Genomic DNA, 71,006 nt, shown 5'->3' on the forward strand with positions numbered 1-71,006 from the left:
ATTTCTTAAAAGTCATGAATGGATGCTTGATTTACTAAGTGCTTCCCCCCCCCCCCCCATCTATTTACCCATTTTCTTTTCTGGTTTTGGTAACAAGGGTTTCTATCCTCATGAATAAATTGGGGAATACTTCTTATTTTTTCTGTTCTTTGGAAGAGTTTAGATTGGAATTGTCTTTTTTTAATGTTTTGGTAGAATTTGACTGAAAGTCTTTGTGTATGGACCTGGTGTTTTCTTTGTGGGAATATTTTAAACCACTTGATTCAGTTTCGTTAATGGTTTCAGAATATTCCTGTTTTCTACTTCTTGAGTCAGTTTTGATGAGTTACATTTTCCTATGAATTTGTTTGTTCGGCTAAGTTTACAAATTTATTGACATGAAATGTTCATAACATTCCCTTTCTCATTTCTAATGTTCTTTATTTTTGCCTTCTTTCATTTTTCTTGATCAGTATTGCCTAGAGTTTATCAATTTTATTAGCCTTTTAAAAGAACCAACTTTTGGTTTTCTCGATGCTCTCTATTCGAGACCTCTTTTTCCATCTTATTAATTTGTGCTCTTTGTTATTTTCTTCTTTCTGCTTTCTTCGCGTGTGTTCTGGTGCACTTCTTCAAACTTTCTAAGTCGGGCACTTAGCTCATCAATTTTAACCTTTCTTCTTTTTTTCAGTATAAGTGTTTTCTCTCCAACGCCTGCCTTGGCTACATTCCTCAACTTCTGAGATTTAGTCTTTTCCTTATAAAATAGCTTAACAGTATTTTCTATATCTATTTCAACCTAATTTTATTTTAATTTCTCTTTTGACTCAGCAGCATTTGGAAGTGAATTTCTATTTTTTATGATTTAGAAAAAGGGAGTGTAGCCTGGCCGGGAGTGGCTCAGTGATTGAGCGTCGACCTGGGATCCAGGTGACTGGGGTTCGATTCCCGGTCAGGGCACAGGCCCGGGTTGTGGGCTCGATCAATGACTCTCTCATCATTGATGTTTCTCTCTCTCTCTCCCTCTCCTTTCCTCTCTCTGAAATCAATAAAGATATATTTAAGATAAATAAATAAAAATTTTAAAAGGGAGTGTTAACGTACATTTAGGGAAATGGGAGGATCGTGAACAGCCTGAGTGTTATCAGACGCGTGCGCCTGTCAACATACAGGCCATTTCCATGACGGCAGAAGCCTCCCGCCTGCCCTTTGCATCAACCCCTGCGCTTCCCCTGCACCCGAGGCGGCCGCTCTTCCGATCTTGCGCCTGGTAGAGTAGCTCTGTCTCTTCTAAAATTTAATGTAAATGGAATCGCGCTATATGTGCTCTCTGCCCTTTTCTACCTAGCTGTCCTCAGTACAGTGTTCTCGACTTTTCTCTGCCGTTGCTTGCATCCCGTGGCTGCTCTCGCTCCTCCTCTTCTTTGCCCCCCCTTCCCCTCTCCCCTTTCTCTTTCCCCTTCTTTTCGAGGAGTTCATATTTCATTGCGTGAAAATACCACAATTCGTTTATCCCTTCCTCTGTTGATGGATATTTGGGTTGTTTCCAGTTTGGGGCAGTTATGATGATGAAAGCTGTTATGAATGTTTTTGTACAAGTTTTTTTTGTGGAGTATGTTTTTATTTCTCTTGGGTAAACATCTAGGAGTGGAAGTACCGGAGCCATGAGGTAGGTGCATGTTTACTTTTATAAGAAATTGCAAAACAGTTTTCCAAAGAGGTTCTACCATTTTACACTCCCATCAGGAACCTCCTCACCAACACTGGACATTTTAAGTCTTTTTCATTTCAGTTATCCTAGTGAATAAAATGTGGTGTCCCAGTTGTTTTTTATAATCAATTTTATTGAGATGTAATTTACATACAATACAATGCACATACTTAAAATGTATAATTTGATGAATTTTGACAAATGTGTACACTTGTAAAAACCACCATCTCTAATCAAGATATAGAACATTTCCATCATCTCAGGAAATTCTCTCATGGTCCCTTACAGTCAATTATGCCCCATTGATGCTCCAGGTAACCACTAATCATATTTCTACATCTGATTTGTTTTGCCTGTTCTAGAATTTCATATAAATGGGGTCATGCACTATGTACCATTCATTTGGTATGGCTTCTTTCATTCAGTGTAATTAGTTTAAGATTCACCCATACTTTTGTGTCTAGCATTACATTTTTCTTTTTACTCCTGAGTGGTATCCTATTGAATGGATGTACCACAACTTGCTCATCTATTCTTCTGATGATGGACATTTGGTTTGTTTTTACTTTTTGGCTATTATGAATGAATCTTCTATGACTATTCTTTTTTTTGGTTTGTTTTAAATATATCTTTATTGATTTCAGAGAGAGAGGAAAGGAGAGGGAGAGAGAGCTAGAAACATCAATGATGAGAGTCACTGATTGGCTGCCTCCTACACGCCCCCAACTGGGGATCGAGCCCGCAACCCGGGCATGTGCCCTGACCAGGAATCGAACCAAGATCTCCTGGATCCTAGGTCGATGCTCAACTGCTGAGCCATACCCTGCTGGGCAAGCTGGTTTTTAAAAAATATATATGTTTTATTGATTTCAGAGAAGAGGAAGGGAGAGAGAAAGAGAAACATCAGTGATGAGAGAGAGTCATTGATGGGCTGCCTCCTGCAGGCCCCCGACTGGGGATCGAGTCCACAACCCGGGCATGTGCCCTGACCGGGAATCGAACCCCGATGGCCTGGATCCTAGGTCGACGCTCAACCACTGAGCCACGCTCGGCAGGGCTCTATGACTATTCTTGCATAAATATTTTTGGATATATGTTTTTACTTTTCTTGATAAAGTCCTAGGGGTGGAATGGCTGAACCCTTGATAGGTTTATGTTGAACTTTTTAAAAAACTACTAAACTGTCCCCCAGCAGTATATGAGGGTTTCCGTCGTTTCACGTCCTCACCGACACTGAGCATGGCTGGTCCTTTTAATTTAGCTATTCTGATTGTTGTATAGTGATATCTCATTGTGGTTTTAATTTGTATTTCCTTGATCACTAATGATGCTGACCATCTTCTCATGCACTAATGTCTTTTGCGCAATGTCTGTTGAAGCAATTCATCATTTTTATGGGTTGTTTATATTCTTGTTACTGAGAATAAGAGTTGCAAGAGATATTTAAATTTTCTATCTATGAATTATTTGTCAAATACTTTCTCCCAACTGTGTAACACACCTTATTTACTTAACCAGATCTCTTAATGTGTAGATTTGAATTTTATGAAATCTAGTTTATCAATTCTTTTCTTTTATGATTAATGTTTTTCTTGTTTTAGCTCTGAAATTTTTGCTATCCCCAAATCATGAAGGTGTTTTCCTGTGTTTTAGTCTAGAAGCTCTATAATTTTAACTTTTATATGTATCCACCTTGAATTAATTTTTGTTTATATTATGAGGTAAGGGTCAAGATATATTTTTCCCTCCATATTGATATCCAGCTGTTCCAGCACCTTTTGTTGTTGTTTTTCACATTTAGGTACTAATTTATTATCGGGAAGCAAGAATAAAATGGAAAGTAACTTACATACTTATATGCATAGCCCATGGACACAGACAATAGTGTGGTGAAGGCCTGAGAGGAGGAGGGGTTGGGCAGAGGGGGGTAAAGCAGGGGGAAATGGGGGACTTCTGTAATACTGTCAACAATATATATATATTAAAAAAAAAAAAAGGCTGGAAAGGAGGAAAAACAAATATCAAATGGTGTGTTTCTGAGTCAACCACAGTTTCACAAGAAAACAGCTGGTTCCCAATCGTGGGGAAATCTGTAATGCGCAGGATGGGAGCAATTACTGCCAGATTCTTGCAACAGCAAGAATCTTATTAGCCATACTTCTCACTTTGGGGTACCCTCTTCTCCTCACTTCTGCCTTGTCAGCTTCTCAATTTCTACCAAAAACAAAAACAGAAACAAAACAAACCCAAACAAACACACAAACAATAGATCAATTTGGGGAGAATGTACAATATTGAGTCTTTCAATCCGTGAATATGTCCTACAATCTCAAAATAAAAAATGATTTTTAAAAATCCACGAATATGTTATGTCTCCATTTATTCTGGCTTTTTAAATTTTCTATCAGCCGCATTTTATATGTTGAGATTTAACACAAATTTTGTTCGTTTTTCCCAAATATTTTATGTTCTTTGATACTGTTATAAGTGATATTTCTTGAATTTCACTTTGCAATTTTCTGTAGCTAGTATATAAAGATACAACTGATTTTTATATATTGATTTTGTATCCTGTGACCTTGATAAGTTTGTTTTTTAGTAAAAGGAAGGTTTCTTTGTAGATTCTTTAAGAATTTCCGCATATACAATTGTTCCGCTTGTAAATAGAGACCCTTTTCTTCTCCCGCCTCTGTTTTTGCCTGGCCTGCCGGATTCCACTGGCTGGGGCCGCGGGTACAACGCTGGAAGCAAGTGCAGGGCCAACACCCTTGCCTCGTTTCTGATTATAGAGCGAACATACTTGGTCTTTACCTTTAAGTATAATGTTAGCTGAAGGGTTTTCATAAGACAGCTTTATCAAGTTTGAAATTTCCTTTGATCCCAGTCTGTTGAGGGTTTTAATTATGAAATGTTGAGTTTTAACAACTTTTTTGCATCTGCTGAGATGATTAAGTGGTTTTTCTCCTTTTTTCTGTATATATGATGAACTATATTAATTGATATTCAAAATGTTAAACTGTATGACAGTGATAAACCTCACTTATTCATAATGAATGATAATCTTTGTGTATGGCTGGATTTGATTGGCTAATACTGCCAATTTGTTAAGGATTTTTGCATTTATATTCATGAGAATTATTGATCTATGATTTTATCTTCTTGTACTTTACTGGTTCCTTCCTCCTCTTTTGAAAGAGCTTGTGTAAGATTGAGATTTAGTTCTTAAATGTTTAAAATAAATCACTAGTGAAACCATGTGGGCCTGGAGTTTTCTTCCGGGAAAACCTTTAAATTATTAATTTAATTTTAAAAATATGTATAAGGCGCCCGGCCAGGAATGGCTCAGCAGTTGAGCGTTGATTGACCTAGGATCCAGGAGATCAGGGTTCGATTCCTGGTCAGGGCACACCCCTGGGTTGTGGGCTCGATGCCCAGTAGCGGGCGAGCAGGAGGCAGCCGATCAATGACTCTTTCATCATTGATGTTTCAACTCTCTCCCTCTCCCTCTCCCTTCCTCTCTCTGAAATCAATAAAGATATATTATAAATAAATAAATAAATAAATAAATAAATAAATAAATAAATAAATAAAGCTATAGTGATTTTCAACTATTTTATATTAGTTTCTGTAATTTTTTTCTTCCAAGGAGTTTTTCTATTTCATCCAGCTTGTTAAATTTGGTGGCATAATCTTTTTACAATATTCCTTTATTACCCCTCACTATCTGTAGGCTCCATAGTGTAGCTCCCTCTTTCATTCCTGATATAGTTAATTTATTTCTTCTCCCTTTGTTTTCTTGATGAGTTTAGCTAGAGGTATATCAATTTTATTTATATTTTCAAAGAACGAACTTTTGGCTATGTTGATTTTCCTTATTGTTTGTCTGTTTCCTAGTTTGTTGATTTGGGCTTTAATCTGTATTGTTTCCTTCTTTGAACTTGTTTAAATTTCTTTTTTTTTTTCTAGTTTCTTAAGGTAGAAACATAAAGCAATGATTTAAAATCTTTCTTCTTTTCTTATGTAGTCATTGAAAGTGCTAAATTTCCTTCTAAACACTGCTTTATTTGCATCTAACAAATTTTGGTGTGTTGTGTTTACAATATCAACTCAAAATATTTTCTAAGTTTGCTTGCGATTTTTTAAATTTGACCAATGGTTATTTAGAAGTGTGGTTTTAAAAATAATATGTAAGAACTTTGGACATTATATATATCTTTCTGTTACTGATTTCTAATTTAATTTCATTATGGAGAGAGAATATTGTCTGTATAATTTCAATCTTTTGAAATTTGTTGAGACTTATTGTACAGCCCAGTATATGATCTATTTTGGTGAATATTCCATGTGCCCTTGAAAATAATGTATGTCCTGAAGTTGATGGTTCTAGTAATTTGTAAATGTCAGTTATGTCAAGTTCATTGACCTAATTCAGATCTTCTATAGCCTTATTGATTTTTTGTCTACTTGTTCTTTCATTTCCTGGAAAATCATGTTAAACCTCCACCTACAGTTGAATATTTGTATGTTTTCCCCTTTAATTCTGTCAAGTTACTGCTTCAGGTATTTCAAAAGTCTGTTACTAGGTTTTTATACATAGGATTTTTATATTTTCTCAATGAATTGAAGCTTTAAATATTTTTTAAAAATGTCTTTTATCTTTGGTGATTGTCCTTGTCTTGGAGTCTGTTTTGTCTGATATTTATTAGTCATTCCAGCCTTCTTATGATTAGTATTTAAGGTATATTGATTACATTTTTTTTTTAAAAAAATGCTTATTTACCAGCGTCACTCCAATAAATTTAATACAAATTTTAAAAATGTTTGCTTATCTTTTTTTATATATATTCAATCAGTGTATCAAGACTTTCTTTTTTATCTAGCCTAACATTTTCTGCCTTTTAAAAATTTATTTTTCAATTACAGTTTACATTCAATATTATTTTGTTTTAGTTTCAAGTCTACAGCACAGTGGTTAGACAATCTTATACTCTACAAAGTGACACTCCCTCACCCCCCAATATTTCAACTACCCCCTGGCACCACACATGGTTATTACAGTATTACTGACTACATTCCCTACACTGCACTTCACATCCCTGTGACTATTTTGTAACTACCAGTTTGTAGTTTTTAATAACTTCACCCTTTTGCCCAACCCCCCTTCCCTCTGGCAATCATCAGGCTGTTCTCTGTATCTATGCTTAGCTTTGTTTATATGAAAATGTCTTTTATAGTCTATGTTGGTGTTTTTAATGCCACATTTAAGAAATCTTCGCCAAATTCATTGTCACTACAAAATTTTTAAATTGTTTTTTCTAGAAGTTGTATAGTTTTAACTTTTACATTTAGATCCATAATCTATTTGGGGTTAATTTTTATATATGTTGTGAGATAAGGGTCAAGGTTCATACATTGTATATCACTACACTATTGTTTTAGCACTATTTATTGTAAAGATTATTCTTCCTCCATTGAATTGCTTTTGGCACCCTTGTTGAGAATCAACAGACTGTATATATAGATCTATTTCTGAACTCTCTATTCTGTCCCATTGATCTATAAGTATCTCTATACTAATACCACATTATCTGAATTATTGTAGCTTTGAAACTCTTCAAGTCAGGTAGTGTGAGTCATCCAAATTTGTTCTTATTTTTTAAACTTGTTTTGGCTCTTGTAGGTTCTTTGCATTTCCAAACAAATTTTAGAATCAGCTTCAGTTCCTAAGAAAAAATCCTCATGGGATTTTTATTAGGATTACATTGAATCTATATATCCATATGTAAATTTATTTAGAAATTATTGTCTATATTTCTATTATTGGCCAATGCCTTAGGGCATAATTGCACTTAGGGTGATGTTTATCATTAAGGACAGTAAATACAAATTCATTTTCAAATCGTCCTCTTGGTTATTCCAAACTTTTTGGCTGGCTTTATGTCATATCTATTTATGTGGAAAACAAAGTGTGACCTCAAATGGATGAAACACAATAAGAAGATGTTTTAATATGTAATCGTTCGTTGCTCACCCTGGAGGCTGTAGTTGGGCACCCATTTGGGAGACCTTGGGTTTCAGGGAAAGGCCACAGGGCTGAGGACTGGCATCTGGCTTCCTCCTGTGAGCTGCCCGCTTTCACAGTGGGAAGCGTGCTTCTGTGTCTAACTCCTGCACTGCTGACGCTAAGCACTAGTTATGTTTAGTGACAAGGCAGCCAGAATAGGGGAAGCCTGGCAGCTCTGAGGTTTGGGGCCTTGTTATAGCTTTGTCACTAGCTACACTGGGACCTTCAGCAAGTCCATTTCTGCGATTCTGGCTTTCTCGGGTAGGAAACACAGGCCCATTGCAGTCCCAGTGCCACTATTCCATAAATCCTGAGTTCAAATCCATTTAACATCTATGTGGCCTTGAATGAATTACTTTACTTTCCTGAGCCTTGTTGTCTGACCTATAAAATGAAAATACATTTAGTTCGTGAGGATCAAATGAGATAGTATACATAAATCCAAAAAATAATATTTTTCTTTCTTTATCTCTTATACCTGTGGTTCTCAAATTTTATATGGAAAGTCAGAATTCCTTGGGGAATCCTCCCCCTGACTCCTACTCCACCCCATCTCTGCGATTCTGAGGCAGTGGGTCTCAGGTGGAGGCCTATAGTCTGCACTTCTATGGGCTCCTAGGTGGTTACCCTACTAAGACCACAGCACCAAGCTTTGCAGGTCCCCTAGGGCATCAAACACTGAACCTTGCACTTTGAAGTGTTGAAAAGCAAACAAAAGGACTGGACAGGTGAAAGCAAGGAAAACAAATGAGCTGTGCTTCTGCAGGTCAAGTAGTCCCCAGGGGCTGCTCAGTGGACCCTCCCTATATGTGTCCAGGCAGTTCCTTGTCAGCCCAGCCAAGCCCAACCCTGCTAGAAAGTGTGGTTTGTCATCTCTTTGCTCTTGCTCCCATGGCTCTGTTTTGACAGGTGTATCCAGGGCTGGTGCCGCAGACATTGCCAGCTGAGCCCCTGCCAGGGAAGAGGAGCTGAAGGGAGGCCTGAAGGTTCTGCCCAGCCCACTGTCCTACCCCAGCTGGAGGGGGAGTGAAGCTGCTGGGGAAAAAGGACGGGGAGCCTGGAGTTTTTAGGGGTGCTCACAAATGTGCCCAAGGCTTGTGGCCTCCAGGAAGCCCTCTTGCTCTCCTTAGGAGACCAAAGAGCTCCTCCAGGGCTTTGCAGATCTGGTTGAGATTAAAACACCTCAACAGCAAAGGCCATGATTTTAATCCAGTGACTGCAGTCCTGGGAGCTATCACCTCTCAGTCTGGGGTCAGGCTTTATCACCTTGGTCTTGGCAAGTTCCAGGAAAGTCACCAAGCCGGGCAGGAGGAAGAACACTTGGTTAGAATTGCAGAACAGAGGAACCTGGCACATTCCATGGGATCCCTAGAAGGAGTCAAGACCGGGCCACTCTCTGTTTCCTGATAACAAGCTGAAGGTCAGAGTAGGGCAGTGCTGGTCCCACAGCGACTGAAGGGCCGAGCAGGCAGGAAGCACCACCTGCCCCGGTTCCATGTCCACAGAGAGACTCCATTGTGGAGCCCACCCAGTCTCCTCATTCTGATGCAGATAGATCCATTTCACCAAGTTTATGCACAGGTCAACATACTGACTCACAGCGTTTGCTACAAGCCTTATGGTTCTGACTGCCTGCCCCACCAAGCCCGGGGTCAGCTCTTGGGATTTTCAGCAGCACCAATAACGGCCCAGGTACTGTTCTGGGGGAATGTGCAGCAGGAGTTGCCCAATGGTTCTACCCAACAGCAAAGTGGCCTGAGAACTGGAATAGTGGCAAAACCAGACACGTGAGAAATTGCATTGACCAAGAACCAAGAAACCTAAGTGCTGTCCCAGATGGGCGGTAAACCCCTCAGCTGCTCTCAGCCTTTGGTCTCTCATTTGAAAAGTAAAGTGTTTGAGCCTCCGGTTCTCCAGCTCGGTCCTAGCTCTAAGCGTTAAGGGAATGTGGGAGTGGGAGAGTGCAGGGCCGCCAGTTCTGGCCCCTCATCTGCAGAGGAAACTGGCACCCCTGTGATTCAAGACTCTCCGGCTCTGGGTAATTAGGACCATCATGAGAATACCTGATATTTCTGGAATGGCAACCATGCCGGGTACTATAAACAAAATCCACATGTTGAAGCCCTAATCTCCACTGTGACTCTCTGGGGATGGGGTCTTAGAGGTAATAGAGGCTAAATGAGGTCCTAAGGGTGGAACCCAAATCCAATAGGACTGTGGCCTTCTAAAAAGAGGAAGAGAGAGCACTCTCTTTTTCTCTCCACATCCCCCACTTTCCCCACAACTCTTTCTCCCTTAACCATGTGAGCAAAGAGCAAGAAGGCAGCCATCTACCAGCCAGCAAGAGCTGGAACCTCGATCTTGGACTTCCAGCTTCCAGAACTCTGAGAAAGTAAATTTCTGTTGTTTGAACCACCCAGCCTGTGGTATTTTGTTATGGCAGCCCGAGCTGACTCATACACTGGGCAGTTGGACAAAAGAATCATCTTACCTCCCCCTCAGCAACATCACTGGATAGGTTCAATTATAATTCCCACTCCACAGGGAGGAGCAGAAATGCACAGAGATTAACTCACACAAGGTTGCGTTTCAATGGAGATATGTCTAAAAATGTCATTATGTGACTGCGGGAAGTTAATTAATCTTTCCAAACTCAGTTTCCCTATTTGTAAAATGGGAATAATAATAGTACATACAGAGCTAGATGGATAGATAGATATACATGGATATATAGATATATATATATATATATAGGTATACTAGCTACATTATAAGTTGTAGTGAGGATTAAATGAGTTAGTATATGTAAAGTGCTTAGAATTGAATTCTGGTGCCTAGTAACCCTTCCATTGGTGCTTGTTGTCGAAGTCAGTCTCCTAGTCCTGTATTGCCAAGTGCAGATTTCCTGTCCAGCTTTGCTCATGTTCTCTCTGGCTCTGTGACTCTCGTTTACCACATGCCCCCTCTTCTTCCGCTTCTACCCCCCTCTCTGTGGGATCAAGGGCAGACCCCTGATGCGAGAGGGTAGCCATCCGATTGCTCTCCCAGGGTTGGGAATTAGACATGGTGGGGCCGGGTGCTTTGGTGGTGAGCGGTAGCCCTGTTACACTGCCCTGTGCAAACAGAAGATGTTGATCACGAGAGGAGAGGTCAGTGCCACCGAGAGAAGAGAGATGAGAGACTGATCGGTTCTCTGGAGTAAAGAGAAGCTTGAGACACTGGTAGCTTTTCACGTCCAGTAACCCCGAGGCTTCACTGTACTTCAGTTTCCAGACCCTTCACTTTACCTGTTGTATCACGAACGCCCCCGTTTATTTTATTGCTTGAGAGGACGTCTGTGACCAGGGAAGCCAGAGGCCTGGGCCTTGGCCTGGGGTGACTGCGTGAGTGGGCTCAAGGTACCTGTCTCCACCCTGTGCCTCTGAATCAAGCTGACCTCTCAAACCACATGGCCAAGGATGTGTTGGGGGCAATTGTCCGGGGCCCATGAGCGCTTCTAATCTCTGTTTTTATGCTCTTGAATTGCCTCCATTTTTGATCCTTGTGGCTTTGTCTCTCATTTTGGCCCTTCATTCCTTGGGACTGATTCCAGATCTAACTTTTCGGCATCTTGACTCCAGGGTATTTCTTGCCCTCTTGCTTGGGCCTTTCCTGCCCCCAATTGCCAGGCCCAGCTCTCCAGGACCCCAGCTGCTGTCGGGCCACCTAACGGTGCCCCTGCCAGGTGTGGCCTCCACCCCAACCTGGACAATGAGTGGCTAGAGTTTCCTGGATGTCTTCTTGGGGACCCAGACTATTAAATGACACCACTGGTTTGTCCTTGCTGCCTCCTTCCTCAGGGCCCATCATCTCAGTGCAACCACCTGGGTGACACCTTCCTTGCCTGCTCAGCCACACCGGCCAGACTTGCTCTCAGGGGCCCCTTCCTATCCAGCCCTTGGCCTGTTCAAGGTGCAGAGCTGTCTTTTACTATGTGCTCCTCGCCCCTCCTGGAGATGAGCCTGCTCAGGACAAGTCCTCCTTCACTCACCGTATCTAACTCAGTGCCCAACACACTCAGGTTCGTGGGAAGGAGGGACCCGATGGCACCATGGGTGGCTGAGGAAGTGGTGAGGGCCTTGTGCAGTGACCCCATTAGGCCCATTCCCACTCTTTCACTTCTCTGCTCACTTCCTCTACCAAGAACCCTGTGAGGGTTAATTTTACCTACCAACTTGACCGGGCCGTGGGATGCCGATATCTGGTAAACATTATTTTTAGGTGTGTCTGAGGGTGTTTCTGGAAGAAATTAGCATTTGAATCAGTGGACTCAGGAAAGATTGCCCTCCCCCCCAATGCAGGTGGTATTATCCAAATTGTTGAGGGATTTTAATAAGACAAAAAGGTGAGGAGGGACAAATTCTCTCCCTCTGCCTGACAGCACGAGCTGGGACACGGGCCTTCTCCTGCCCTTGGACTGAAACGTCCCCTTTGGCTCTCCTTGGTCTACAGCTTGCAGATGGCAGTTCATAGGACTTTTCAGCTTCTCTCTCCATATAAACATCTATACCTCCTATTCTGTTTCTCTGGAGAACCCTGCTTAATGTGTACCCCTTCCACCTGCCCCCCCCCCAAAAAAAAGGCAAAACAGGGCTTTCACTAGGCCATGAAGTTAGGTAGCTATTCTGCTGCCACAGACTGAATGCTTGTGTCCCCGCAAAATTTGTATATTGAAAACCTAACCCCAAAGTGTGGAGGTGATGCCCTTGGGATGTGATTAGGTCATGAGGGTGAAGCTTTTATGAATGGAATTAGTGCCTTTATAAGAGACCCCAGAGAGCTCCCTCGATCCTTTTGCCATGAGAGAGCACTGCGAAAAGATGGCTCTCTGAACCAGAAAGCCGCTCTCACCACTGAATCACAGTGCCTTGATCTTGGACTTCCCAGCCTCCAGCGCTGTGAGAAATAAATTTGTTGTTTATAAGGCTCCCGGTCTATGGCATTCTGTTGAAGCAGCCCCAAAAGACTAGGACATATGCCTTAGGAGCTGGCTCCCAAGGACAGAGCTCCCCCACAAACCCCGGAGCGGGCCGGCTGATTCACAGGGGACCCAGCTAGCCTTTGTTTCCTGGAGAGCCAGGCCCTTTGGGACAACTCTGGCCTGACCTCTTCTTCCTTCTGTTCTAGCTCCTTGTCTCAGAGACAGAAGGGGGAAGCAGGAGGTATCACTCAGGGGTCCGGGCCTATCTTATTTTCCATTCTCCTTTTACTTGAAGAGCCCTGGGGCCATGCCGCCCCATTAATAAAGCTCACCTTGTTTCCCGCCGGGTCCCTGCTCTTCATGGGGTAACCCCCCCAGACATACCTGGTCCCTGGTCCCAACAAGACTCCCGTGAACTCCCAGCAGAGTGCAGAGTTTAGACCCAGGGGTTTAGACCCAGACTCCGCAGTGCAACTGAGTAGGTAGGGGACACTTCATCCACTGGCTCCCCTTCAAAGGCCACATGAGGAGGAGCCTCGGAAGCCATCATGCCCCGGCTGGGCAGAAAGGATTAGCAGACACCTCCCTCTTGGAAACAGCTCTTTACTGAGTCATTAATACTATGCTGCACGATATCATATGTAGACAGGAGAATTACATGGCAGTGGGGACGGGAGGAGTGCAAACCAGTTGCACATCTATTACGAGAAGGGAGGCGGCATCAAGGCTGCTGGAAGGGGAAGAGGGGCTGCTCTCCGAGTCAGGCCGGGGAGGAGACAGCTCCGCGCCGCACCCCGGGGTGGTCAGGCTCTGCTGGAACACAAAGGTGGGGCCACCTCACAGCAAGTTGAGCCTATGAGCAGCCTTCTTCCTGCTGGGGGAACTTCCCCCGTGCTCCTTTCCGCCAGGGTGCCCAGAAAGCTGGAGATGGGCGAGGGGGGACATCCGAATGAGCCTCTTGTGGATGTTCAGGTCTGTCCCTTCTCATTCGGTTGTGCTACTCACACAGAGAGGCTGTGGGCCATTCCATGTCACAGTGGGGAGAGGTCAGTGGGCAGGAGATCTGGGTGCAGAAGGGAGAACTGCCCTGTTATCGGGGGTCAGCCCTCCCCCAGCCACCACAGAGGGCCCACCCCAGGAATGGACAGCGACGGAGCAGCTCTCCAGGCAGCCCAGTGACCACAGCCTTCACCACCCCTCTGCCATCTTCCACATGCTGGGTGCCACTGTAGCAGAATGCCCCAGTGCCTGGAGAAGGTCCCTGCACAGGTGAAACTCCTGTTTAGATTTCTTCTGGAATGCTTCTGAGAGGTGGAGGCAAGGCTGAAGCAAGGAATTTTCTGGAGATGTGGGGGGAAAATTGCTGAGCTCCTGGGGGCACAGTGTGCAGGGCCCAAGAATGATGGCCATGGTGGATTCCTCTGTCCTGTGTGAGACAGGCAGGTCCCAGGATCTGCTCCCATGGTTATGGGGTGGGTCTGCCAGTTGCCAAATCCGCCCTGTCTTTGGAGTTTGAAACATAATCCCCTGTAAAGGTTTCCCTGGGTCTTTTCAACCACTGGGAGACCCAGGAAAGTACTGGCTGAGATGGGTGTGAAGATGCTGGAAAGCCTGAAGTTGGTCACCAATTCAGAGACAGAGTCAAGACCTTCCTCCCGAGGTAGCCACCTCCCTGGCTGGCTCAGTCACAGGAGAGGGAGGTCTTCTGCCCTCTCCTCCTGCCCAGCCAGGGAAACCCAGTTGGCCCCCCTGGCCAGCAGGGAAATGTGTGTGTGTGTGTGTGTGTCTGTCTGTCTGTCTGTGAGGGGCTGCTTTCCATGGTACAGTCACTAATGGGGAGCCCAAATGTGCAGGGCAGGCCTGGTGGCAACCCCTTTCGGGATCAAAGGAACACAACTGTCTGTATGTGAGGCTTTCTGGGAGCTCACTGCCCTCAGCCCCCTCCCGGCATTCTGTGTGGCAGCATCTGGAACTGGGGACCCTCCTCAGTAGTGAATCTGGCTTCCTGGTGGGCCTGGGGGCCCAGGAAGGCCAGGGGGACCCTGGATCCCTGGTTCGCCCTTAGGTCCCACGGGTCCCCGCTGGCCTGGTGAACCCGTCTTCCCCGCAATCCCCGGTTTTCCCTGAGGCCCCTCTGGTCCTGGAGACCCTGGGGGCCCCTCTGGCCCTGGGGGCCCCACATCCCCTTTGGGGCCTGGCTGTCCTCTTGGGCCTCCAGTTCCAAAACTGCCCTTCGAACCTTTGAGGCCTGGGAAGCCTCGCAGGCCAACTGGCCCCCTTTCTCCCATGGGTCCAATTTCCCCAGGTTGCCCCTGAGGACCCTGGGGGCCCGGGGGGCCCAAGCTGCCAGGGTCTCCTTTTGGTCCTCTGCCACCAACAGGTCCTTTCAAACCCATGTCTCCTTTGAGTCCTCTTGGTCCTGGAGGGCCGGGGGCACCTAGGGTTAGAGAAAGAGGGGAGAGGTCAGTCCATGAGGGGCAGGTCTCTTGAGGCTTTCCTATGACGTAGGTGCAGTGCACTGAGCACTGTGACACCTGAGGGTTCGACAGATGCAAAGCCAAGGTCTGCCAGCTGCAGACTTTAGGGGTTTGGGCCTGTCACTTGACTTCCCTGAGCTGACTTTACCATCTGTGAGGCAGGGATGATAATGCCCACAGGTTCTGAGACTGCACGTGTTTGAGTCCAGCACGAGGCCTGGTGCAAGGCGGGCACTCCTTGTTCTGACTTCAGGGCTAGTCCATAGTTCCACATGGACACTCAAGTTAGGGACTGAGAGCTGGATAGCTCTGGGAAAAGGCCAAGTCTGTCAAGACTGTCTGTCCTGCTCCAGAGGCTGGCCTGGCCTTCGATACCTCCTCCTGGTCTTTGTTCGCTGTACTCACCCCACCACACCTCACTCCCCAATCCCAAGTCCGGGCTTACATGCTCCATCTTGGGCCTGGAGCCTGGCACATGGCAGGGAGAGCTCCGAATACACTCGAAGAGGGTGATTCACCAAAAGGCTGTGGAAACCTGCTCCAGCCCAACTCTGGCCTAGGGCCTGGGGGGAGATGCCAATATGAGGACATGGCCCCTTCCTCAAAGAGCCTAGTCTAGTGCCCAGGCCAGGGATCAGGTGACCTTAATATCCTTCTGGTTGCGTAGGCCTGCAAGTCACCACCTCTCAGAGCTGTAACTGACCCTGAGGACACAAAGCGGAGTGTAGCCATCACTTGCCCAAGGCATGTCAGACTGCTCAGGAGCAGAGAGGAGAGAATCACCTGGCCTCGTGAGGACACAGTTGTGGAGGACAGCTTTAGCCCCAACGGGCCAGGTCACAGTGATGGCTGGGCTTTCCGCAGCAGTCTCGGCCTAGAAGTGGTGGGAGCAGTGAACCCCAGAGCTGGCCTGGGCGATGAAGTCCAGTGCCCGCAGTCGGCTCTGTCTGAGAACTCTGCTCTTACGTCATCCCCTTGGCAGAAGAATCCTGGAGCTTTTGAGCTGGGTAAGAGCCAGTCCAATTCTGTCATTTCACAAAGGAGGCAACTAAAGCCCAGGGAGGGGAAGTGATATCCCCAGAGGTCCCTGAGTGGAAACCAGAGCCCAGGGGACCTCTCAGAGAGAAGGGATCCTGTATGCGGGGAGCTGGGAGCCCTCCCAGCGGCTGTGGTCTGTCAGGGCTCCTTCCCTGGCTAATGCTACCTGCTGCCACCCCACCCTCCCCCATGCTCCCCACTCCTGCTGTTCCCCTCTTGTCTCCTTCCCAGAGTGTGTTTAAGTGGGACAGAGTGTCCGTGAATACCGTCCTCTATTGCCATCTAGACTGGAAACCGGAACCCAGACAGAATCAGTCCCGCCAGCGCCAATAAAAACCTTGCAGCCGCTCCCTGCCACCGCCCACCATGCCCACCTCCCTCACACAGCAGGGATGTGGCCCTGCGTGGGCTCGGCTCACATGGCCCGCCAGCAGCACAAGCTGGGACTCCATCATCAGGCTGGCTGGGCGAAAGGGTGGACAATGCCCTGGCCTGGGAGCAGCTCGAGGCAGGACCTGCCCTCTGGTCCACAGCGAGCCCCACACCACCCCAACAAGGCAACCAGGACAACACAGAACAACACAGGCGCAGGGAGATGCCTGGGCAGGGACTGCCTCCCCCAGCCTGGCAGGATAGGCTGGGAACTGGCAAAGCCACTGCCCTGTCTTCACCCCAACTCTGCTCTTGGCACCTGGGCCAGCTGAGGCTAGGAAAAGCAGAGCCATTCCGAGGAGGCGCGGCCCTGGAGGCCGTGCGGGTGGACAGAGTCAGAAGGCCATGGAGGGACACTGGGCAAGTCCCTGACCAAGCAAGCTCAGGTCCTTATCTGTAAAACTGAGTCGCATTTGACAGTTCCTCAGGGCCCCTGTGGCTCCATGACCATCCCTGCCCTCTGCCTGCTTCTTTGGGCTCATCCTCTGCCTGCTCCAAAACCTGGCTCCCAGGGCCTGCTCCCAGCTCCCTGTTTTTTCACTCTCTTCTTATAGCCACTTCTGTGGCTTCCACTCTTGTCTCTTGGATGAATGCTCCACAATCTCCAGCTCTAGTCTCGACTCAGGAAAAGCCTGAGAAGTTTCATCTCAAGGATGCCCTGCCCTGCCTGGCCTCCAGGTCCAGCTGGAGACCCCTCACTCTCTCCCTTCACTTTCACCTATTCCTTCCCATGCCACCATCGCCGGTGGGCATCCTCTCCTCCCCTGGCCCCCAAGGGGCACAGAAGTCAGATGCAAGGAATTTCTAAGGGTATCTATGCCAACAGCAGAGAGAAGAAGCCCCCTCTCTCACTCCTCCGGCCAGTCCCCTTGGCTGCACTTTCTGGGAAAGCTCTCGGCGTCTTCCCTGGATGGGGAAGGCCGGGCGCCCACACGCCCTGGGTGAAGGTTTGTGTAGAAGCCTGGGTCACACCTCCACCTCACTTCCCCAGGAGCTACAGCCCTCAGCATATGTGGAAAGAGGACAACGAGGAAGGGGGTCACCTCCTCCATACCCCCACCGCGGCTGCACGGCTGACCCCATCTCTCAGACCCAGACAGGGGTCCGGGGCAGCGGCCTTGAGTGGGGTGGGTTCATCTGGGGTTATTGGCAGGTGCCCGCGATGCAGACGGCGGCCTTCCTTGCTGCCCATGTCACGGGCCGGTGGACGGGGCCGCACCACACCGGTGCACCTACGACTGCTCTGCGCTACTCAGCCCCTGGCCCACTCCCTGCCTTCTCTGTGACCTGCCTTCGCTCGGGGAAGGGAGGGGCAACGAGAGTAGAAACCCTTTGGGTCTACGATGTGCCCGGCACTGTACACTGAGACACTGCCCCATTTTATAGATGAGAAACTGTAGAGCCCACAGAGTGGCAACTTGCCCAAGATCACCAGCCAGTAAGGGGCAGAGCCAGGATTCCAAGCCAGGCCTGGGAAGCTCTGAAACCCATGCTCCTTCCCACCCCGCTGCCTGTGAGCCTCATCACACAGCGGCTGGGGCCCTGGCCCTTTCCCTAACCCCTGGCCTCCCACTGCCAGGGCCTTCTGCCCTGGTGCTGCCCGGAGGAGTGGGAGGATTCCCACAGAGAAGGAGAGGGATGGCCAGAAAGACAGCCTTCCTCAGGGGAGCCAAGCCCCCGCCTGTCCCTCCTGGGTCAGCCATGAATCATGCGGTCAGAGAGTGGAGAGCTGGCAGGAGCTGGGCCGGCCGGGGAGGAGGTCAACAACCGTAGTTTCGTGGTTAGCACAGGGGGAAGGCATGTGGACCGAGGCTGACCAAGGCCCTCTCCAGGACGGGGTGCCCCTGACATAGCTGGGATTGAGACCCTGGTATCGGCAGAGCTCAAGGGCAAAGAATGAATACTACCTGCTACTTTCAGGGAGGGGGGGTGCGTTTTAGGCAAAGGAGGCAGCGAGAGCAGCAGTGGCTGAGCTGTGGAGTTGGGAGCGGGGAACAGAGCACTCTGGAGTCCTGGGGACACCCATAATTACTCAGGAAGCCAGAGCCTGTAATTAGGCCATCCTGGCCCATTAAGGCAGAGCCACAACTGACTGCATGTCTGGGACAAGTAGGTGGTCTGCTCCTGGTCTGCACTGGGAACAGGGAAGGGGTGGGGGGACGAGTAGAGGGGGGTCTCTAGGGTACCAACACTGCCCACCCTGCGGTGGGGTGCGGCGGGGTGGTGCATGGGTAGAAGGGGCCCAAAGTTCATCTCACAGCCCAGAGCAACAAGCCTGCTTACAGGGTAGAAGGACACGGAGACAGAAGGGGTGCCTTATGGGGAGCTGGCCTGGTGCCATGGAGGCACAATGACCCGGAACTCGCGGTAGGTGGATTTGAGTCCCAGCTTTGGCATGAACACATTGGGTGGCTGGGTAAGGCTCTGCCTCCCTTTGGACTTCAGGCTCCCTCTGTTCAATGAGAATGTTGGCCTGGGTGCAGAACTCTCAGCCCCAGCGTTTGTCACCCGAGGAGCACTGAAAAAACTACCAGTGGACGTGCACTGGTATTGTATCTAGAATGGACTACCTTGTAACACACTAAACCTCCCACCAAGTACAACAGGAATCATTAGATCATACACCAACACAGCTTTCTGATGGCTTTGGAGAGAGTGCAGGAGCTAAAAACCCCGGGGGGAAGGGAGACTGGCTGAACTAAGCCTGATATTACTTGATTAGTAATGGGTTTGGGCAGAGAGGCTGAGAAGCCAAGCAGAAGGCTGCAGCTGTCAGGCTAAGAAGCTGAGTAGGGCTTTCGGAGGCTTCAGTGGGGCTGGAGTTCAGGGCTGCTGAAGTTCAGGGTCAAGAGTCAGGAGAAAAGAAAACAGTGTGTGCATTTGCTATAAGGCCCACAAGGCAGAGAAGCCGAGCAGAGCATTCAGCTTCATGTATCCAGTCTTGGGGTGCTGGTGAGAAGGTAACTGGAGTTCAAGGCTGGCAAAGTGGTAGGACCCTCAAGGACATGCCCTAGAAATAAGTTTGCGTCTGAAATGGGCCAAATGTCACGGTGAGGTCTCCCGCAGGCCGCAGCAGAGCCCGCATGGTTCTTTTCACCAGTCGCCTTTGCTGTCCAGCAACAAGCAGTCCTCCACTGCAGGCGTTTCCCCCCTGCCACCTCCCCAGGTAGCTCCTCTGCCCTAAACAACAAAAGAATGCGACATTCGCTGCTTAAACTCCCGAACCCTTTGGGTGTGGGAGAAGGAGGGAGGGTGGTGCCTGTGGAACAAGACTGCAGGTTTCATTCCTCTGTACCCCCTTCCTGCTCACCCTCAGCTTCTGCCCTCTGCTCATGCTTTCATTTACGCATGACGACTGAGCAGACGTCTCCTGAGCACCTTCCGCTGGCCAGGCCCTCTGCTGGGTACCGGGCGAGCAGGACAAGGAGCCCACCATCAAGGAAACTGGATTCAGAAGCATCCCTTACATGAGGACGCCTTTTCTATTTTACAAAAACTTGTTCACACTGATACTCACAATTACCCCACGGGATACAGGCAGGGCAGGTATTTTGTTTGTGGATGAGGGAGCTCAGTAGAAGGTAGCCAAGAGTTTTGCACAAGGTCGTTCAGCTCATAAGCAATGATAGATGGTTTCCTGTCTCCAATTCCCAATTCCCACAAACAGTGTCTAGCACAGACAGAGAAGGCATCCTACAGAGCAGGAAGAGAGAAACATTCTGGGAGGCACAAACACTATGGAAATACCACAGACTTTCTGTTGAGCAAATGGAGGTTCAGAATTAATCACAGAGCTGGAAGAGGTCTCGGAGAACAGCTGGTCTTGTTCCTTCATTTACAGACGGGGGGGGGGGGGGGGGACCAACCACACAAACAAGTAAAAAACAGAGGCCCAGAACGATGAAATGATTCCCCTAAGGACCCAGAGCAAGTTAGAGGCCAGGCTCCTTTTCCATGCGGTTTAAGGGCCCCAGCCCTGCCATCAGCACTTGGCACCTTCCACATCGGCTGTGGCCATTGCTGTCCCCGTCCCTTTATTCTAGAGAGCAGCTCGGCTCCAGCGGGAGGGAAACTTCACTGTCAGCTCCAACATCAGAGCCTGTCAGCACCTGTCTATGCATTAATAAATGACTGAAAGTTCCTGTAGGAAGGCATGTACATTTTGTCCCTAAAATTTTCTTTCAGATGTGAGACATTTTTCATGTGGTGATTTAACAACCAAGAGGAACATCGGCCAATAAAAAAATATAAGCAAATGTGCAGAGGTTGAATGGAGCTCAAACAGATGTCCCACCTTATTCTCCAGCTAAGATGAAGTCCTTTGATGAGAACTCTGCTGTTATTAGGACACCAGCAAATATAATTTCCCGTGACTACGGTTAGGTTATACTTACAATGAGGTTCTCACACAGTTCCCCTGCCAACACTTTTGGTCTCCCATCTCCCTTCTCCTCCACCGTCTGCCCAGCACCCTACGCCTATACAGGACTGAGCAGAAATGCCTTTGGGTATTTGCAAGCTCAGGCTCTCAGTGTCTCCTCTTCAGGCTGGGCACTAGACGTGTGCATCTCCCATGGCACGGGGTCAGGATTTTAAATTATAGTGTGACCTTGAGCTCATTCCTTAACTTTTGCCAGTCTCTATAAAATAAAGATACCAACACCTTGTCCACTGTACAAAGTTGCTGTGAAGCTAAAATGAATCAAAGTGCATGAATGGGCTTTGTCACGGGAAAACTTTAGAGTTCACCTGTTCTTACATTGAATGCAAAAAAGATACAAATTGCTGGAAGATGAACGAAAAGAACTATCTACTACTGCCTTGACTGGAACACTGTGTTCTAGAGGTCACACAGACACGTCTTTTAGGGGAATACTGTGGAAAGATTTCAGTTACCAAGGAAACACTCAGTAACTGACTATGTTACAACATCTACTCTATCACGAGCCCCCAAACCACCAATCTAAAGAGAAAAATGATCCTTAGTAGCGGTAGAAATGCTCAGTGATACAAAATGAAGGCAACACAAGGTGGAGACTAAATGGCTAAAGAGATCCAGATAATTAGAGAGGTTAGTTCTAAGTCTGAGCTCTGTGGAGAGAACAGAGCTGTCTGGGATAATTGGAGCCTCCCCCTTTCTTCCTGGAGTTCCCTGAGTGATTGGGCCCAGATATTTGGCCCCCCCAAATGTCAACTATATGTTCTGGAACTACCAGATCTCTGTGGCTACTTATTCTATTCTCTAGAGCCAAGAGCTGCTATATTTTTAGGTTGAACGGTCTTCCCACAAAGATACACACTTCTTGGGAAAGGGTCCAGGAAATCTGGTTATAGCCATACAAATTCCTCATGAAAAGGAATCTTGATTTAGGAGTCTTTGGGACCATTTTCCAGGAGCAAAATTGTTGGCAATATTGCTGTGAAGGACTAGAATGGAAAAATAATGGTGTTTGTTAAGGGTTGACTGGTGTCCCCTCACAATCATATGCTGAAGTACTAACCCCCAGTACCTGGGAGTATGACCTTACTTGGAAATACAGTCTTTGGAGATAATCATGTTTGAATACGAGCATTAGGGTGGCCCCTAATCCAGGATAGCTTTATAAAAGGGGAAATTTGGACACAGACACACACACAGGGAAGATATGCATCTAAAGTTGCATCTTGGGGAGTTAGGAAGGGCTCTAGCAGTTTGTGTGGCTGTTTGGATGAAACAGGGGCCATTGAGAGTGAGTTAGAAATGCTGGACCTGCCTGGGTTTAATGCAGAGGAAGGGATTCAAAGACTTAGGGGGACTGTAATGTTGGCGTGGGCTTCTCACGTGAGACCTAGTTACCCACCCTGGGAAGGTCCAGAAGACATGGCTTGTACCATGACTGTGAGAAATAAGTTTGGGAGGGGAGCCCAGTATCCTAGGAGAGCTCTGTGATAGCTCTCCTATGTAGGCCGGACCTCACAGGGAGACCTGCAGTCACTGAATTCGGAAATCTAAATGCAGTGGGGGTAACTGGATCCCATCTCAGGGTGGCAGCAGCCAAGTGGTGACATCAACCACCAGAGGCAAGGTGGGTGTGGTCACTGAATGGACAGAGAGTCAAGGCAGCAATCAGAATAGTCTGACGTGCGGAACCATGGTGCTAGCTAGTCGATCACGGTGTTCCTAGAAGTGAGATAGGTAGGAAGCCTACTAAATGCTTACTTGTTTTGAGTAAGTAGGTCGAGTGAATAAAGTTTAATATGAGTCATAAAAACAGAGACCCGTGACCCCTCACTCAATTTTCAGACTTGGGCTGCTTTACAGACCCAGCGCCCCTTGAATGAAGGGGAGGCTGGGTCCCAGATGAGGGGCTCTAGTACACCAGCAAATGTTTATACTGTTAATCTTTCTTCCAGTCTTTCCCAAAGGGACCCATGGCCTTTCACCAGGGTAACTGCCTGGGGAAAAGAGATAATCAGGCCTTTGGGGGACTACAGGACACTGGCTCTGGCCTGACACAGGTTCCAGGAGACCCACTGTCACTGTGGCCCACCAGTCGGAGGTCAGGTGATCCATGGAGCTTTAGCTCAAGTCCATCTCACAGTGGGCCCAGTGAGTCCCCAAATCCAGCCTGTGGTTATTTCCCGGTTCTGGAATGTATAATTAAAATAGAATACTGAGCAGCTGGCAGAATCCCCACATTGGTCCTGGCCTGTGGAGTGAGGGATATTATGTGGGAAAGGCCAAGTGGAAACCACTAGAACTTCTCCTACCTAGGAAAATAGTGAACCAGAGTAACACCACATTCTTGGAAGGATTGCAGAGACTGGTGCCACCATTAGGACTTAAAGGTAGAGGTGACTCCCCCACCTATCCCTCCTATCTGGCCTGGGCAGGAGAGTGCTAGGTCTCTGAGAAGACAGAGGATTATTGTAACTTAACCGGGTGGTGACTCCAATTGCAGCTGCTGTACCACATGTGGTTTCACTGCTTGAGCAAAGTAACACATCCCCTGGTGTGCAAATACTGATTTAACAAATGCCGTTTTGGTCCATCCCTGTCTGTAATGAGGCCCACCGGAAGCGGTGTGCTCTCTGCGGGCCGGGCCCGCGCTACACCTTACTGTGCTGCCTCAGAGGCACATGAGCGCTCCCGGCCTGCGTCATAACTTAGTTCACAGGGATCTTGTTCTCCTTTCTCTTCCACGAGACACCACACTGGTCCGTTACATCAGTGACATTATGCTGACTGCACCTAGTGAGCAAGTAAACAGTAGCTCACGCTTTCTGACAGCTCTATGTGTAAGAAGTATGCGTGTCAGCTGGTGGGAAGCAGATCTGACCCACTTTAGGGTCCTTCCATGTTGGCGGAATTTCTAGGGGTCTTGTTGATGGGGATGTTCAGATATCCCCTCAAAGGTGAAAGATAAATGGTTGCATCTGGCCCCTCCTACAGTCAAAGAGAAGGCGCCACCCCTAGAGGTTTTCAAAGGCAACACAGTCCCCATTTGGGTGTTCTACTCCAGCTGCTGGTTTTGAGCGGGGCCAGAGTAAGAGAAGGCTCTGCGAGGGGTCCAGGCTGCCATTCAAGCTGCTCTGCCACTCGGGCCATCGGCTCCAGCAGGCCCAATGGCGCTGGAAGTGGCAATGGCAGGTAGGGCTGCTGTTTGGAGCCTTTGGCCGGTCCCTACAAGCCAACTGCAGTGCAGGCCCTTAGGATTTGGGGGCAAATCCCTGCCATCCACCTTTTGAGAAATAGTTCTTGGCCTGCTACTGGGCCTGAGTAGAGGTCGAATGCTTAGCCATGGGCCACGAAGTTACCATGCGACCTGAGCTGTCCATCCGTGGCCTGGGTGTGATCTGACCCACTAGGCCATGAAGTTGGGCGTGCAGAGCTGCACTCCACCATCGAATGGACAAGGTATACAAGTGATTGGGCCCGAGCAGGCCCTGAAGGCACAAGTAAGTTGTATGAAGAAATGGCCCAAATGCCCATGGTCCTCACTCCTGTGACACCGCCTTCTCTCTGTGGCATCATGGGGAGTGCCCTACGATCAGTAGACGGGGGAAGAGAAGACTCAGTCCCGGGGTGCACAATATGCAGGCATCACCGGACAGTGGACTGCCGCATGGCCACAGCCCATCTCTGCGACATCCCTGAGGACAGCGGGGATGGGAAAGCCTCCCGGTGGGCAGAACTGGCAGTGCACCTGGCCGCTCCGCTCGCTCGGCAGGAGAAATGGCCAGACAGGTCCTCAGATCACATCGTTTCATTCAACGTCATCTCGTTATAACGTTGATGAGAAGAAAATCGTTAATTCCCAGCCACGGCCACTGTCTTGTGTGGAATCTGCAGGTTCTGCCCGTGTTTGCGCGGATTTTCTCCGGAGACTCCGGTTTCTTCCCACATCCCAAAGGCATGCACATTAGGTGACCGGCATTCCTACACTGTCCCAGCCTGAGTGAGTGTGGGTGTGTGAGCGGCCCTGCTACGGAAGGGTGTCCTGTCCAGGATGGGGTCCCATCCTGCACCCTGAGCTTCCGAGAGAGGCTCTGGCCACTCGTGACCCTGAACTGAAACAATTATTTTCTTACTTGTTTTTATTCATCTTTCTCAAATGTAGATATAGCTCACATTTATGTCAGTGTTTAACCTTAGTAGTGTTTGGGTCTTTATTTGGAAGTTTGATAATGTTTTTGTGACCAGAAATATGCTGCGGAAATTTAACTCTTGTTTATATCAATTAGCTTATGGTAAAATTGGTTTCGTTATATGTCGTTTCGCTTCAAGTCGCAGTTCCCAAGAACCGATCGACAACGTTGAGAACATACTGTACGTAGGCTGCGGCCAGTGATCTGGCTGGATGGTAGGGATTTAGAAGAAACACAATTGGAAAATTGGCTGAAATTAAATTTGGGGAAGAAGTATGTGAATAGTTCTCTCTGAACGGGCTAAACACGTGAAGATCTGTGTGACCTCAGTAGAGGAGGATTTATTTTATTTTATTTTATTTTAAAATACGGAACACTTCATGGATTTGCGTGTCATCCTTAGGCAGGAGCCACGCTAATCTTCTCTGTATCGTTCCAATTTTAGTATATGTGCTGCCGAAGCGAGCACAGAGGAGGATTTTAATAAGCACGTGGACAGGGTGGCCTGATCTGTGGAGTCCAGTCAGCCTCTTTCCCCAGCCCCAGTCACCACCCAACGGGCTCATGAATAAAGTAGCCACAGTGACAGGGTTGGAGGTTATTCATGGTTTTACAACATGGACTTCCAGTCACCAAGGCTGACCTGGTTAGAGCCACTGCTGAGAGCCCAACCTGTCAACAGAAGAGACCAACAGTGCGTCCCTGATATGGCCCCATTCCCCAGGGGGCTCAGCCAGCTCCCTGAGGCAGGTTGATTACATGGGACAACTTCCATCATGCAAGGGTCAGTGTTTTGTTCTTAGTGGAAGAGACACTTACTCTGGATACAGATATGCCTTCCCTGCATGCAATGCTTCTGCCAAAAATACCATGTAGGTACTTATAGAATGCATTACCCACCAGCATGATATTCCACACAGTGTCGCTTCTGATCAAGGAATGCACTTCATAGCAAATGCAGTGTGGCAATGGGCCCATGGAACTCACTGGTGTTGCCATGTTTCCTACCATCTTGAAGCCTGGCTCGTTGGAAAGGTGGAATGGCCTTTTGAAGACTCAGTTACAGTGTCAGATAGGGGACAAACACTTTTGGGTCTGTATGTGCTGAGTCAGTGTCCAGTGTGTGGCACTATTTCTCTGATAGCCAGGAGAAATAGCTCCTGGAATCGGGTAGAAACAGGATTGGCACCACGCGCTGACATCCTTAGTGGCCCAATAGCAAAATCTCTGCTGCTTGTTCCCACAACTTTGTGCTCTGCTGGCTTAGAGGCCTTAGCTCCAAAGGGAGGACTGTTTCTGCCAGGAGACACAATGATTCCATTGAACAGGAAGTTACGACGGCTGCCCAGACATTTTAGGCTCCTGGTGCCTCTGAATTAACAGGTAAAGAATTTACTGTGCTGACTGGGGTGATTGATCTTGACTACCAAGGAGGAACTGGGCTACTGCTCCACAATGGAGGCATATATCTGGAATACAGGAGATCACTTAGGACGTCCCTTAGTATTACCATGTCCTGTGATTAAAGTCAATGGAAAACGGCAACAACCCAATCCAGGCAGAACTACTAATGGGCCTTCAAGACTGAAGGTTTGGATCACCCTACCAGGTAAAGAATTGCAACCAAGAGATTAATCAAAGAACTTACATGTTTATAAGCATAGCCCATGGACACAGACATTGGCATGGGGAAGGCCTGGGGGTGAGGTGGATGCTGGGTGGAGGGAATCAATGGGGAAAAGGGGGACATTTGTAATACTTTCAACAATAAAGATAAATAAAATAAAATAATAAAACAAAATATTTGCAACCAACTGAGTTGCTTGCCAGGGGCAAAGGGAATATGAAATAGATAGTAGAAAAAGGTAGTTATAAATATCAGCTATGAACATGTGAACAGTTACAGAAAAGAGGACTGTAATTGTCAAAAGTATTTCCTCCTTATTGTGTTATTAATATATATAACATATATATCTTTTTCTCTCTCTTATCCCCTTATCATGTAACATAAGATATAAAATGTATTGACTTTACAGCACAGTATTTAAATATTGTTAACTTTATATCTATCATAGTATTTAAATTATGAGATATCAAGAAGAGTAAACACCACTGAAGGACTTTACCTCCTCTTCTAGGAAGGATCAGTGTGGTTTTGGTTTACACAGCATAGTTGCATCATGTACATTAGGTAAAATTAAACTTTGCCATTGTCTTCATTTGGGGATTAAGTATGATTTAAGGAGATGTGTATGAGTGCCAAGTTGAAAAGGCGTGGGACTTGTGATGGTTAATTTTGTGTGTCAACTTCACTGGGTCATGGGGTGTCCAGATAGCTGGTCAAACATTATTCTGGGTGTGTCTGTAGGGGTATTTATAGGTGAGAATAACATTTAAATCTATATTGAGTAATGCAGATTACCCTCCCCAAAGTGGGTGGGCCTCATCCAGTCAGTTGAAGGTCAGACTAGAACAAAAGGTTTGATGTTCCCCTACGTAAGAGAATTCTCCTGCCTGACTTGAAGGTCTTGAAACTGACACATCATCTCTTCCTGGTTCTGCAGCAGCTTCCAATCTTTGGATATGAACTGGGGCATCAGCTTTGCAGATTTTGGACTTGCCAGTCTCCATAATCATATGAGCCAATTCCTTATCATCTCTCTCTCTCTCTTTCTCTCTTCCCTCCCTCCCCCCCGGTCTCTCTTTCTCTCTCTGTCCTATTTATTATGTTTCTCTGGAGAACCCTGACTATTGCAGGGGTAAGATAAGAGAAGATAGTATTAGAATGGCAGGCATCTGAGGGGCAGATGGTTGAGAGCACCAGTAAGAGGGTGGGAAGGGAGAAAACAAGAAGATACTGAGTTTCCAAAAGATGCCTATTTCTCTCTGTGGAGCAATTAAAGAAATCCATGCATAAAAATCCAGACATGGATGACAGGCAAAGCTAGGAGCAACAACACCTTTACAAAAGAGGTTTGCAAGTGTGTTAAAACTGCCAGTTGCCCTCGGCATTTGTGACAGGATTGTACCAGCCCGCGAGGATTTTTGCCTGAAACCAGGTACTTCTGGGCCTGGCAAGATGACCAAGGCCCTCTGGGAGCTTCACAGCAGCTCAGCCCAGATCTCGCTCTCACCTCGTACAATGGTGACGTTGCGAAGGATTTCTCCATGCTGCGTATCCACGGCCTTCATCTCCTCCACGATCATGGACAGGTTGCGGACGTTGAAGTCCAGACGGGCACTGAGCAGGCTGAAGCGCTCCCGGAGCAGGTCCGTGGTGCCCAGCATGAGGGAGACGGACTTGTTCAGGTAGTAGAGCTCTTCAGCGTGGGTGTGGAAGCCCAGCGTGCAGGACAGCCGAACGTCGTCCAGGTACTTGAGCATGCTGTGCACGTGGCTGTCGGTGGCATTGATGTTGGTGAAGATGGTGCCAATCTCGATCTCGTGAGAGGCCATGCGTCCTTCCAGGGTCTCGAACCTCTCTACTGTGCGGTTCTGGGCATAGCGGGTGTGGTACTGCAGGTCGTGCATGTTCTCTTCGTGGTCGTCCAGGAAGGATGAGATGTTATCCAGCTGTAGCTGCAAGCCCATGACCTGTATCACCAGGTCGTGCATGCTCTCGGAATTCTGGCTGATGCGCTGTGAGGAGGCCCCCAGGGTGGCCTGGATGTTCTTGACCACTTCTCCGGTCTTGGCCGAGGTGGTGCGCAGGCTGCTGAAGAGCCGGGTGTAGTTCTGCCAGTCGGTGACAATCTTCTGGAGAGTCAGGGTTTCCTCGTCTGTCTTCCGGCGGATCCCATGGATCCATTCTGTAGTCTGCCCCACGGTGAAGTTGATCTGGTGCACTGCAGCCCTGATGTCGTAGCACTCCTGGGTGAGGTCCTTCAGGGAGAGGTCCAGGCCGGCTGTGGTGGCCTGCCAGCCTCTCACTTGAGTCAGGAAGAGCCCCAGAGACTGGTTGACCTGGTGGATGGAGAAAGAACAATTGCCCATCTCCTGGGAGATCTGACTGCTGGTGGTGGAGAGCAGTTCATGGGTCTGAGAGGTCTGGTCCAGCTGGACCTCCTGAGCCAGAAGCATCTTCTGAATTCCCTCCAGCTCCTCCTGCAGTTTTCTGATTTCTTGCCCCAGCTGCCCGGCCTCATGGCAGAAAGAGCAGTTGTTTGGGGTTTTCAGATCTTCAGGAGAAAGAGAGAACATTTTAGTTGCTGAAGGATCATGGGACAAAGGCTGCTTCTTAAAATAAAATATTTCAGAGCATAATGAATCAGCAAGTGGCTTTCCCATTCCTCTTCCTTTCCTAAGTCCTGCTATGAAACCCTTTTTAGAAGAGCCTTGACATCTCTATGAAATCTAGGTATTTAGGATTTAGATCTCCATCTGGCCACCAAATTCCCGGGAATATATCTTCCTAAACTTTGCTGAGGTTGCCAAGAACCTCCCATTTACATTTTATTTTAAAATTTCTCCAGATATGTTGATATCTGTTATCTTATTTGATCTTCTTACAATAAGCTTATGGAGAAGATGGCTCAGGGATTTTTCTCCTGTGACTGATGAGAAACGAGGCACAAAGAAGTGGCTTGACAAAATACCCCTCATCGAGACAGTGCAGAACAGGACTTTCTCTTTCCACGAGAGGAGACCACCCCTAACCCCGTCTATGAAGACTCCTGGCTCATTGTCAGCATGAGGGGGTCGCTTGTTAAAGCAGAGATAAAGACCATCATGAATCACGCACACTTTAAAGCAGTGATGAGGAGAGGGCCGACCTACCAAGAGGCTTTGGAAGGTCTGAAAATAATTTCAGATATATGAGGATATTGGGGAAATGAACTGTCCTTGGCTTCCTTCCCTACCTGTAGGCTCTGGCCAGATCTGTACTGCACACGGGACCTCCGGCCTCAGGTAGCAGCCCTCCCTGCAATGGGCGGCTCTCCAGCTAGACAGGGAGCAGGGAGCCGTGGCCGTCCTACCTTTTCCCTTACGCCTAGGTTGGCGAAGGCTGCCCTGCTCCAGGTACCAAAACATGGAGCGCACATGGCAGGGGGCTGGGACCCTCGCCCCACCCCAGGTAACATTAGTCTTCCGTCATAGTCATTAGTACATCTGGACACTGGACACTTACCAAGTCCCTGGAGATTTTCCTGCATAGACACAAGCTTCTTGTCATAAATGGCCTGGGCCAGGGAGATGTCTTCTGAGAGAGAGTCTACTTTCCTGAAAACTGCAGGGCAAATACAGGTGAGAAACTGGGGCAGGGTGCTGGCTCAGAGAAAGGCATTTTTATCAGCCCTTCTGTAACCAAAACTATTCACCCTTCTTCTTTTGGGCTTCCCAATGGTGGTGAAGGAAAATTCTTCTTATGACTAGAGTTTGTCACACATCTCTTAAAAATACGTATCATCCGGCCGATATGGCTCAGTGGTTGAGCATCAACCCATGTACTAGGAGGTCGTCAGTTCAATTCCAGTCAGAACATATGCCTGGGTTGCAGGCTCGATCCCTGGTGGGTGCCGTGCAGGAGGCAGCCAATTGATATTTCTCTCTCATCAATGTTTCTATCTCTCTCTCCCTTCCTCTCTCTCTAAAAATCAATAAAAATGTATTTAAAAAATATGTTTCTATGTAACTATATCTATCTGTAGACATAAATAGACATATATCTGTTTATATATCTCCCTTAAGTGTACATATCTATATGTACATATACCTGTCTGTTTATATGTATATATGTATGTATATATTATAATGTATAATATATACAATTATACATATGTGTGTATGTATATATGTGTGTGTGTGTGCATGCATGTGTATATAGTCTCTCCTTCCAGATTTCAGAACTAAGACCTGATCACAGGATGAATAGAAAAAATTAGGGAAAAAATATAAAGAGAAAAAAAATATTCTTAATCCTGCCACTGAAAGACTACCATCAACATCTTTGTGTAGCTCTTATAATCTCATTTACCTCCACACCATTCTACAGCTACATAAATATATATATTTTTAGAAGACAATGACAAAAAATTGGGATGTTCTGAATATTTCATCTATTTCATTCTGCTTTATTGGTATCATGTCATGGGCATTTTCCCATTGAGGTTTAAATTATTTTAAAATTATTATTTTTCATGTCTGTTAACACTCTCTATATAAATGATTCAGCAATTATATAAATATTCCCTAATGTTGAGGACATTTAAGGCACCTCCCCTTCTGAGCCTACAAATGAAACGATATGTAAATCTGAGTAATTCTTTTTTTTTTAAATCCTTACCCAAGGATATGTTTATTGATTTTAGAGAGAGAGGAAGGGAGAGAGAGAGAAAGAGAGAGAAACATTAATTGGTTGCCTCCTGCATTCGCCCTGACTGGGGATCAAACCCACAACCTAGGTATTTGCCCTGACCGGGAATTGAACTTGCAGCCTTTTTGGTGCACAAGATGATGCTCCAACCAACTGAGCCACTCAGCTGGGGCTAAATCTGATTGATTCTTGATCCTAGAAATAATCCCTGGATATGATGATAGTGTGTACACAGTTAATCTCTTAGGATAAATTGCTAGAATTAGAATGAATGGGTCAAAGGGTGTTAACATTTTTTAAGTCCTTCATATATGTTGCCAAATCACCCCCTGGAAAAGGTTATACCAGTTTACACCACATGAGCAGCTTCGCACCCTACTAAGGGGTCTGTGCTGGTCAGTGGTTAGAGCACATCTAGATAGCATCAGGATCCCTGGCTTCTTTTACCAGGTGCCTGGCTGGGCCTCATAGTGAGAGAAGGGCCTGGAGTGAATGGAGGGTGGACAAGATATTTTCTGCAGATTCTATGAAGGTCAAGTGTTAGGGGATGGAATGAGCTCCACCAAGAATTCAACTTCTAGTCCAGATTTGCCTCAAATGTGTTAGGTGACTTTAGGCAAGTCAATTAGTCTTCCTGGAGCTCAACTGGATCATCTGTAAAAAGAAAGTCTGAAGCTAAATGACTTCTAAGGTTCTTATCAGCTCCAAAATGCTATGATTCCAAATGTTTTGAAATCTCTGGGCTTTAATTAACATTGTATAGGTCAAAGCTATTGAGAGTTAATGAGTAGGAGTGACCTGTTGAGAGACCCCAGGACCTCTGAGTGAGTGTGTGTCTGTGATGCACCCCAGCATGGAAGGGCATCCTGCCCAGGGTGGGTTCCCTCCGTGCACCCTGAGCTGCCGGGATAGGCTCTGGCCACCCACAACCCTGAACTGCAATTGCTGTGTTGGAAAATAATCTTATTGTTTTCATTCATCTTTCTAAAGTGTATGTAGAGCTCACATTTATTTGAATGTTTAATATTAGAAGTGTTTTGGGCCTTTATTTAGAAGTTTGGTGATATTCTTGTGACCAGAAATATAATGCAGGAATTGAACTCTTGTCTGTATCATTTAGTCTATGGTAAAACTGGTTTCAGTATATGTCATTTTGCTTAAAGCCAGTTTCCAAGACCTATTGACGACAGTAAGTGAGGACTTACTATATCTCTAACCAGAGTGGGAGCCAGGCACCTCCCCCCCATTAAGGGTCGGACGAATGCAGGGTCGGAACCTAGAGTGGGGCACCCTCCACACCTTGCTTGTCTCATTCTAGTCCCAGTCTTGTCTCTAATGTCTAGTCCGTTAGGGCAAACAAACCTATTGCTTCCTTAGTAAGAAGTCTGGATTTTTGAAATCTGAAGCTATGAATGGAATGTGATTGCCAAGAGAAGCTATCAAATTTGTTTTCATCAGTTTACCATAAACTGTTAGCATCCAGAAGGCAGAAGTCATCTGAATCTAGCTGTATGCCATCACCTGGGTCAGCCACCACTCACATAAACTACAGTGTATAAGAGACCCACCAAACTTCAGATCCCTGGGCTTCACTTGTGGGACTCAGATTTGGTAAGTCTGGGTGAGACTCAGGTATCTGCACTCCAACAGACACTGAGGTGACCTTGACGCAGGTGGGCATCCAACCTCACTCTGAGAAACAGTCACAAAGACCACGGAAGGGGCTTAGAAATTGCCCGAGCCAGTGACCTCAACTCCAGATGTACAACAGGATCATCTGGAAAGCTTAAAGATATGAATTAATTCCATTATTTGGGGTGGGGCCCGGGCATCAATATTTTTTAAAGCTCCCAGATGATTCTAACATGGAACTAGAACTGAGAACCACTGATCTAGTCCTAGCCTCTCATTTTATCAATAGGAAAACAGAGGTCCTGAGAGGGAAAGGGCCTTGCTCAAGACCACACAGCCAATTACTGACCAGAAAGTAGGAGCCAGTCTTAGCAGTTGGATCAGACATTGAGATTCCCTGGCTCTGGGCCCTGCCACAGAGACCTGTCTGTCTGTGTAGGGGAGTTTTGGTGCTGGATCCCTGATCAGAAATCCCCTGCAGCCTGGGAGGGCGTAGTGGTGGGGGGAGCCCTGGACTAGCCACATACTGCTGGGAGTCTGCACTCACCCAGAGAAGCCAGCACGACCACGGCCACCAAGAGCAGAGCCAGGAAGAGGTAAAGAATCCTCACGGACGTGTGCAAAGACAGGTTCTTCTGGCAGCGGCTACAGCGGGGCCCCAGCGGGCCTGTGGGGACAAAAGGAGGTGAGTGGCGGAGGCTGCAGCGGAAAGGCCAGTTCCATGTTCCTGCTTTGGCTGGCCTCATTTCATTTCACGTTCTAGACTGTCACTCTTTACCCATCTCACTGCCTTTCCTCTAGGCCCTAGAGCTTTCAGGAGTAGAAGAGATCAGAGTCAGGGTCTTCAAGGGACACCCAGCACTACCATCATTCTACCGCATCTTCATTCAGCCTGGCTGTGAGCAAACCCGTCTCCCCGATACCTTGGCCTTACTGCGCATCCACAACCACTGTGTGACCAACTCATCCCGCTTTGCCTAGGGCTTTCCTGGTTTCAGCACCCATGTCACAGGAACTCCTCAATACGGGGTAAACCAGGATGGTTTGCCAAGACTGAAAGTCACACACCCGGGCAACCTTCTTAGTCCCAGGCAAACCAGAAGGTTGATCAACAGTCCCAAAACTTTGCAGGTAACCAGCAATTCTTATGGAAACCAAACAAATTGTCCCAGTCTACCGGGTGGTCCCTAGTACTGAGGAAGGAGAGAACCAGGTATTTCTGGCCCTGTGGCAGGTGACCAATGCCCAGTGGGAAGGCAGTGATGTCCTCAGCTGTAAAGTCTCTAGGGTTAGTTAAATTTCAGCTGCACATCAGAAATACCAGGAATGTTTAAAAATTCTGATGCCTCATTCATACTCCAGACCAAAAGACATCAGCATTTCTGAGCTGGTCTCAGGCATCCCTGGGTGATTACAATGTACATACAACCATGGGTGAGAAGAGCTGTTCCAATCTATACTGGAAACCAGCAGGAAGCCCTACTCCAAGTAACAGCTCAGATGGACCAAGCTGGATCCTGTGGGCCTGAGGATGGGCTACTTGGCTGTCATGGGCTACGATGAAGGAAACAGTTCTGGACCAGCTGAAAGACGGGCTTCATGAAGATGACAGAAGTCCCTGACAGGTCTCACAATGAGCCCTGGAGACAGATGGCACTTGTGTCAAACTCCATGTCACTCTGCCTTTTTACCCTCCAAGAAGCAGAGGGGAAGGGAGCCAGGATTTTGAAGCCATGTAGGTAGAGAGGCAACTGACCAGTCTGAGGATAGGAGCAAGGAATGGCTCTCAGCACAGAGAAGAGATCAGAGGGCAGCTCCCAGAGCCCTTACCCTCTTGTGTGCACGGGAAGGACGGCATGTCCTCGTCACCAGCCAGCTCCTCTTCTGAAACACACAGCGCATCTCCGTCGCCGCCAGCTGACCTCACTGTGAGGGAGCCAAGTGCTGTCAGATGCCAGGCTGAGACCCTGAGCCACACCCACTCCTCTCCAGTGCTCCATTCACTAACAGTCCCCACATCCTGTGCCCACCCCTTCCCGCCCCTGGGTCCAAGTCAGCCCACCTGAGCTCCAGGTGACCTGAGGTAAGCAGAGAAAACAGGGACAAAGGTAAGAATCAAGTGGCTGAGGGACTGGGATGTCCCAATACACCCAGGTAAAAAGACTCCATGTCCTCGCATAAGGTGGACACGACACAGAGGCCAGGTCAGCTTCCTACTTTATATGCGCCTTGCTCAACCCCTTTCAGTGAAGTAAAAAGAAATGAGAGCCAGTTGCTTGGCCTGGCTCAGTGTGGTCCTTCCATTGCCCACCTCATGGAGACTGAAGTGGGTGCATTTCCCCCCAGCCTCTTCCCTCACTCCCCTTTTTTTCAAGGAGCAGACTAGCCGGCCTGAGGCTCAAAATCTTCCACTACAGGTATGGGAGTTGAGCAGTCAGTACCCATAAGAAAACACTGGGGCCAAAACAAACAAACAAACAAACAAACAAACAAAACAACCAGAGTGGCTGTCTCAGGATGATGCAGTGGGCAGGGTCTGGGGCAGTGCCTTCTAGGGTTGGGGTTTATGCTGGGCCTTTGGTCCAGCAGCCTCCCTATGCCACTCACAGCCTAGTCTCCTCCTGTACCCAAGACTCGAGGTTCCTGACATCTAGCTTCTGCATTTGTTAACCCATCTAGTTTCAGCTCCTAATTTGAATTTATTTATTTTTTGCTTGGTCCTTGGGGATTTCTTGCCCCTATTCTCTTTCAACTTTAGCTATGCATTTGGCAGCCTGCCTGTAGTTATCTAGTACCTAAACTCTATAGTCCCAGGATATTTTGAGCCAGTAACTTAGAAGTAGAAGCTCTAAGTTTGGCTTTCTTTTGTTCCATTTTTTAATGCCATGAGGGCTGGGTCTTGCTCTGTGAGGCAATCTTCACAACAACCCTATAAACTTTATAGTCTAAAGCTGGGGTGGGGAACCTTTTTTCTGCCAAGGGCGATTTGGATATTTATAACATCATTCACTGGCCATAGAAAATCATCAACTTAAAAATAAGCCTGCTCTATTTCGTCAAACATTTAATTAACTCACCCCTAATGTGATGGCTGGAACTGCTTCTCTTTGGTGAGGCCTTGTCTGGGCCAGACCAAATGATTTTGTGGGCCGTATGCCAGCCATATATGACCCAAGGGCCAGATGGTCCCCACCCCTGGTCTAAAGTATCATTTTTAGGGACAAAAAGACTGAGGTTCAGAGATATTAAGAATATTGTTTAATGGCACACAAACTATGTAGTGAAGCCAAGATTTGAACTTAGAAATCTTTGCTACCATACCTACTACCTCCTCAAAGTAATGAGCAAAGATTCTACAAATGCTAAGAAACTGGGTAGAAATGAAGGAGTCAGGCCCATGACTGAGGGTGTGATGGAGCCTCAGGAGCTCCGACAATGACCTGGAAGCAGCCTGAGTAGTGTCTGTGACCTCATTTCCCAAGTGCTGTGACCACTGTGATCAAAGCTGGAGCTAAGTGGCAAAGTGGGCAAGGAACACTGGGTAAGTGAAGGCAGCCCTGACTGGGCTCATAGAGGAGGAACTGTGGGTGACCCTAAATTCAAGATGCCATCATCGCTGCCATGAATGCCCTTTGCTCTGTCTTCCAGGTCACAGCTTATAATATATGTCACTTCCTCGGCAGTCTTCCTGAGCTCTCAGACTGGAGCAAGCCCCTTGTTAAATATATTTCCACATGCTCTGTATTTTCCCTTTGAAGAATGCAATCCACCTTTTATTAATTATCCAACCACTCTCTTCCCCAGTGTTTATAATCTGAGGGCAGGGGATGTATCTGTCTTATTTGCCTTTTCCAAAGCACAGAGAAATGCCCAACAAACACAATTTATAGTGAATCTATGAATGACATTGTATTACGCTTTCTGGAAGGGGGTCTATGCCTGCATATGGATTATTGGGGAGCTTGAGACCAGCGCCAGTGCCCTGCACTCAGAGATTCTGAATTAATTTGAGGGAGGGTGGACACCTGGGCTTACATCATTTATTCCATTCGATCCCTACAACTAGCCTGATAGGTAGGGTGAGAAATTCTTCTCCTAATTTTACAGTTAAGGAAGCTGAGTTGGGGGGAAGGTTAACTTTTAACACCTGGCTAAAGCCACATAGCCAGCTAGTGGCAAAGCCTCCTGAATCCTGGTTGAGTTTCGTCTTCACAGCAACAGACTCCAGGTAGCCTCTCTTTGATAGAGCTAGTGTGTTCTTGTGTATATGCATGTGTGCACGTGTGCATGTGTGCACATGCACTTTGGAGGACTGTGTGTTCAGTGGCAGAAGGAACGCTGACATGGGCATGACTGATCCCTTTGTACAGGATGGGCAAAAGTAGGTTTACAGTTGTGAGTACACAAAAGTTTATTCTTGTATTATTATTTTTTTATTTTTATTGAGTTTATTGAGGTGCAACTAATTCGAAAGAATATACGCACCCCTATGTTCATTGCAGCATTCTTTAGAATAGCCCAGATTTGGAAGCAGCCAAGTCCCCATCAGTAGATGAGTGTATAAAAAAGCTGTGGTACATTTACACCATGGAGTACTACTCGGCATAAGAAAGAAGGAAATCTTACCTTTTGCGACAGCATGAATGAACCTGGGAAGCATTATGCAAGTGCAATAAGCCAGTTAGAGAAAGACAAGTACCATATGATTTCACTTATATAAGGAATCTAATGAACAAAATTAACTAACAAACAAAATAGAAACAGACTCATAGACACAGAGAACAGACTGGCAGATGTCAGAGGAGAGGGGGTTGGGGGGCTGGGTGAAAAAGGTGAAGGGATTAAGGAAAGAAACAGCAACTCACAGATACAGACAACACTATGGTGATTATCAGAGGGAAAGGGGGTTTAAATGGTGACTTGACTTGGGGTTCTATGTATTATAGAACTGTACACCTGAAACCAATATAATTGTATTAACCAATGTCTTGTATTATTATTTAATTATTGTATTATTTATTTGTATTTGGACTGTAAACCTACTTTTGTCCACCCGTATATGTATTCTAACAGACCAACCTTTCCAGCCCGTTTTGTGTCTTAGGCTGCTATCCCATCATTGATCTGCCAACAGTTCACAAGATATCTTTGCCTGGGAGGGCACCAGGATCACCACACCTTTCCCATAACTGGGGCCTCTGGCGGGGCCTGCTAGGATTCCTTGGTGCTTTCTGTGCTCTGCCTGACCCAAGTCCTCAGGCCTTCTCACCCCCAGATGATCTCAGCTAGAACAATGTTTCAGGCCATCTCTGGCCCCCTCGGGGAGGTATTCCTTCCACTGTTGGAGCAGAAATGCCTTCTAGGCCTTCCTGCCTCATTTCTCATTTCTCCCCACCCGTTGGTGGTGCTCCTCTGCCCTCCCATGTGACTAGGACTCCTCCCTGTTCTGGCTCTGGGACTAATTTCATCACTTCACTGTTTATGGCCTTTGCAGGGAATCTGGGAAGACTTAAATCAAGTAAGGCTGACGCCGAGCCTTCAGCAAACACCCCCTTGTAAAGCACACAGCTTTGTCATAACTTTGCTCTCCCTTCAAGAGCCCCCCAAATTGGCAATGATTAGCAAGTGGAAGTAATAAAGGCTCCGTTCCGGTACTTTGCGAGCAGCCCATGGGAAGGGAAATGACAGCTGCCAGAGTGGGTCTCAGCTCTCTCTAGATGAAGGATTCACAAGTACTTGGCCCTATTCCCTTTGCTCACATCTCAGCTCCATAACTCACAGCCCTCCCAACCCCCAAAGAGCTCTCTTCTCTTTCTAATCCCTTGGACTTCCTGTTCAGCAGGGCTGAGCCTCGGGCCTTGGGGACCCTAATTTACCTATGTCAGGAATGCTACAGCAACTCTCTACTCTCGCCCCGTTTGCTTTAATGAGAACACAACCCAAAGCATTTGCGAGGCTTTTATTAAGCCAAGCCCTTTGCAAGCATGGGCTCATTATATTCACATTACCCCCAGATTGTTCCGGTCAGAGGATGGAAGAAGAAACAGACTTAAAGAATTGAGAAAAACTTGGCTTGAGGACACAGCCTATGATTGATTAAAAGATGATTGATTAGACAGGAATCTGTACTCACCCTTGCCCTGGGCCAAGCCGGCTTAACAAAGACACGAAAAGAATGTTCCTTCCCTTCCCCATCTCCCATGACGGCCCCTTCCAATGTCTACTGGGGTGATCTGACCTAGTGTTGGGTTTCCCAGCTTTCTGAGGTGTTTTCAGAGATAGGGAGTATGGACAAAAAAGAGGCCACACACTAAACTGACAAGCTCAGGGAAGGCCTGCATGGCGGGCCTTACAAACTCAGCGACCAAAAGGAACCACATAAGGTGGTCTGAACATAAAAATTTCTAACTAAAATAGAGTTATGGCAGGCAGCCCATTCCTAGGCCTGTAGCTTCCTTGACAAAGGTCAATCTACCTGAAGTCAACCTGTCTATTGATTTTTTGCATCTAAGATAACATACACTTGGAATGTCAGAGTAATCCCCTTTTCCCGGACCCCTCAGGGCACACCCAGCACCAGGGCAGAGGCCACAGAACCTCTCAGTGTTACCTTGTTCCCCAAATACCATCTCTATGTTTGTAAATGCTAATTGTTAACTCTCCTGTACCCACCAATGTAAAAGAAGTATGTGTCTCTCTCTATCCAATCTCAAGAGATTTCCCAGCTTTGCTTTGTCCCACCTCCCTTATCTACCACGAATGAATTTCATGTAACCCCCTTACATCTCCTTCTTGACTCTAACGTATAAAATAAGCTGTAAAACTGACATTCTCTGGAGTATTTTCTCAATCTGTTGAAATTCTGCTTCCGAGCAATTGTCATCAGTTTGGCTCAAACAAACATAAAAATTCTGTACAGGTTTGGATCTTTCCTACGTCAACGCGAGTGTAAGTCACAGAACCCACCTGTCATATTAGAAAGGCTCAGAGAGATTAAGTGACCTGCCAGCTAGCTAGTGGTTCCTAACCGTCCAGGAATCTGAAGCAAGATGCAAACACACATACAGAGCGCTTGCAGAACTGCATATGCCCCGCTCAGACAGCCCGCAGAGCTGGGCAAAGCCTTTCCCACCAGGGCCGGCATCTGTTTACATGCCTGGCCTCCCAGCAGTTCGTCACCTCCTTGAGGTCAGAAAATCTTCCCTCAGTGCAAGGCTGATCACATAGTGGGAGCTCAAAACAGATGGGTTTACTGACCCTTTGAGAAGGCTTACATCCTTGTTAATTATTAACTCCTGCTGTTTCAATTAAGGGCTCATTTTTATTCAAAAATAAATAAAGAGGAATGACTTAAAATGTGGTTTAAATGTAGCTTAGAGTTCTCCATGGCTAGGGAATGTTTGGGCGTGTGGTGCACTGAGGATGCAAAGTCTTAAAGCAGCAGAGATTTAAAATGACTACCCAGGGGCCTAATGTTTGAACTGGAAGGACTGGGGGGGGGGGGGTGCAGCAAAATTTAGGATCTGCTTCTCCTCTGAACAAGGAATATAATATTCCTCTCCTAAAGCTAAAAGGCCTCTCATAGTTTTGGGGGGCATGGGTTTTTCTCCCATTAGTGTCCCAGTTAATTACCTTACAATACCCCTGGCATTTTTATGGCCCTCCCAAATAAGACCCTGGTCCTTCCCTGTGTCACACATAAAGTATCCATGGAAAACTGAGGATTGATATGCTGGAAATTGAGGAGCACCTGAGTCTCAAACATTATGGGATGCCAGGTGTCTGGAATAATTAATTGGAGAAGTTGCCGTTTTGTAGGCCATGGGTTTCTGAAGAGAGGCTAGGTTTCCAATAACCTCTGTTGCTGTCTCTTTTCTCCCTCCCTCCCTCCCTCCCTCCCTCCCTCCCTCCCTCCCTCCCTCCCTCCCTCCCTCCCTCCCTCCCTCCCTCCCTCCCTCCCTCCCTTCCTTCCTTCCTTCCTTCCTTCCTTCCTTCCTTCCTTCCTTCCTTCCTTCCATTTTGCTGATCCCAGATAAAGGCTCTTGTGACAGGAGGGGATAAGCTTGGGAAAGGACACTGGAGAAGATAGGGTAATTCCTGGACTTTGGGAAAGCCCCTTTCGTGGGACAAGGCGAGGACAAGCTTGGATCAGCATGCTGCTCTGGGTAGCAAGTATCTAAGACTCTATAAGCTGGCATCTGCCTCCCCTGTTCAAGAGGCTCCAAGAGATTAGAGCTGTCACGAGGGAGCATCCTGGTCCCTGTACTAAAGAAGCCAGGCCCACGAATTATCTAACAAAGACACAGCCAGGTTCCCCTCTTCATCCAGCAATCTCTACCCCAATTACAGACGGTGTCTTTAAAAAAAAAAAAAAATCAAGTAGCCTTGGAAGCCAGCGTTGTAAGCTCAGACTCATAAAGCAGTGGCAACCACTGGAGATTTGAAAGAGCCTCTGTTCCTCTCATACCTAAGGTCATAATATCCAACCCAAACACCAGGACAGCCACAAGAGGAACTCCTTATTTTTTAAGCCTCTGCTCCCACAGAGCCACGTGGAAGGTTTGATTGAGGTGCATGTGCTGGCACATTGTGAGGCGTGACTGCTGACTCTGCAGGGGTTGAGCCTGGTTCACTTCTCCTTCTGGAGGTGGAAAACAGCCCGGACCTGTTAACCAACTGCTAACTCAACTGCGGTTGCCGACTCCAGCTTTCTTTTGGTTGACCAAAAATGTGGAGTTAATTCACTCTTTAGCCTTTCTGTAATCTTCCAGCAGAGTCAGCAAGGGGGAGAGATTCGAGGAACTGAATAAAAGGTCTTTCTTTGGGAACTTCAAGGAACATATTTTGATGATGATCTTCTATGGAGTTCACAGAGTGGGTTTTCCAAACAGCCAATTGGGTCAGTAAAAATAAAGATTTGAGAGTCTTCTCGGGAGCCAGTGCTATATTTAAAATTGCAGAACAGCTATAGTCTAAGGTTGGAGAACGCTATAATTAAGGCTGCAAAATTGTTTTCATTAGAACCCTCCTGCTATTACCCTCTCCCCAGAGGCTTCCTCTGTGGGCGCGCCTATATTCGGATGGGAATCGGTCTGCCCGTCTCAGCTCTAATGAGTCTGGTCCTTCCCTTTCAGATTCTCCTGCTCCACAAGTTGTCAGGATCTGCTTCCCTAGAACACTCACCTTTCTGCTCCTTCATCCCTCAAATCCACATTCGATGCTTTGGGACAGGTATTTCCTCTCCCCCTGCCACCTCTGTCGGAATCCGAGCCAGCCCACAGCCTTCCGCTGTGTTCCCGGTAACCACAGAGCCTGTGGGCAAATTCTCCCTTTATCCCAAGCCCTCTTTATCCTAAATAACTTTCCTCCCCTTTCTTGCCCTCAGTGTTTCTAACTAGGGCACCCATGGCATTTGGGGGCCATATTCTTCCATAGACAGGATTTTCCCACATTTGGCATCCTGGCCCACTAACCACCAGTGGCAATCCCTGGTCCTTGTGATAACTCCTGTGGCCAGCCTATTTCTAAATACCCCTTCAAGGGGCGGTGTGGCCTCTGGTTGAGAAGAGAGCTGAAGCTATTCACTCAATACAACAGACCCCAACCCTCCACCATCACATCCACGCTGGCCTCTGTGCAGAGAGCAACTCCTCCACCCCCCTGAACCCCACAAATCAGTGGGATGGGAGGGGTCTTGATGTCTATTGTCACCTCTTGGCCTTTAAACCCCACTTGAGGTCCATGCTCTCTCTCACATGGGGACTTCCCTTTCCTTCTCTGAGCTTCATGTGCAAAAATAGTGGGGAAAGCATCTACTTTACAGAGCTGCTGGGGAAATTCAATGAGGCAATACACGAAAACTACCTGACACAGTAAATACTTGATAAATGGCAGTAACAGGCATTTTTATCAGGATTATTCTTCTGTCCTACTAGAATTGCCACTGTCATTCGTCTCCCTTTCCCACTGCCTGTCACTTTCAGGACCCATTTCCAACTTTCAACCAATCCATCTTCTAGATCATGTCCTGTGGAACACTGGTTCCAAAATCCTGTGTAAGAGGGGCTCTTTGATCAGGTAAGTCTGGAAAATGCTGTGTACTCTCACCATCTTAGAAACTCACAGTAACACACTAAAACTGTTTTAGTCTTTCCAAAAAAAAAAATAAGCCCATTTCAATCTGTGTTTAATTTGATGTTTCTCAGACTTACTTGACTTTAGAATTTCCTGCCATTCTTGGAAAAAAAAAAGATCTATGAAACCCCACAGAAATGGTATTCAGAGGTACACCTACTTTGGGGAACACCGTTCTGGATAAGCACCTCACCTGGGCTGGCTTGTTTCTTCATCCTGTCTCTTGCCACCAACTTTAATGGAGGCAACATTATGTTGAAAGCCCACCGGTCCTCTGGACCTCAGGTCCCCATGACCTGGAGTCTGTAGGTCTCATCTCCTTGGTGGCCGTAGCTCAGCCTCACCACCCTCTGGAGCGTAAAGCTTATTGCTCTTCCATCTCCACAATCTCAGCAACTTTCTGCGGCGTCTCCTGCTGTGTTCCTGATCCCCGCTGCACTACCTTTACTCTGCTTCACCCAGGCTGGCAGCTGAGCCCCCAGGATCAGCTTCCGCTCCCTGGAGCCTTCAGCTTTCTCTCCTGCCCTGGTGCCCTTCCCTCCTCGGCGTGTTCTCTCTGCTCTGGCTGGGAAAACCCAGCCCAGTGGAAGCGTGTCAGAGAGTGGCGTGGGTTTGGCCTCAGTCAAGTCCTGCCATCTGGACCTTCCCTCGATGTTCCTCCTCTTCTCAGCCCACCCCATTCTCCAAAGATGAGCTCACCTCCTCCCTTTCTGAAAAGACCAAAACTGTTAGGCTTAAGCTCTTCACTTGCCCCTAACTCCCTCCAGCTGTTCCGCTTGGAACCCACTGGAGGCCAAGGCGTGGGGACCCCGCGCTCGGTGCACTTGGCGCCCAGCGTGCACTCACCCCGCACTCCCACGGAGCGCGCCTTTCGACGCTGCAGTCCCCCTTCTGAGAACCTTTTGCCCTCGGGGAATACTAGTCATCTAGGCTGAGCTGTGTGGGTAAAGTTTATCACTAGCTGCTACGATATGCCTGCAGAAAAGGTGAGTAACCCAAATGCCCATGGATAAGGGAATGGTTAAATAAATTATTGTAAAGCTGTACTATGGAATGTTAAGCAACCATTAAAAAAATAAAGCAGCTCTATATTTACTGCCCAGGAAAGATATCTATGGTCTGTTGTTCAATTTTAAAAAACACATATGGGTAGAATAATCTTGCCTATGTGAAAAAAACCTGTGTGCAAATATACACAGAAGGATCTCAGGAAGAAAGCTCACCTAGGTCCTATCAGATATCTCTGAGGGCTATGAGGTTTTCCCTTTTCTGAAGTTTTCATAATGTGTACGTGTCATAAAAAGATTAAATGCAACTAGTAACGCAAAACGTCTCTGTCCGCATCCTTCCCTCGGGACCCCATAACGAGCCTTCCTCCTTTCCACAGTGGAGCTCGCCCATTCCTGCCTTCCTCACCACCGTGGCCCGGCTCTCCCTCCTCCCCTCTACCTTCCACTGAGCACAAGACAAGCCCACCCTTCATGCCTAGCGCTGCTTCTTACATTAATTATTTAGTTGCCTTTTTCTGAAACTTCGACACGAGGCCTCCCTGCGCCTTTGCTTCAGAGCTCCCTATTTCCCTCTGTGCCTGTGCAGCTTGGCTTTCTCTGGATCAAACAATCCTGTGCTAGCTCTGTGGATTCACAGTCATCTTCGCTGTTGACGTCTTTCTTGGAACTTTCTCCTCTTAATTTCCATAACATTACCATCCTACTTCTCTGCCTGAGCCCCCTAACCACTCTTCTTGGCTCCTTCACAAGCTCATTTTCTTCCTCTCATTCTCTAAAAGTACAGATTTCCCAACGTCTCCAGGGAGAAGTAGGAACCAAGCCATCTCCTGACAAACCCTTCCAAATCCTCCCCAATGTCAACAGGACACAGTTGGAAGTCCTTAGCATGGCACTCAAGGCCTCCTGGTCTTGTGACTCCCTGTGTCTCTCAGCCAACTCTCAACTCCAGACAAATCTCTACCCATCACCCCTAAACACATTTACCCAATGACATAATGCCCAGCTTTCACCAACACTGTTCCCTGCCCCTTCTGACTGTCCCTTGAATGACCCAATCCAAATCTTGCCCACCCTTCAACACTTCCCTAAAGTCTTCCTGAACTAAATGCTCTCTCTATCTCAGGTGATTCCTATTGCATCTACCATACATACCACTCAACTGTTCTTCTGAATCATCGCCCTTGATTATCTGATTTTTTTAAGGGTGCATGTCCAGTCTCTGCTTGAGAGCAGGAACCATCCTGGTTTGCCTTTAAAATTGCATGTTTCCCCCTCCAAAGCAGGTACTCAATACACGTTTGCTGACTGAAAAGCGTGAGATGATGTTCCAGAATATCTAGTATTTTCACTTGGATCCAGGTGGTTATAAAGGTATCTAATCTGAGCCTTGAGGAGGTGTCTGCAGGTCTGCATCTGGAGATGTTCAGGACACTGTTGGAAAGATGAGTCTGCAGCTCAGAGAGGTAAATCTGGTATCATCAACCTATTCCTATGTCAAATCTATGAAACTGGGCAAGACTTTAAAGAATGGATGCCCAGTAAGAACTAAAATCCAAGGATGAAACCATAGACTCATCCAGCAAAAGAAGAGAGATGGGAAAAGAACCAATACCACCCCAAACTGCCTCCCAGGAACTCTCTTAAGACACTTATCACTTTAAGTGTCCTAGCAAAGGGTAAGCTCCTTGACAGAAAGAGCAGTGTCTGAGCTCTTCTTTGCATCTTTCTTGGACATTAGACATACATGGACATACAAGCCCTGGCATTTAGCAGTTGGTCAATAAATGTTTGTTAAATAAAAGCATGACTCTTCACTGAATACCTACCTTAGGTCTGGGGATATCACGGTGTGATACTTGCCTTTAAGGATCCGAGCCTGGCTGGGGACTCAGATGTATCCCCTGAAGGAACGTAGTGGACACCTCCTATGTGCCAGGCACTGTGCGGGACTGAGTCAGGGGAGAGGCAGGCAGAGAGCCCATGCTCATGAAACTCACATTCTGATACTACCCTGTGCACTTTATAGTTCTATTCTGGGGGGAAATTGTGTGTGTGTGTGTGTGCGCGCGTACCCTTTCAGAAGGAAAAACAATAGAGTAGAATGTTAGCACTGGAAAAAAATTCAAAGAGCACCCAGTCTACTTGCAAATGAGGAGATTGGGGGCCAGGGAGTATCAATGACTTCATCATAGTTACATAAAGTCTGTGACAGAGCTAACTTTGGGCTTCAGTGCTTACCACACACACACACACACACACACACACACGCTAAATTAATCATAATTCACACAGGCAGTGTATATATGACGGGCACAGTCTGTCATGCTGCTGTGCTTGCCAATTCTAACACCCGGCACAGCTGCCTGTCGTTCATGAAAACTGCCAAGCTATCCACCAACATATACTGAAAAAAATTCTTTTTCCTCTCTCCGAAACTAGCTATGGGATGTGAGTCTTCAGTTATTAAAATTACCCCAGCCTGGCTGGGTGTGGCTCAGCGGTTGAGCGTCGACCTAGGATCCAGGAGATCAGGGTTCGATTCCTGGTCAGGGCACATGCCCAGGTTGCGGGCCCGATCCCCCAGTCAGGGGCGTGCAGGAGGCAGCCGATCAATGACTCTCTCATCATTGATGTTTCTGTCTCTCTCTCCCTCTCCTTTCCTCTCTCTGAAATCAACAAAAATATATTTTTTTAAAAAAAGTTTAAAAAAAAAATTACCCCAGCTGGATGGCAAGGTGACCAGCGTGTGTGTGTGTGTGTGTGTGTGTGTGTGTGTGTGAGAGAGAGAGAGACAGACAGACAGACAGAGAGTTTGGAGCTGATCCCCAACATCTAAGCCCCTCCAACCCCCCTCCCCTGATTTGGGCCATTTAGTGGATCTTTGCACCTTTGCTATATTAGCTCCTTCTCTTCTAGTCTCAGGCTCCTTCTAGCACCCTGAGATCTGGGAATGGAGGTCAGGCTTCCAAAGGGGGCCCAGTCTGCCCTCTCATGAGTGAATATAATCCCCTCGCCAAGCTGTGAGAAGTGGATTTTCCTGGGATCACACTGCTGTAGTCCATTCTCCCCCCCCCCCGCCACCCCGTCCTTTGCCCACAGGGAGTGGGCACTGCTCTCTGATTCTGGGGGGAGGGGCTGTTCCTCCCACGCTTGGGGAACAGTGGGGCATGGCTCTGCCCTGTCCATGGCAGCTGAGGACAAGTCTCCCAGGGGCAGAGCCTGCAGCAGGCCTGCTTCCAACCAGCTCTTCACCAAGTCATTTCTGCTCCCCACGCGGTACTCAGACCCAGAGCTCCTGCATCAGACCAGGATGTCCTCAGGGACACCCAGGAGACTGGGACCCAGAGAGGGAAATACTTTGAATGCAGGGCCAGGCTGCTTCTGGAGGTGGGAGGTGGGGCTCATATAGCTGGGAGGGTTCCCATGACAAGAGGCTCTCATCCAAGCTGTGGAAACAATCCCACAGGTGGCTCGTAATGGCTCGGACAAGCCAGCGGGAAGCTCCGAGGTGGGCTCGTCACCAAGGGGCTGGAGGCAGCTGTGTGGCCTTCAGGTGGGAGAGGGGCTGCACCTGGGGCCAAGTGCCAGCTTGCATCAAAAGATGCAGCTGCCTGGGAGGCCTGGCTGGCTGGCAGGCAGGAGGGGCCTCAGGGTGGAAACAGCTTGGCTGGCAGAGCCGGGCCTGGCACCTGGCCACTGGTGGCACTGCTCCTCAGAGAACGTGTTTTCTCGTTTAAGTATCGTCCCCACCAACACCCCTCTCCCCCACAAAACATAACATCACTGTGTTTTGCTTTGAGTGGGAGTGGTGGATCTTTGTCAACAGATGTAATTCTCAGATTGGTGGGGCCTTTGGAGAAGCTTGTGAAGCCAACTTCCCCTCTGGGAAGGGCTGCTCTGGAAGGGGCCGCCCTGCTATGCCCGGCACTTTACTTTTTCCATGTGGGATGAAAAAAAATCCTGATTTTTCACACTGCACCGATCCCAAAGGCCAAATATTTGCTGTCTGCCCTGCCTTTTCCATCTCAGACAGAGGTGGCGGTAATTCCTGGCTCCTGGAGAGAACAAGGGAAGACCCTGCAGGGAGGTGGGCCAGGCATCACCCCTCATCTTCCCCCCAAGCTCTGCAGCCTGGTCCCCGGTGTGTTAGGGGAGATCACGGGAAGGGTTCCCGAGACTGGAGGAATACATGAGAGCTGCCCCAAAGGTCTCAGTGGGCAGGAATCGGGTCCCACGTGGCGGTGAGGCTGTTGGCTGAAAGCAGAAAAAGGAGCGTTGGGCTTCCTTCTGGGACTCCCAGCCTCCCAGCCAGCAGGCCAGGAGGACCCTGAGACCCGATAACATGATGACACACTTCAGCTGGTCCTCCTGGGGAGCCTCCTCTAAATATTGTCACTCCAGCTCTTTCCTCTTCCAGTCAGCGGAGAATCGCCTTGCTGAGTTTCAGAAAGGCGGGTCGCGTGTTTCTGAGTCCCTCTTCCTTGGGAGCTGGGTGTCGCCTCCATTTCAGAGGATTTTGGCCCTGCCTGTCTTTACTGCGCTGTACTTTCTCTTCTAGTGTTTGTCTGGATGGTTGGTGGAGAATGTGCAGCATCTCAGCAGCATCATTAAGGCTGAGAGCAGCGTGAGCTCCTGGCCTGTGGTGCGATGTAGACTAAGACCTTTTCGGAGGCTTCTGGGTAATGACCTGCCCCGGCTGGCTGACTGAGGAGTGCACTGCTCCATAGATGTGGTAGCTGAGAGCAGAAACCTCCTGGGTGAGGCTCCTCCGGCTGCCACTCGAACTCCCTGGGGTTGATTATAACTTGCTTGCCTCATTCCAGACAGCCCAAGACATGGTGAAGCCATCAGGAAGGACAGAGGGACCAGAGGCCACAGGGAAGGAAGTGCTCTGACCTGGAAGTCAGGAACCCTGGGCTCTACTCCCCCTGACTAGCCGTGAATCTTAAGCAAGTCCTTTCTCCTGTCCACAGGACCAACATAATTTGCAGAGCCCAGTGCAAAATGAAAGTGTGGGGTCCCTTGTTTAAAAAATTAAGAATTTCAAGACAGCGAGAGCAGAGCATTAACCTAGTGCAAGGCCTTCCAAGCTCAGGGCCCTGTGGGAATGTGCAGATTGCATACCCATGAAGCTAGTCCTACCTGTTTGGACCTCAGTTTCAACTACGGAGACTGTATTCAATCAGAGAAGCCCTTAGACCCTCATATGTAGAAAAGACAAACAGAGCCCCTTCTTCAGCACCACCTGAGAGTATAGTTTCAAGCCCTGAAGATGATCTCAAAGGTCCTTCTCAGTTTCAACATTCAGTAAGTCAAAGAGGTAGTGAAGTTCTCACCGCTAGGAACACAAGCACCTGCCCTGGGTGCTATGGAAGGATGAATCAAAAGCATGAAAAAACACAGATGGTTCCCTGACCCATAGCCTGCCTCTCCCTTAGCCTGAAAATAAACGTGCAGACCAAGCCTGCTCTTTCCCCAGCCTCAAGAAAGCCAGGCCCAGGTAGGAGCACCTGGGACCAAGTCTGGTTCTTGTTTCCATCCCAAGAACTGGCTGTAAGAGCCACTATCTGATGACCCGCTTGCCCCTGGGGACAGCTCAGGCCTGGACCACTAGTCTTTTCCAGCTGCTTTGTTCCCAGGAGGTCAGAGGGCAGGGCAGGTCAGCCAGGGTTCAGAGCCTGGACTGAGGGACTCAGGCTCCACAGGGCTCTCCTGAGGGAGGGGGTCAGGGCAGAAAGCTGGGCGGGGGCTGCAGGAGCCCCTGAGATGGATCTCCTGGGTGGGGGTTCACACTGCTGGAAGGTCGGGCTGGTGACATCTTTCTGCGCTGACCGGCTACAGAGCTCGGAAACCTCTTTGGAATTGAAAACCGTTTTGTTCAGGACTAAGCAATGAACAGGACGGGACTGGATGAACTTTCTCCGGGCTCCTCTCCCCTTCTTGGATTTCAGGGCTGCACGCTGCCCTCCCAATACCTTCCGCAAGAGGGTCGTCCGCGAGGCAGGGAGCCCTGCTCCGCTCGGCCCCCGGGGGTGGTCCCGCGGGATCCCGCCCGGGAGCCGAGCGCACGCGGGGCTTACCTTTCATGGTCCCTGGTGCCGGGCCTCGGGAGGCCCTCGCCGCGGGGCGCCCGGGGAGAGGCCGGCGGTCCGGAGGGGCGCCGATCGCCGCCCTACGCGCCGCGCGCGGGGGCCCGGCCGGGTGGCGGAGCTCGGCGGGCGCGCCGAGGGGAGGGTGCGCGGGGTCGCAGCCTGCGGGCGCCGCGCCCGCCGCCCATCCCGCGCGCCGCCCGCGCGCTCCCCGCTGGAGGCCGGCGAGCTCTGCGGCCGCCGCTGCCCGCGCTCCCTCCCTCGCCCCCTCCCTCTTCGTCACGCCTTGGGCCCCGGCCCAGATCAACTTCCTCGGTATTTTCAAAACTGCCGCGGCCAGGCCTCTTTGTGCCGCCGCGGGTCCCCGCGCCCGCGCCCCGGGCCGGCGCGGGACCTCGGGGAGCGCGCGGGGAAGGCGCCTCCGGAGCCGCCGTTCGCCTGGGGGCCGGCTGGTGGCGCCCGTGGGGGAGGTGGTGGCGGGCGTCCTGCCCTGGACTTTCCTTCTCCCCCAGGAGGGGTAGAGGGACTGGGAGCAGGGAGGATCCCAGCCCCAGCCCCAGCCCTCGCCGCCCTGGTTTGCCTGGCACTACCCTGCCCTGGCGCTGGAAGCCCTGCATTCCTAGAAACCCCTTAGACCCACACACACCAGGAGGGTTGGTCGCTCTGCCACCCCAGGTGAGTGCCTTTGGACAGCCACGTCATGTCTCCAAACCCTGGTTTTCTACGCGGGAGAACTGGGCCCTCGGCACTCCCAAATTCTGTGATTTTGTTGGTGAAGGGGCCTCTGATGTAAATAGTGACATCTGAGGGAAACCGACCGCTAGCAAGAAGTTGTGACTCTTGTCAGGCGCTCCCCTGAGATCTTCACGTGTTATTCTTCATTGGTGGGACAAACATTTAATTTACTGAGCACCTACCATGTACCAAATTCTTCCCCAAACTCGAGGGGGGTGAGGAACACTTCACACCAGCACTGTCTCCATGAGGGTGCCTCTGGTGAGGAAAGCCAAGAGTTAAACAAGCAATGGTGCTGGGGGGTGTGAACGATATGGCAGGACAGTGGGGTGAGAGAAGGGACCACAGAGTGGGGACAACCCTGCCTGGTATCTTCTGATTACTGCAGTCAGCCCTTTCCCACATGGCCACATCTCCAGGTCCACCACCCATTTCGCCCTTGGAGTAAAGTAGGTGAGACCAACCTAGCTGGTTTGGCTCAGTGATTAGAGCCTGGGCCAGAGGACTGAAGGGTCCTGGTTAGATTACACCAAGGGCAGGTACCTAAGTTGCAGGCTCCATCCCTGGCCCCTGGGGAGAGCAGGAGGCAACCAATGGATGTGTCTCTCTCACATCAATGTTCCTCTCACTCTCTCTTTCTCTCTCCTCCCTTCCACTCTCTCTGAAAAAGCAATGGAAAAAATATTCTCAGGTGAGGATTTAAAAAAAAGAAGAAGAAAAAGGCAAGTGAGGGCAAAGGGGCAGAGAAACTTTCTCCCACCCAATCAGAAAGGGCGATGATGTTCAGCTATTTCTAATCTCCTCCACTTCCCAGCGACAAGTTCAGTTTTCAAAGTGCATTCTCTCCAGTATCTCAGAACCTCAAGACACCCTTGAGAGAGGGAGCCAGGAACCATGCTACCGTTTTGAGGAGACTGAGGCTCAGATATGTGGATGAAAAAGGAGCACTGTAATAAGTCTAACCAAAAGCAATCACACGTTGATCTGATCATAAATTCCTAACTGGGCCTGTCAGGGTGGGTAGTCCTGCCTCAGGCCTATAGCTTCCCTAGTAAAAGGTAAATCTTTGCCTTAAGCAAGCCCTATCCATTGCTTTTGTGCATCTAAGTTAACACACCTTTGAAATGCCTCTTTTTTCAGACCCCTCAGAAGCATAACCACCCTCAAGAGAGGACATACCTTTGTTAATTCTCTAATAATCCAAACCCTGCCTTGCTTTTCCCCACTTTCTTGTAATCTTACTTCCTTAATTCCAAACGTATAAGAGAAACTGCAGACTTACTTTCTCTGGAGCATTTGGGATCTTCCCAAGAATTATGGTCAGGTTAGCTAAGATAAACTCATAAAAATCCTCTACAGGTTTGATAATTTCTTATGTGGACAGAGAGGATGTTGCCTACCTGGTAGTCACAGTGTAGTCCTGGGGCCTTGAATCTGGATTCTGAGTCTGCCACGTGAGCCTCAGTCTCCCAGGATCTGAGGTGTTGCTATGATCATGCAGATGCATCAGCAAAGAAGTGAAAGATACCAGTGTCTGGTTGTAGGTGGGCCCTGAGTGAGCAGAGCTGGGCCCCAGCCCTGAAGAGGTTCAGAGGCTGAACTCCAGTTCCAAAAGGACTCTGGGGAGAGGGGACCCAGAACTGTGGATTGGCCGGAAAGAGCTGGAGACAAGTTGGCAGACATCAGGGACCAAAGCACCAGAATAGTCCAGAGAGGGAAGAAGGCAGAAGAGGAGCATAAAGGATGACCACAGATCAAGATCAGACCACAGATCAAGAAAGGAGGAGACGGGATTTCTTAGAGATTACAGCAGCCTTTGGATAAAAGCTTTCAGCTGCAGTTTTTACCAACAACCAGGCTGGACTCACTCTCCCTGAGAGACCAAATTATGGGGCTATTAAGACATGGCTCAGCTGGGCCTACCGTGCGGAGGCACAGCCGGCAGGGTGGGGCTGGGTGGCGTAGGGGGAACGGCTTAATACAGTTTTTAACTTGAGCTGACTTATGTTGAAAGTCAAAGGAAATAGCTGAAGAGCCGGGGTCATGTGGGGACAGGGGAAGGAATCACTAATGGGGGAACCTTCCATGGATTAATGAAGAGAGAAAGCCCCACCTCAGTTCTTGAGCCACTTCCCAGGGAGCATCATGGGTTTTCCTTTCTCTTTTCAAGTTCAGGCCAAAAACCCACCTCCCTTTCTCCTAGAGTTCAGTGCTCCCACCGATGCCTCTGATGCTTCCCTCCCCCACTCATGCTCCCCTCCAGCATCAGGACATTACGTCCACTCTCCACCTTAGAGGGCAGCCTCAGCCCTCAGCGCTCAGGGACACTGCTCCCTTCCTTCCAGTTGCCAAGTATGACAGCCTTTCAAAATCTGTATCTTCTTCAACCATTTTGTAGATTTAACACTGTATCAGTCAGGTTTCTCCAGAGAAACAGAAGCAATAACCAGCCATCTGGATATCCAGGGAAGAGTTGGTGTTGCAGCAAAAGTGCAAAGCCAGTCTACTGGCAGAATTTCCTCTTTTTCTGGGGAGGTCAGCCTTTTTTCTATTTAGCTCTTCGACTGATCAGAAAAGGCCCATCACAAGATGGAAGGTAATCTGCTTGACTCAAAGTCTACTGATTTAAATGTTAATCTAATCTAAAAAATACCTTCACATCTAAAAGCATCTAGAATAATGTTCCACCAAATGCCTGGGTAACATGGCCTAGCCAAGCTGACATAAAATTCACCACCGCAAACACCATTGGCAGCTCTTTCTTGACTCTCTCTTCCCTGGTTTATCAGCTTCTATATACTTCTGTTTCTCCTAAACTTCTTTGACTTCTTTTCCTCAAATGGCTTCTCCTATTTGGTATATTTTGTAAATATAGGCATTTCCTTCCCTTATATTAATTCGTGACAGTAACACTCGCTGCAGCGGCAGGAAGCTCCACATCCCACTATCTTAACACAACAAAAGTGTATTCCTCATTCATAGGACAATCAAATGTGGGTTGGGCAGTTCTCTTCAAAATGATGACTTAGAGACCCAGGGATCTTCCATCTTCTATTACCACCATCTTCAACATGTGACTTTAAAGTTGTTGCAGAATGGAAGAGAGAATGGGTCAAGCTCCAAGTCCAAGGCTCCAAGGTGCTCCTTATGACTGTCTCTTCCATCAGGTTCGGAAGCGATTCCAGTCTCAGGTGGAAGAGTGTGGATCAGACCATCACCATAAACACACCCATTCAGAAAAGGAAAGAATAAAAGATGAAGTAGCTATTTCCCTGTGGAAATTTTGACATCCCTCAGACAATGGAAAGGCTCCTGAAGAAAAGGTTTTTAAGATTCTCATATCCTGCTACCCAACTGCTAAGCTCATGTCACATGTTTATGTTTTCTTCACAGCGGCATCCCATTTCAAGAGAACAATTTCTATAGTAGTTAGAGTAAGTAGCACTAGCTCTAATAAATAAGTGCAAGATTCTAAGGACAGTAAAATTATAGTTTATTTCTCATTCAAATCACAATCCATTGCAGGTTAGGTGTTTCTCTTACAAATGCTGACTCAGGGATCCAGGCTTCTTCCCCTCTGTGATGCCAACATCTTCAATAAGTAGCTTCCAAGTTTGTTGTAGAAAACAGAGAGAGAGTGGAAGGTTGCAGGTTAGAGATGGTCATGGGACAGGCCTACAAGAGGCTCATAATGACTGTCGGCCACATTCTATGGGGCAGAACTCAGTTACACGGCCCCAGCCAAAGGAAAGGAGGCTGGGAAATATCCCTTAGCTGCATTACCGTGAGGAAACGTGGAAACATGGGTGCTGATGAGATCTACCATTTATTAACCATCCCCTCTCCAACCCAGACATTTTCAAGGTCTTTGTCCCTTCCCCCTCCATAAGCTCTCTAATGCGGTGGAATCAAACTCCATGCAGTGTTACCGCCTTGTTAATGCCAGTGTTTCCCCCACATAATCAATCCTTTGGAAGCTAAAGAGCAAAATATTTTTGGAAGGCAGCTATGCTTACCACTATACCATCAATGCACAGAGTGAAATATTTTTGAAAGGACATAGATTGCCAGTCCAGAGTATTTCACAGCAGTTTCCAGCAAAGTTGGCTATTCAGGTAAATCTAAATCCCATTTTTCTTTTGACTTCCATTTAAAATAAGTAATAAAATTCCCTGGTTAAAATAAGTAATAGAATTCCCTGGAAAAGAATCTATCAACATTCCCAATTGAAGATGTTTGTCCAGAGAAGTTTAAAATTGGCCATTTTTGGCCTATTCTCTGAACTATGTGATATTTTCACAATTCTTAAGTTTTGTTTCTTTTATTGCTCCCTCCCAGAAATTCACCGGAAATTTCTCCCATGTCTATAGGTTCTCGCCTCATTTTACATTTACCAATATTGGAATTTTTAGTATAGTAGCTCACCCTTATCTGTGAGGGATACATTCCAAGACCCCCAAGTGGATGCCTGAAAACAAGGATCGTACCGAACCTTATGTATACTGTTTTTTTCTATACATACATACCTATGATAGTTTAATTTATAAATTAGGCACAGCAAGGGATTAACAACAGTAACTAATAAAATAGAACAATTATAACAATATACTGTAATAAAAGTTACGTGAATGTGGCCTCTCTCTCAGATCTTATTGTACTGTGTGTCCGGAGTAGATACACTGGACAAAAAGATGATCCTATCCCAGGACAGTGTGAGATTTTATTACGCCACTCAGAACGAAGTGCAAGTTAAAACTTATGAGTTGTTTACTTATGAAATTTTTTATTTGATATTTTTGGGCTGTGGTTAACCATGGATAACAACAACAAAAGCGAGATCGGACAAGCAGGCACTAGCCTGTCAATGGCCAAGAGGTGCCCTGCAATACCACCCTCCCAGTGAGGGGTGCTATACAACATGATTCTACCTGAGGGATCCCCGGAGAGGGCTTCCTGTTGTCAAATGGATACCTTATTTTATGAACTTCGTAAGGGTGAAGTTCTCAGAAAAGCAGTGTAGGTACAAATATTCCTGATGAATATAATGAAGTCCTAGCAAAGACAAACTACTTAGATTGTACACCAGAATCAGTTACAGATTTAGGGAAAACGTGGCTGACTTTATTTGGGGCTGGATATAGATGAAAAAAGGAGCCTTGATGATCTGCAGGAAGGAGAGACTCTTTTAGCCAAACCATCCCCTGGGCAATGAAAAGGGCTCCCTGCAGGAATCCCACAATTTAGATGACTGCAAAGGGGACCAGAAAATCCCTGTATCCAGGGGGCCAAGAACCATACATATTAGAATAAAAAGACCAGCCCGGCCGGGTGTGGCTCAGCTGTTGAACATCGACCTGGGATCCAAGAGATCGAGGTTCAATTCCCAGTCAGGGCACATGCCCGGGTTTCCAGGGCACATTCCTGGGTTTTGGGCTGGATCCCCAGCAGGGGGTGTGGAAGAGGCAGCCGATCAATGACTGTCTCATCACTGATGTTTCTTTCTCTCTCTCTCTCTCTCTCTCCTTTCCTCTCTGAAATCCAATAAAGATATATTTTATTTAATTAATTAAATAAAAAGACAGGAGCTGAAGGGACATGAATGCTTTTGCAAAAGATATTCTCCAAAGGACTTGGTACATAGGAATTTCTTCATAGCAGGCTTTCAAGAAGTTGGTCTTTTAAGTTGATAAAAAGGGTCCTAATGGACATTTCTTTCTATACTCTGGATGGAGACCCAGAAACCATGCTTATTTCTTTGCAAGATTTTGTTTCTCATTCAAAACTGGAAGAACAAAATTCAGAACAATCTGGACAGGTGTATACAGTGCATTTATAAGATAAAATTCCAGAGACAGAAATTTAAACCTTACATTTAGATTCACCATCAGTTGCAAAAGATGAAGCTTAGTAATTCAGAGAGAAAGATCTAGTTGATATTGACTATGCTTGGTTTTCATTCATTTATTAAACAAATACATGGCCAGGAGCTGTGCCAGTGCTCGCGATCTGTTCCCTAGTCTCAGAGACATTATAGTTTTGATACAAATAAAAAATAGAGTGAGATTACTAAATAACAAATGGGATCTTAGATTGCACTAATTGAAAAATTAATTCAGGTTTTTAACAAGTAGTTATTAAGCACCTACTAGGCCATATCTTAGAGAATGGGAGCACCAAGCTGAATGAAAGAGGAGAGACATTTGAACTTCAATCTGAAAACTTTTACTATAATATGCTTGGTCAGGATTTCTCTAATTTTTCCACTGCCATAATGATGGAAGTAGCAGAAATCTGAAGTTTTCTTTTTTATTTAAAAAAAAAGATATAAAAATTGTATGCCATAGCATAACGAAACAATATTTGTTTTACTGGGTTGGGGGTGGAGGAGGTGGCAGGATGGAGGAACAGTGAGTCATGCAGGAGAGGACTGCTATGTTGGGACTTTTTGTACTATTTGATTTATTTTTAGTAAGTTGTAATGCTTTATTTTAACTTTGGTACTATTTGATAATTTTAAATTATATGCATATCTTCAATAAAAGGAAATTTTATTTAGAAATAAAAATAATAGTTTAAATTATTTCTAGACATGTTTCTAAATAAGAAGAAAGCACATAAAAATGTGAATTCTTCCAAAACTAATATTTGCATTTACTACAACATACAATATCTTTTTTTTTTAACTGAAAAAAATTTAAATTTCATATGGAAGAATTAATGTCTACTAATAGCCAAGAAAACTTGTAAAGGACAAGTGAGGGTGATTACCTTCTCAAAATTAAATATTGTTTTAAAGCTATGTAATGAAAATAATATGTTACACATGAATAAATATATAAATCAGAGGGATGAACTAGAAAATCCTGAAACAGATCCAAGTTTGTTTGGGAAACTCATAGATGACAAACTGGCATTTCAGCTCAGCATGAATAGGGTAGTTTATTTGCTAAATCATGTTGAGCTATAATTGGCTATATGTCTGGAAGAAATGAAGTTAGATCCTTCCTTTACTTCCCTCCTTCACAAACTCATACATGCGTGCACACACCCCCCCCCCACTGCTCACCACACACACACATACTTCTCACCACACACACACACCCCCCCCATACTGTTCACCACACACACACACACACACACACACACACTGCTCACCACATACACACACCCCCCACACACACCCCACACACACTCCACACACTGCTCACCACACACACACACACACACACACACACACACACACACTGCTCACCACATACACACACCCCCCCACACACACCCCACACACACTCCACACACTGCTCACCACACACACACACACACACACACACACTGCTCACCTCACATACACACCCCATTTGGATTAAGTATCTAAATATGAAAATAAACACAGTAGAAAGCTAGAGGAAAATTAGGAGAAAAACTGTTCATGTTTTAGTGAGAGGAAGACATTCTTAAGCAAGACAGGAGATCTAGAAACTATAAAGGAAAAGCTACACAAATTTCACTACATAAAAAATTGTGAAGCTTCCATGGTCAAAAGGTAAAAGACACATCCTAGCTTGGTTAAGACATTTGCAACACACATAGGGTTACTTTATTTATGTAAAGCGCTCCTATAAATTGACAGAAAAAAGGATGAGTAACTCAATAAAACAAGCAAACAACATAAACAGGCAAATCACAAAAGAGGTGTTTTGGAAGGGGGCAAAATTAGGCTCAGAGACTGAGATGGTCTTTGCCAACAGTGTAACACCTCTTCACTGCAGGAATTACAATAATTTCACAAGCCAAAAGCATGCAGGAAAATGTCTCTTAATAAGCCAATAATGAAACAACATATTCCAAAGCAATGATAGATTAATTACACTATTGTTCAAGGCAAGGGGAGAAGAAGAAATAAAGCTGGAGTTTAGCTGAGGTGGGCGTGCCTTCATTGGAGCTGGTACTGGGGACAGTTGGCTCGACCAACCGAGAGCTGACATTCAGCTGGAGCAAGAAAGTGAAGGTCCCTTGTCGCTAGGGCACCTGCTGTGGAATGAGGGCTCCAGTGTTGACTGGCAAGCTGATCTCTTTTTGTGGGTCCACTGCAGGATTTTCACCACTGCTGGTAAAAGTCACCCTTATCCAGGCAGCAGTTAATGCCTCAAAGGGCTTTGGAGAGCCATTTAGGTCAGCAAAGCATAACCTTGCCCAGACTGAATGCCCTTGGGGAGGCCTCACAAACTCTTGATATTTAAAATCTAATGTCCCCTTGCTATAGTTGCTTCTCCACGTGTTCTTATCAATAAGCCCCCAGCAGTGCCCGAAATCAGATGAGCTACCGAGTGCTAATGGATGTCAGGACAATATCCTGACACAGCCTTCTCAGTAAACTGCTTCACTTAAGTCACAAATAGATCAAAACAACGTCACCTATGTATGCCACAAATAAGTGGATTTGAAATCATATCAAATCAATACAAGAGGAAACTATTTAAAAATTAATCAAACACAATAATTAGATGAAGAGATTAAGATGGGGGTAAAATGTTATTTTAAGCATTAGAGTGGCAAAAATTCAAAAGGACAACAATATCCAGCCATCTCAATTTGAGACTCTACCTTATACCAATAACGGCACCAGCATATTAGGATGCATGCTGAGGGCTGGTTATTGAGGCGCAGCTTACAGTCACAGAAGTTGAAGTAGGGGAATGGCTGAATAGAATATGTAACTACTAAAAGGAATGGGTTAGATCTATGTGTTGACTTGGAGGGATGTCCATAATATTTTATTAAGTAGAAAAGAACAAATTGCAAAGCAATATGTACAATATGATTTTATGTTTATTTTTAAAAAGAAAAGGGCAGAATCTTTTATAGGTTTCTATATGTAATATATTATGCATATATATATATATTACATACACATATTTTAAACATAAATGTATGTACAGACACCCATTTCTTTAGAAGCATGATATTTAGAGAGGATTTGAAAAAAGGCAGATGAAAGAGAGAAAGAAGATGGATTCTTCATTAAATATTAACTTTTCTCCCTAAATCTTTGAGTGAACCTACAGCTGGTTGCTTCTGTTCTTTGTGTATTGTAGCACACCACAGCCTGCCCAGGGTCAGTGTAAACTAATTTGGGAAGCGGAGTGTTATAACAATGTACAATTAAGCAGACAGTGCCTTGGGGGCTCAGGAAGCTTCACGACAAATCACAGGCAGTAAGTGTCTGGCCACCCTCTCACCTGGCAGCCCAAGCTGATGCCTCGTGTTTGTTCCTCAAGGTGCACAAGAGGGACAATGACAAAATTAAAACCCTAGGGGCAGGCATGAACAGAGTGAAGTATCTGTCCACCTCGCTCTATGAGAAGAGGGCAGAAGAACGGTAATAAGAAATGCATTTAGGTTGAGATGGAATTATTTGTTTTCAGATGTTTGAAGGTCTGTGCTGTAAAGAACAGAACAACTGCACATATAGCACCTTAGAAATAAGAGGGGGGAAAGGAGTTATAAGGAGGCAGATTTCAGCTCAGTGTAAGCAAAAACCTGCTAAGGAAGACTCCCTTGACCCCCAGTTTTCTCTTCTGTAAAAAGAGAAGAATGCCACGTACTTTTAACAGGGACACAGAGATGCTTTGAGGACTGAATGGGCAAACTGTAAGCCAGCAATGTGTCAACCGAAAAGCAGTGGGCCTTAACTCAGGCTGCGCATGAAAATTACTTGGAGGGTTAAAAAAAAAATCCTGATGCTCTTATCTGGCTGCACTGCAGAGGAGTCCAACCATAACCTCTGGAAGTGAGACTCGGGCATTGGTCATTTTTAAAGCTCTTCTCAGGCCATTCCATTGTATGGTTCCATTGAGAATCACTGATTTAAAATAATTACTAGTTGCATTCCAGGTAGTTATGGAAAATGTAGATTTGACCCCAGGCAGATCTGAGGGCCAATTTTTAAAAATGTCCGTTAATCTATGAATTGGAGCAAAAGATTAGAGCTGACCAACTCTGGAGTAAAATACAGATCGCATAGCCAGTCTAGAATATGATTAACAGTGAAGATAGTTTAAATAATATTTGTCTCCTTACAGATTATGATAAGCAACTCAGAAGAGGCTAGCCTCACCTCTTTTCCCAAAAGGATCCAAATGGGAAGATAAGGGAAACACAACTCATAAAGTGAATGTTTGTGGACTTTAGGGTGGTCCCCCAAAGTACTTGGGACTCCTCTGCATCAGCTGTGGGCTGCTTTTATTGTATATGATTTTATTATCCATGATTTTTTAAATGTCTGGTAATTGACTGAATACACCCATTAAATAATTAGAGCCTAGAGAGTGATTCTTAATTATAGGCCACAGAGTACTCCTCTTGCCCACTTCTAGCTTGTTCCAGTTATGTTAGTGATGGTTAAGCTGAGCAATGGTGGGGGCAGGGACACATAAGGAGTATATTAGAATAGGGGAGGTGGTGGGCCAAGCATAACTAGACAGATAAACACGAGGCTCTTTACTTTCCCCCTGCCCCCTTCCTGGTGCGCCCCCCCCTTCCCCCCCAAGAAAAGAAACCAAGGCTAAAAATCCCAACCGTGACTGCCAAAGTTCATACGGGGGAAGAATGATTTAAAAGCAGCATTGCCAAAAAGATGATGGATTCTAATGAATCAGCCAAGTGACTCAGCAGCTAACTAAGAGCTAATCTAGAGTGTTTGGGTGAGGGACAGGTGGTCCTGCTCTGCACTGTGGTCAGTCCTCTCTGCTATGGGCAGGCTCAGGGCTGAGCCCATGGCTTCAAGAGAGGCAAGGTCCAGAAGGCCAAAGGGCAAGCAGCGACAAGGCCGGGAGCTTAGGATTCAAGTATTGTGTGAGGGCTGAACCAGTTGACCTCTATGATTTACTTAGAATAGTCATAATCCAGCAATGCATTTATGGTACTTTCAAAATTCACACTTTTCCCTTAAAATTAAGTCTTCTTAGACTTGTTTGCTTAGTAGCTGGACTAATCAAGTCATCATTCCCAGGGGACCACAGTCTTGGCTGTGAATTATGTTATTTTCTCCTACTCCCTTCTTCCCCTCCTCCCTTCCCCTACTTCAGCTGACTAAGGCAGATCTTCTTGCCTGTCCTCCAAAGTTCGACTTTTAAAAATATAATTATCACAGATTTATGCCTTCTGTGCCAGATGCTGGGGGAGCCACAGAACAGAAAAGTTACAAGAAGCGTGCTCAAAAACAATTCTTCTGACCTTGGGCATTGATACAGTAAGGAAGAGGCAGTTTCCATAGAAAATGTAGCTGTTACTGATAGACTTTTTTTTTTTAAAGGAAAATAAAGCCTCGGGGAGAAATACTGCTCCAAATTTTCATTGGATTTTTCTTCTGGGCTAATGATCTTCTCACACTTGGCATTGTCTCAGGTTAGGTTGAAGGGAGGACCTCAGAGAGGATACACAACAAATTCCTTATTGTCCAGAAGGAAGAAACAGGAACCCAGAGGGCAAAGTGATTGGTCCAAGGTCACCCGGCACCTCAGTGCAGGGCTGAGGCTATAGTCAGGATTCCATGCACCCAGCTCAGGCTCCTTTCTTCGTCACAGTCCTAGAAGCTTTCTCCAGGCTCCCTCCTGAAGAGGCTGGGGGGAGGGGGAAGGGAGGGAGGTCCTAGTTGCCCCTGGACTTTGGCAACCAGGGACTGGACCTCAAGCTGTGCCTCAAAAGTAACAAACAGGAAAACAGCCCCTGACCATACAGCTCTCCTCAAAACCCTTTGATCTCAGTGGTTTTCAAAGCCAGCCACCCAAACTAAGCTGCCTACGCCTGCCCAGCCCACCCATCTTCCACCCTTCAGTGAGAGAACCATCCTCCAGCCCCTCGACCCCTCTCTGCATACTCAGACATCCTGGCCCTCCAGAGTGGGTGGCTCTGCTTCTTCCCCAAGAAGTAGCTATACCTGAGGGGCTTCTGGGTTGGTCCCTCCTTGCCAGGGGTGCTGTGATGGCTCCCATCCCCCGGTCACCCGTCACATCCAAGCTCCTGGACCAAGGGAGTCCAGAAAAAGGCTTCCTCCTGGCTGCAGAAGGAACTTGGGGCCATCAGAGACAAGTGAGCCCCTTTGGAAACAGGGCTGGTAGCATAATTTTTGAGGCTTGGTGCAAAATGAAAATGTGGGGCCCCTTGTTCAAGAGCTATCAAGAATTTCAAGGCTGCAACAATAGTGCACCAGACCAAGTATGGGGCTGCAAGGTTGCACACCCCTGAAGCCCACCCTGTGGCTGGGTCCCAGGTAGATGGGGACAATACTTGCTTAAGGGCCTGCTGGTTCCCCAATAAATGCTATGTTCATCCTTATAAACATACTTCTGCCTCCTCTTGGCCAGCAGGCCTCTGGGATGGTTCGGGAAGTGGGTATTTCATACGTCCTGCTTTCTTCTCCAACACAACACCCCTCCCCTCCCCTCCCCACCCCACCCCACCCTCATTTTTTTTCTACTTTTCTACTTCAATGAAACAGGAGGAGTGACGTATGTTTAATATGAAAGATGAACATTCCGCGGGGCTGCAGAACTGTGAGGTTTGATTTGGACTGGGACCGGCCAGGAGCCCAGTGGACCCCGAAACGCTGAGGCGAGGGGCGCCCCGCTGCGCACGGGAACGCAGGCTCGCCCCTCGAGGGGCGCTGTCCTCCGGCTCCGAGTCCCCAGGGAGCGGCGCCCGGCGCAGCCCAGGGCCTTTCCCGGTGCCGCTGCGCCTCCCCGCGCCCCACGCCCGGAGTTGCGCCGGCTCGGCTCATCCCCGCAACCCCTCCCGCGCCGGCTTCCAGAAAACTCCGGCGCATTCCCCGGCATTCTTTGGGCGTGAGTCACGCAGGTTTGCAGCCAGCCCCGAAGGGGGTGTGGGCCGGGCAGAGCGCTATAAATACGGGCGCCGCACGGCGGCCTCCACGCCGCGTCGCCGGAGGAGCGCACGGGCCCCCTGACCGGTGAGAGCGCCCCACCTTTCCCACCCCTGCGCCGAGCCTCACGGACCGAGGGGCGGCGGGCGGGGTGGCCCGCGGGCAGGCGCGAGCTGTCAGACCCGCGCTAGGAATGCAGCGGAGGGAGTCGGGGAGATGGGTGGCCCGGGCCCTGCCACCGGGCAGCCGGGCGGGAGACCCCACTGCGGGGTGCGGGGCACAGGCTGGGACTCGGCCCTCAGCTGCAGCCACAGTTCTGTGGGTAAATAAGACAGGTGGAGCGATCCTCTTTTTGCAAAGACGGGGGAGACTGAGGCTGGGGAAGCGGACCTCTGCTGCCAGAAGCCAGGGCTAATGAGAGGAGGGCCCGCCTGCAAGCAGGGCCTTTCCGCAGCATCTCCTGCTCAAGGTCCCCGCCCCCGTGGTGGGTGTCAGCATGAGCCATCTCGCCTGCTTCAGAATGTTCTAGTTCTCTGGGTAGTGTGTTTATAAGTATGATGCTCTGACTTAAGTATATGTTGCAACCACTTCAGCCCCACTGTCTCTGCTCCCTAATGCGCCGGGGAGCTTCGGAGGAAAGGCACACAACCCCCACCAGACGTCAGGCGTCTGACTCAGCCGCGCACCTTCCAGATAGTGATCCTGGAGAGGTTTAGGGCCGGCCCCAGAGGGAAACAGCAAGTAGGTGTCGGGGCTGAGATTAGAACCAGAGCCTCTTGACCTTCCAGAATTTCTGGACCTAATGAAAGAAAAAAAAAAAAAAAAAAAGCTGATTTTTATTAATAGGAATTTAAGAGTAAGTACAAACACTATAAAAAAATGCTCGTGACAGTGTTCATTATAATGGTGGAAAATCACAATTTAAATGTATAACCTTGTGGGATAGCAAAATAGAGCATAGCAGAAAATGGGCTATATTATTATATAGCCACAGAAGTTTGCCTTTAAAGAATATTTGATATAGTGGATGTAAAGAATCTGATTGTATACAAATGCATAGGAACAGAGTGGTAATATTTGCCTCTGGATGGTGTGAATTACAGGTGAATTGTTTCCTTATTTTTCTTTTTTGGTTTAATTTTCTACATTTGGGGAGGAAGTCGGGCAGGAGTTTGGGCCTTGGGCTTTAAACCCTGCGGTTTATAAGCTGTGTGACTACATTGCTTAGGTCCCCACGTCCTCCCCAGGCTTCCTCTGCATGGATTAAGCCCCCCTGGGGGGAAAGGCTGCCAGTTGATGGTGGGGAAAGGAGGGCCTTGGCATAACTTGTCTAATCAGAGCAGTGGCCAGACAAGTGCTCAGGCCAGAAGATCAGAGGGGAGGCAAGTCAGTGCAAAGGGAGGGCCATGCAGCCGCTGTTCTAGTGCTGTCCTCGGGCCAGCGGTATCAGTATCACCTGCATGCTTGTTAAAAAAGCAGATTCTGAATCAGCATCTGCGTTATAATAAGACCCCCCACCCTGATGATTCGTAGGGCACTTTAAAGTAATGGGTCATTTCATTTCACTAAGGCAAAGCCACACAGTCAGGGAGGAACCACAGGTGGCCTCTGTATGCCCACTTCTGTTCCTCTGCCCCTCTCCAAACCTGCCACCTGCTCCCACTTCCCCGAGGGATACTACCAATGCTCACACTTGGTCCTACATCAAATTGTGAAGTAGTCAGAGTTCACTCTGATCCTGTGAGACCCTGTGTTTACAGAGCACAGTCCATCTCTGAGGTCTGTGTCAGGTCCATTTTACAGACAAAGAAACTGAGGTTCAGAGACTTAAGTGACTTTGTGTCAAGGAAAGAACACTGGACTAGAGGATGAGGAGAGCTGGGTTCTCATCCTAGGGGTGCCCCGAGCTTGCTGTGGGCCTTGGGGACCCCCATCCTGTCTCTGGGTTCGGCATCTGGAGCGGAGGGATTGAGCAGAATACTGATCTCTTTCCTGGCTCTGAGGCAGATGGCTCCCCATGAACCCCAGGCTCCTGATGGGAGACCTTGCACTGGCTGCTGGGTTTCTGGACTCCTCATCTAGTGCTCTTGCCTTTGGCTGTCTTCCCTCTCCTTTCTTTAGGGCCCAATGCCCTGTATTCTGGATTTCTCAGAAGTCATTGCTACCAGGGACCTCACCCAGAATGGTATATTTTGCTGGCTTTGGTATATTTTCTCTTTCTGGTGTGACAAAGGCTCTGTCCCTGCCTGAGGCATTTCAGGCCTCAGTGAGCAGCTAGGGCAGAGCTTGTTAGACCTGGATCTTCTGGCGAGCCTCAAATAGCGCCCTGGCCCAGCTGCCCACTCTGTCTTTGGGGGAGGCGATGATCCATTCTTTCTTCCGTGCCGCTAGTGTGCTTTGTGCAGCTGATTTGGGAACCACAACTTGGCTGCCCTACTAATTACTTTCATGAAGAGGCTTGCCTTAGTAATGTTCTACCAAGCATCCAGATGGGCCTGCTGAGCTGAGAGCAGTTTTTGGATGTGCACAACTTCAGGAAAGGGGCTTCCCACCTCCCCATTCTGTCATGGGAAATGGGTGAATTCAGATAAGCAGCTGGTCAGGGGCAGATTACAGGGGGGAGGGGTTTCTGTTTTATGCAACAACTTCAGCTTCTGGAAGAGGGTCTATTGTGTAAGACTGGGCTGTCCTCAGGCTCAGGGCAGCCAGCCCAGAGTGGTGGCAGGAACACCTTGGCAGGGCACCCTGCTATGGATTAGAGGGAATAGGCCATGTGAAAGGGCCCTGGCAGAGCAGAGGCACATGTCTTCCCAGAGGGACTGCTTCTGGGGAGGCATCAGGGCCCAAGTGCCCCTTCATCCCAACGTTAACCCTTTGACTCTGCCTTTCCCTGTCTACTTCCTGAGAACATTTGTCTTTCTTTCTTGGCTCTACTCTTTATTCATACCCCCAATCCATACAGCCTGGTGCAAGTCTCACACTAGGGGTGACAAATGGACTTATTTTCCTGGGCCAACCCAAAGGGTTGGCCGTCGGTGCCTCTGACTCTTGAAATCAGTTTTAGGTGTTGCTGAGGCTCAGTGAGGAGAAGAGCTGTGATTGGGGTGAGGCCTGCGGTGGGCAGGATTAGTGATGCCCGTGGGGGAGGGAGCTCTGGGATGCAGTCCCCTCCTGGTGGAGGGACAGGAGAGGGCCTGATGAGTGATCCGAGACAGATATTTTCAGGGCTTGTTTAATATGAGCAGATATCACCAGATAGACCCCTTTCTGGGTGCAGAAAGTGGGTGTGCCTTGCTCAGGCATATTTAGCTGTTAAGCAGGAGGAGGAGGAAGGTTTGGACCTGAGCCCAAGGCTCTGACTCTAGAACTCTTGTTTCTTTTGTATTAAGCTGCTGTCCTCTGGTTCCTCCCTGTACCTACTGCCTCCACTTTCTTTTGAAAGTGTTCATTGTCAAGTCTGATATTTTCTCCCAACTTCCCTGGGGGTAAAAAAGCAGCGATGCCAGCTGAGAGGGGCCAGCTAACGGCCAGGCCCCTGCAGGGCTCCTGGGAAGCGGCTGCAGGCGGCAGGCTGGGCCGGAAACCAGCAGGCTGTCTAGCTGTTACCATGACAGTGTCCTGCTCTCTACAGACCTTGCGGGCTAGGAGACCAGAACTGGAGGAGGCGACATGAAGACTCTACTGCTGTTGGTGGGGCTGCTGATGACCTGGGACAATGGGCAGGTGCTGGGCGACCCGGAGGTCTCAGAGAGACAGCTCCGGGGTAAGTAGACCAGAGTGCCCCTCTTTGCACACTTCCTCCGTCAGGGCCCCAGGGGTTAAAGGCCATCTTATGCTGTGCGTGAAGTCGGATTTGCTCTGCCGTGCCCCTCTCTGAGCCTCTTCTCCCCGGCCACCTGGCCTGGGCTCTTTGTGATCAGATTGGCTTCTGGGCATTTTCAAGTCTGTCAAAAGCCTCTTCTGGCTGCTGGGCCTCGTTCACAAGTTCCCTTTCCAGTAGCCTGTGCAGTCCGATGCCCACACCTCCTCCACGAAGGTCCATAAAACCCACACCACTTGAGCCTTTGTGGGACTCCCCCTTTTGAGTTTCCATAGCATTTAATACGTGTATCTCCACTTTGCCACCCAGAAAATCATGCTCCAGATTCTCTGTTCATAGGGCAGGAGAATTATCATTCAAAATGAGGCTTATCCTTCAGAGCCCAGCTGGCGGTCCCCTCTTCTGCCAGGCCTTTCCTAAAACCCATCCTCCCTCTAGCCCACTCTCACCCTACTAGCTGACCGGCCCTCTGGATAGTAAAAACCCTAACTTTGAGATCAGACCCGGGCATGAGTCTGGCCCTACCGCTCCCCTGCTGTGTAACCCTGGGCAGGTGTCTTGATCTCACGGCACCTCTTTTCTCCATCTATGCAATGGGGCCAATGATGATGCAGGATGTTAAAGGAAATGCACGTGAAGTGTCCAGCTCAGCGCTTGGCCCAGAGCTGGTACTTCAGTGACATCGTCTCATTGCATTTGTCATGCGATGTTATATCCTGGTCACAGTCTCCTTGCGGAACAGTGCTATTAATTCATCTTTGTGTCTCTGTCACTGTGAGTTGGAGAAAAGAAGTTCAGATGTTTGGCTAAACTGAATTCCAGAAAGACATGTATCCAAAAGAAGAATATTTCCTATTTTGATGCTTAAGTTGTTACTCTTCCAGGATGTTTTTTCCTTGAAAATTTTCTTGGGCATCAGCCCATAGGGCTGTAGTGCTTCTGTCCCTCCTCTGGGGTGGGCCTGCTCCAGTGGTTTGTGTTTCTGAACAGCTGGTGCAGTTGATCCTGAGACTCTGGGTCCACAATGAGCCCTGTGATGGGACCCCGTGGCGGGGCAAAGCTGGGGCCAGAAGGCTGCCTGCCAGGGCTTTCCCAGCCTGGACAGCCCCTGGACCCACTGCCTTTCTGACCATTCCAGCCGGTTGCAGGGTTATATCCCCAGTGCCATCTCTTCCTCTCTCCTCAGTCTGCTTCCCTGCCCTTCTCTTGCAGAAATGTCCACTGAGGGGAGTAAGTACGTTAATAAGGAAATTAAAAATGCCTTCAAGGAGGTGAAACATATAAAGTCTCTAATAGACCATACAAATGATGAGCGCAAATCACTGCTCGTCAACTTAGAGGAAGCCAAGAAGAAGAAAGAGGTAAGGAAGAGCCAGGTGGCCATAGCCGGCTCCGACTTGCCCTGCTGGAGGGGAGGTGGGCATAGGTCCTGGCTCCTCATGGGGTGGACTGCTGGGTTGCCAGGTTGACCCTCTGTCTAGCCAGGGCTGGGCCACCTAACACTGGGACTGTGGTTAAGAAATAGGGAAGGTTTATTTGCTTTTGAAAGTTTCAGAGGGTGAGATCTTGGATCTGCTTTTGTTATAAGCCTGGCTCAGGGCCTGATACCCAGATTCACTTCAATAGATTTTTCCAAACCCTGACTATGGGCAAGCCTCAAGGTAGGCTTTGGATAGGGTCTGTCACAGGGTAGGAGGGGGATGGTGCCCTACCTTCGTAAAGCTTACCTAGTAGGGATGATAACTTGGGGTTAAGGCGGGCACACGCTGTACTGCCCTGTGTCTCTCTAGAGTTCTGGACTACTTTGTAAAGAGACACCTAACTCCAGTAGTGAACATAGTGGCTCTAGGTGTGCTTAATGATTCAAGAAAACTAAAACAGGATATATAATTCAATGAACGACTTATTTTTTAAATCAATAGTCTTCTTAAGGGTATCTTAAAAATCTACTCTTATTGCCACCCTATCCCTAATGAAGGAGATGCTAAGATGGGACCACCTGTCACCTTCATGATCCATGATGCATAATGAAAGTATTTTGAAGGCTCTGAAAAGTTCTGCAGTTAAGAATCCTATGTAGGGAAAAGCTGGGAAGGAGGGATGGGGGCTATCTGTAATAGTGTCAGCAATTTTTAAAAAGAAAAAAAAAAAGAAGAGATCTATGTAACTTCATTTAACCCAGTAGGTTTTTGTTGTTGTTGTTAAATTGAACAGGGAATCCATTTTTATTTTTCCTGATAGCTTTTAGCACAATTCCATGGGAGCCACTTAAGGAAATGTTGGCCTGGATGCAGCTCTAACTTTCTTTGAAACTTTATGCCCTTTCTCAGCATCAGTATTAATTCTCACCATGTGGGAGCTCATGTGGGAGGGAGCTCATGAGCTCAAGGAGCTCATGTGGGAGGGGCAAGTCTTGTTGTTTAATTTTTATGGTTAATGTTGGAGTTTGACATTTACAATCTGGATTTTATAATAAAGCTCATCTTTATTATAAAAGTTTGGAAAAAGGCTCCACTTCTTAGTTGATGAATAGGTGAACCTGAAAGAAAGGGGGTGCCCAGCATGGCCAATGCTTGTGGTTGGCGCAGTAGGAAGGGTGGTGGCTTTCCCTAGCGCAGAGCAGGGAACAGAGAGCAGGGTGAAGATGGCATAGCTTGAACTGCTCCTGGTCAGAGCTTCATAGTGTCTTCATTCTTCTTTGAAGACTAATACGCTCATTCATCAAGATTTTTATATAGAAAAGTAGAGGAGGAAAAGATTTTTCACAATCCTTATATTTAAAGACAACTCATTGCTAACATTTGATCTATTTCTTACTACTTTTTTGAAAAATCATGAATTTTTAACATGAAAAAATGCTTACTATAATATTAAAACTTATTATAAACGTCCCTTGTAATGCTGTATTTATCTCCCCTGGGTATGTACCACAATTTACTTAACTTGTCCCTTAGTTTTACATCTGAATTAATTCTAGTTTTTCTTTTTCTTTCTTTCTTTTTTCTCTTTTGCCATAAATGCATATGGGAACAAATATCTTTAGGCATAAGAATTTGCCCTTTATTGCAGGATTTCCTTGGCATAGAATCTTATAGAATTATGGG

General features: G+C 47.5%; 2 protein-coding genes and 1 non-coding gene across 5 annotated transcripts in view; 1 reads left to right on the forward strand and 2 right to left on the reverse strand.

The window, feature by feature from the left end:
- Positions 1-13,299: 13,299 nt before the first annotated feature.
- On the reverse strand, positions 13,300-50,525 carry SCARA3 (scavenger receptor class A member 3). 3 transcript variants are annotated; one of them, XM_016214862.2, is made up of 6 exons: positions 50,459-50,525; positions 35,065-35,160; positions 33,782-33,901; positions 30,418-30,516; positions 28,424-29,467; positions 13,300-15,151 (listed from the first exon to the last, which is right to left on the reverse strand). In XM_016214862.2, exons 1-6 carry the CDS (start codon positions 50,463-50,465, stop codon positions 14,700-14,702), a joined length of 1,818 nt encoding a protein of 605 aa, XP_016070348.1. In that variant the 5' UTR covers positions 50,466-50,525; the 3' UTR covers positions 13,300-14,699. The 3 variants fall into 3 exon arrangements, with proteins under 3 accessions (XP_016070348.1, XP_016070349.1, XP_016070350.1); XM_016214863.2 differs by having other exon boundaries at positions 35,065-35,118; positions 50,459-50,484; XM_016214864.2 differs by lacking the exon at positions 35,065-35,160 and having other exon boundaries at positions 50,459-50,524.
- Positions 25,652-25,758, reverse strand: LOC148093310 (U6 spliceosomal RNA). The gene has a single exon (XR_015714495.1). It is a non-coding gene; the product is annotated as a U6 spliceosomal RNA (small nuclear RNA).
- Positions 50,526-64,087: 13,562 nt separating the features above from the next.
- CLU (clusterin) overlaps positions 64,088-71,006 on the forward strand; it is a 15,596-nt gene continuing 8,677 nt past the window's right edge. The window contains exons 1-3 of the mRNA XM_016214887.2: positions 64,088-64,169; positions 67,714-67,845; positions 69,115-69,263. Of these exons, the coding sequence (XP_016070373.2) occupies positions 67,752-67,845; positions 69,115-69,263 (243 nt within the window). The 5' untranslated portion in view covers positions 64,088-64,169; positions 67,714-67,751. The remainder of the gene's footprint in view (positions 64,170-67,713; positions 67,846-69,114; positions 69,264-71,006) is intronic.

The sequence above is a fragment of the Miniopterus natalensis genome, chromosome 4, assembly GCF_054644295.1.
Source record: "Miniopterus natalensis isolate mMinNat1 chromosome 4, mMinNat1.hap1, whole genome shotgun sequence".
Lineage (NCBI taxonomy): Eukaryota > Metazoa > Chordata > Mammalia > Chiroptera > Miniopteridae > Miniopterus > Miniopterus natalensis.

Excerpts from the sequence above, each read along its gene's own strand:
- SCARA3 (XM_016214862.2), bottom strand. Across the intron at positions 33,902-35,064 it reads CTTCCCGTGCACACAAGAGG|GCCCGCTGGGGCCCCGCTGT; the intron begins GTAAGGGCTCTG and ends TTGTCCCCACAG. Across the intron at positions 30,517-33,781 it reads GGTCGTGCTGGCTTCTCTGG|TTTTCAGGAAAGTAGACTCT; the intron begins GTGAGTGCAGAC and ends TTTGCCCTGCAG.